The sequence below is a fragment of the Hylobates moloch genome, unplaced genomic scaffold (assembly GCF_009828535.3).
Source record: "Hylobates moloch isolate HMO894 unplaced genomic scaffold, HMol_V3 SCAFFOLD_18, whole genome shotgun sequence".
Taxonomy (NCBI): Eukaryota; Metazoa; Chordata; class Mammalia; order Primates; family Hylobatidae; genus Hylobates; species Hylobates moloch.
The window spans coordinates 52734277-52806365 of NW_026652293.1; the positions used below are offsets into that span (position 1 = coordinate 52734277).

The window sequence follows — 72089 nt, forward strand, 5'->3', positions numbered from 1 at the left end:
TGGAACTGGGTAACAGGCAGAGGTTGGAACAGTTTGGAGGGCTCAGAAGAAGACAGAAAAATGTGGGAAAGTTTGGAACACCCTGGAGACTTGTTGAATGGCTTTGACCAAAATGTTGCTAATGATATGGACAATGAAATCCAAGCTGAGATGGTCTCAGATGGAGATGAGGAACTTGTTGGGAACTGGAGCAAAGGTGACTCTTCTTGTGTTTTAGCAAAGAGAGTGGTGGCATTTTGCCCTTGACCCAGAGATCTGTGGAACTTTGAACTTGAGAGAGACGATTTAGGGTATCTGGCGGAAAAAATTTCTAAGCAGAAAAACATTCAAGAGGCGACTGGAGTGCTGTCAAAGTCATTCAGTTTTATAAGGGAAGGAGAGCATAAAAGTTTGGAAAATTTGTATCCTGACAATGCGATAGAAAAGAAAATCCCATTTTCTGAGGAGAAATTCAAGCCAGCTACAGAAATTTACATAAGTAATAAGGAGCCAAATGTTAATCCCCAAGACAATGGGGAAAATGTCTCCAGGCATGACAGAGGTCTTCATGGCAGCCTCTCCCATCACAGGCCCAGTGGCCTAGGTGGAAAGAATGGTTTCATGGGCTGGGCCTGGGGTCTCCATGCTGTGTGCAGCCTAGGGACTTGGTGCTCTGTGTCTCAGCTGCTCCAGCCATTGCTGAAAAGGTCCAACATAGAGCTTGGGCTCTGGCTTCAGAGGGTGCAAGCCTTAAGCCTTGGCAGCTTCCATGTGGTGTTGAGCTTTCCAGTGCACAGAAGTCAAGAATTGGGGTTTGGGAACCTCAGCCTAGATTTCAGAGGATGTATGGAAATGCCTGGATGCTCAGGCAGAAGTTTGCTGCAGGGGCAGGGCCCTCATGGAGAACCTCTGCTAGGGCAGTGCAGAAGGGAAATGTGGGGTTGCAGCCCCCACACAGAGTCCAGACTAGGGTACCACCTAGTGAAACTATGAGAAGAGGGCCACCGTCCTCCAGACCCCTGAATGGTAGATTCACTGACTGCTTCCACCGTGCATCTGGAAAAGCCACAGACACTCAATGCCAGCCTGTGAAAGTAGCCAGGAAGCAAGCTGTATCCTGCAAAGCCACAAAGGTGGAGCTTCCCAAGACCATGAGAACCCACCTTTTGCATCAGCATGACCTGGATGTGAGACATGGAGTCAAAGGAGATCATTTTGGCACTTTAAGATTTGACTGCCCTGTTGGATTTCGGACTTGTATGGGGCCTGTAGTCCCTTAGATTTGGCCAATTTCTCCCATTTGGAAAGGCTGTATTTACCCAATGCCTGTACCCCCATTGTATATAGGAAGTAACTATCTTGCTTTTGATTTTACAGACTCATAGCCAGAAGGGACTTGCCTCGTCTCAGATGAGACTTTGGACTGTGGACTTTTAAGTTAATGCTAAAATGAGTTAAGACGTTGGGGGACTGTTGGAAAGGCATGTTTGATTTTGAAACGTGAGGACATGAGATTTGAGAGGGGCCAAGGGTGGAAAGACATGGTTTGGCCGTGTCCCCACCAAAATCTCATCTTGAATTCCCAAATGTTGTGGGAGGGATCCAGTGGGAGGTAATTGAATCATGGAGGCAGATCTTTCCTATGCTGTTCTCGTAATAGCAAATAAGTCTCACAAGATCTGATGGTATTATAAGGGGGAGTTTCCCTGAACAAGCTCTCTCTTTTTGCCTGCTGCCATCCATGCAAGGCATGACTTGCTCTTCCTTGCTTTCCACCATGATGGTGAGGCCTCTCCAGCCACTTGGAACTGCAAGTTCATTAAACCTCTTTCTTCTTTAAATTGCCCAGTCTCGGGTATGTCTTTATCAGCAACGTGAAAACTCACTAATACAATTATACTAAATGAAAAAAAGCCATACATAGAAGGCCAAATAATGTATAATTCCTTTGATATGAGAAAAATCCATAGAGAAAGAAAGTAGATTAGTAGTTGCTAGGAGATGAGGGGAGTGGATGTTGGAGTGTGACTGCTAATGAGTATAGAATTTTCGCAGGGGTAATGAAAATGTACTGGAATTTGTAATGATGGTTGCACAACTTTGTAAATATGCTTAAAATCAAGCAATGTACACATTTCATGATATGAGAATTAAGAATTTTATTTTATTTCAGTAGCTTTTAATGTGTAAGTAGCTTTTGGTTACAGGGATGAATTATGTAGTGGTGAATTCTGAGATTTTAGTGCATCTGTCACCTGAGTAGTGTACATTGTACCCAATACGTGGTTTTTTACCCCTTACCCACATCCCACCTTCTACCTTCGAAGTCTCCAAAGTCCATTATATCACTCTGTATGCCTTTGCATATGCATAGCTTAGCTCCCATTTATAAGTAAGAATATACAATATTTGGTTTTCCATTCCTGAGTTACTTGAGTTACTTCACTTTGAATAGTGGCCTCCAGCTCCATCCAAGTTGTTGCAAAAGTGCAAAAGACATATACATTTCTTTTTCTGGCTGAGTAGTATTCCTTTATATATATATATATACACACACACAAAGATGTATATATATATATATATACATCTCATATTTTCTTTATCCACTCATTGGTCAATGGCATTTAGATTGGTTCCATATCTATGCAATTGCAAATTGGGCTGCAATAAACATGTGTGTGCATGTGTCTTTTTCATATAGTGGCTTCTTATCCTTTGGGTAGATACCCAGTAGTGGGATTGCTGGATCGAATGGTAGATCTATTTTTAGCTCTTTTAGGAATCTCCTTGCTGCTTTCCATAAAAGTTGTAGTAATTTACATTCTCACTAGAAGTGTATAAGATCACAATTTTTAAAGCATTTTTTAAAATACTAGTTGCCATTTCCATGTCTCAACACATCTAGACCAAAACTAGCAATTCCCTCTTCAACCAGGTCTGATTCAATGCAAAATAAAGATTCAATTGAGTGATACCTTTATCTGTTGTATCTAGAAATGCCTCGTGTACCTAGTAGGTCAAAGTGGTTCCTAGAAAAAGTTTCTGGATACAATCTGAATAGTACATACCAATGTACACAATCACCATTTTCCAATTTAACAGTCACCTTTCCAGGTACACAACCCTTTACTCTTCCTTGACTTACTCCTCTTGATTTTTCCTCTATAAAAGTGCGACATATCATGTGTCTTTTCATTTTTATTTGATTATCTATTGCCTATCTCCCTGTTTAGAATTTAAGTCCCACAGGACAGGAAAGCTGGTTTTGTTCCTTGCTGTTTTCCTATCACCTGGAACAATACTTGCTGCAGGGCAAGGGAGGCACTGAAGAAAAACTTGTTAAGTAAGAAAAATTTGAGCATGTGCTTTTCCTCAGTGGGAGATGGGAAGGAATAAAAATAATACAGTTATCCAATAATTAAAGCCAAGAGTGTCAAGTTCTCCCCTAAGCCCTCTCATTTCTGATAGGGACTTGCACATATTCCTGTGGCCTCTGAAATTGAGCTCTTATACATGCCTGGCCCTCTGCACTCTAAATGTCAGTGTTCCCACCTTCATCTTCTGCTTTCTGTATCCGTTTCACTCAAAGATCTCGTCAAGTGTTTCCGAAAGCCTAGAAATGTAACCCTTATTCCCAATTGAAATGTATGCTGGATATTTGGCTTGGGAATCTAGGCTCTAACCTGGAAATAAATCCTGATTACGAGTGCTGTAGTGGCCAAATCAAAGGCTAAAGGTCTTTCTCTTATCTACTACTGTTCATTCCAAATGCATATTTTGGCCAAACCAAATATTCTAGGGATATGCAAGTCACAGCCTGTGGCCTCAGGAAAACTAGTCATAGAGATCTCTGAAAAAAAGAAATCTGTCACCTCATTTCTGAGGGTGTACTTATTTTCCCTGTGTTTGACCTTAAGATTTAATTATCACATTATATAGGTCTATGTTGAACTATTCCAAATAATTCCATTCGTTTATAGCTGCTTTCCTATATTTCTGCTGACATTATGTACTGGATAAACCCATTTAATTGACTTTCAGACAATAGGCTTAAAGTACTAGATAACATTCATATTTAAAAATGAATTATTCAACTATTTCTAATGTACTATATCTGATTCTATCACTAGAATCTAACAATTTGAAACCCTGATATGGTTCTTAGGGCCTCTAAGGCACTAAGAGGAATCACTGCTCCCCACCTTTACATAAGCTCTTTGTAGACTGAATATGCAGAGCTCTTTGATGCCTTAGTTTTATTTAAGCCTCCATTTCCAGAATGATTTCAACTGAATAAAAATATCTGGGCTGGCAGAGTGTGGGAAGACTATTTGCCTTATCCCCACATGCCCCTAGTGATGGTCCTGATGACAACACACGTCGGGATGTTTTGAATCATCCTGATGATTGATTTGATTTTTCCACTCCTCACCTAGACTTTTGGCATTGCCTAGACAGAGCTATAGCACTTTGGGCTGTAGTCAGCCACTTGCTTCCAGCTGCATGTTTTGCTCCACACTCTGCTTCACCTTTCTTCTTGGCTACACTCACCCTTGACTCCATATGTTTTTCTCCATGTGTCATCCCAGCCTAACTGAGCACAAAGTCTCTAGGTGTTCACTGTCCAAGACACACATCTTCCTTGAATCTTGCTCAGTAACAAGTCAGTGTGTTTAATCAATCCTTTATAGCTTTACAAGATATAGCAATGGCTAAAATTGCTGTGGTTAGAAAAACCCACCCTCCTAGTTCAGAAATCAATAAGCATTTACTCTGTGTTTCCTTTATGTTTAGCGTGCAACCAGATCTGGAGAACCTAAGTTATGAATTTCTACTCCCTAATCTTACCTCTGACCAGGGCAAACTATCTGTGGAACAAATCAATTCCATTTAGCAAATGCTGTATTTCTTGAGAGGCAGAGTGCTAAGATGCCTCAGGGATTACAAAGATAAATAGCATACATTCCCTATACTCAGACCATTTTCACAATACATAGAAGTAAGACTGTAAATTATGAAACTGTGGGATTAAAGAAATGTTCATGCTAAATTTGAACTGATGAGAAATCCAATTTATATAATTCTTGCAAAATAGCATAATTTGGAAACATAGTTACTTGCAAACTGTGTTTATGTTATTGTCATCACCCACGTCACTAGGAAAATGAAACACAAACTCTCCTTTGTCAGTATTAGGAGAACCATTATCGATTACTTTTTGTATCAGAATTTCTGAAAGTGAGTCTTGGTTTTAGAATCTAAGCAAGCACTGTTATTATTATTTCTAATCTTGTTTTTCATATCCTTGCACAATGTCACTCAAGTTCATTAAATGGTGCTGCTAAAGTTAGTGCTGAGAAAAAAACAGTAAAGTTAATAACTCTGGAATAGACACATGATGTGATAAAGCACTATGAAGGAAAGCAAACCACCACCAATATTAATGTAGGAGAGTCCTCAGCAAAATAATAAAGAAAATGTAAAAAGCAATTTCAAAGCAAATATATACTAAATATACACTAAAGAATTAGAAATTCATAAGTTCCAAAAATGCATTCCCCCTTTGGGAAAATTTGTTTTGAATTATTTGAGTTTTAAGTTATGCAAAGTATCCAGGAATAACACTTCTCTCATATGAAAAGCAAGTGCCTTGCACTTAAATTTTATTTCCCACAGCTCTACCTTACAATCCCTGCAGTTTAGTTAGAAAAGTCTCTTTATTATTCCACACATCCTCTGCCAAGGAAACCAGTATTATTCCTTTCACTATTTCTTTTATTATGCTCTTCTTCCTGTTTTAAATATCTTCACTCTTCCTACCCACTAATCCAAATATATGGCCTAGTTTCAAAGGCCCACTCACGCGCCACTTCATCTGCAAAGCTGTACCTGACTTAGTAGAGTCACAGGATTTTATACTTGGAATAACTTTTAGAGATTATCTAGTTCAAATATTTTCCAACTGTGCAACATAGAGACACTTAGAAGGCTTTTGAAAGAGAGTTAGAAATGGGAAGGGAAGTAAAGTGGGCAACAGAGTTCTGGAGCTCTCACCTACTTTAATCCAGGACTGCTTTCATCATTTTAATTATTTACCTTTCCCAGAAAGACACTGTTTGAACAAAAGTTTCCAGAGCTTTAGATCATAAAAATCCACAGTTCAACATGATGAATGAAGAAACTAAGGCTGAGTTGAATATTTTATCCTGATTCACAAACAATCTAGCAAACTAAGCTAAAACCCTAGGATCTCTGGACTGCCAGCCCAGCTACGTTGATATTCCTATTTTGTTTATCACCAAAATACTTACAATTTCCTATTGATGATTCTGTAGTGTCTTTTGTTATTTACACATATGTGTCTTGTCTAATACACTGAGTGTGGCTGTTCCATGGCTGGGTGTAATTTAGCTCTTCCACTCTTCTCTGAGCAAAGAACTGGGTTCACAGTGTGACTGCTGACTTTTCTTCCCAGGATAGACATTCTTGATTCATATATAAAATTAGACAAGCCAAGGCCGGGCGCGGTGGCTCACGCTTGTAATCCCAGCACTTTGCGAGGCAGAGGCGGGCGGATCACGAGGTCAGGAGATCGAGACCACGGTGAAACCCCGTTTCTACTAAAAATACAAAATATTAGCCGGGCGTGGTGGCGGGCGCCTGTAGTCCCAGCTACTCCGAGAGGCTGAGGCAGGAGAATGGCGTGAATCTGGGAGGCGGAGCTTGCAGTGAGCCAAGATTGCGCCACTGCACTCCAGCCTGGGCGACAGAGTGAGACTCCGTCTCAAAAAAAAAAAAAAAAAAAAAAATTAGACAAGCCAGTACTTAGACAATCAACTCCATGTATTGACTGAAATAACATAAACTGCAGCCTTCACAGAAACTATTAATGTTGACATTAATGGTAGTCAGTACAGCTACACTTTTCATAAAAATTAATATTTCTGCCTCATTTGTATTTTTTCTCTCATGTATACAAACCTAGGCATAATCAGTTAAACTCCTTGTTCTAAATGACACTTGGTTTTTAACCCTTTAATCTCCTTTTTGGGTAGCTTTCACTATTGCAACAAGACATTTTTAACAAGAAAAACTAACCCTTTATTATTTTTTTTGAAAAATCCCTAATTCTTGATTCTTTATAGGTTCTTCCTATAGCTGCTTCTTTCTTCTGATACAATTCTTGTAAGGGTACACTGCACTTGCTACCTTTGTTTCCTCCTCTCCCAGCTCCATCTTTGGGTACTATGTGATCTACTTCTTAAAAGTGGTAATGTCGACCATTGTGGAAGACAGTATGGCAATTCCTCAAAGGTCTAGAACCAAAAATACCATTTGACCCAGCAATCCCATTACTGAGTATATGACCAAAGGAATATCAATCATTCTATTACAAAGATACGTGCACATGTATGTTTGTTGCAGCACTGTTCACAATAGCAAACACATGAAATCAACCCAAATGCCCATCAATGATACACTAGATAAAGAAAATGTGGTACAGCTACATCATGGAATACTTTGCAGTCATAAAAAGGAACGAGATCATTTCCTTTGCAGGGACATGGATGGAGCTGGAAGCCATTATCCTCAGCAAACAAATACAGGAACAGAAAAACCAAACACCGCATGTTCTCACTCATAAGTGGGAGCTGAACAATGAGATCACATGAACACAGGGAAGGGAACAACACACACTGGGGCCTGTTGGGGGAAAGCGGGAGGAAGAGCATTAGGAAAAATAGCTAATGCACGCTGGGCTTAATACCTAGGTGATAGGTTAATAGGTGCAACAAACCACCATGGCACACGTATACCTATGTAACAAACCTGCACATCCTACACCTGCACGTGTACTTCAGAACTTAAAATTAAAATTAAAACAAGTGGTAATTACCTTTTATTTGCAATTTAAATTACCTTTTAATACTCTATCTTTCCTATTCCTCTAGGCTTTCTTTATTTCATTCACTCCCATAAATATTTGACTGTCAAATCTACTTTTCTAGGAGTCTCTTCTCATCAACCCTTTTAGACCAGGGCAAGAGAAGTCCCCTTCTAGACTCCAAGCTTTAGACATTTGCTCTATCTCCCATCCTCCCCCTCCAGGGCCAGTTGTCTCCCAGCCCACACTCTCCCTTCTGATTCAGACGCTGGGTACTTGGGACCACCATAATTCCTATTCATATTCTCTATCTCACTGAATCTACTTCCAGGGCCGAGTGGCTTCCTGACTTCAGGACTATACTTCTAAACATCCAGTGCATCCCAAGATCCAAGTGGTGACTAAGGAGTGGTTGTTTGTGAGAAGCAGCAATGAAGTGGAGGTATTATCATGTTCACATTCCTTCCCTGACCCTATCCCTGCCCCATTTTCTATAGAATAGAAAACGAATTTCTTCTCATAGTTTCAAGATCTTCATAATGGCTTCACATAGCTCCTAAGCCTGGGATTTCCCATGAGTGACCCTGAGGCCTGTGCATGGATACGGCTAGTGGGAAGGAGGGTAAAGTGGGAGGAGAAGAGGTCCTTTCTGAGTTACTGCCACCATATTTTATCATGGAACTGTAATTCGAACTTGGCCTTTGAGGTTGATATGAAAGCATATTTGTCATGGTAGGAGGTTAGATATTTTATTTAACAGTTTGTGGCTTGATTTATAACTTTTAAATATTTAACATATGGTACACAGTCCTCCATTTGCAGTCCTGTCTTAAGACCTACAAATCTTAGAGAAAGAGCTGGGTCTTTCGTCTCTAAGGCCAGATTAATTTCTGAGTTCCTATTGGTCTTCTCTTTAAGGGTGCCTCATTTGCATATCTAACTTAAAATATCAAAAGCTGAGTTGATATTCTCCTCCTCATCTTAAAGCTATTTGCCTATGTTTGTGTCTTCTCTTAGTTAATGCCATCACTATCCACTCGGTCCCTAGTGGAAGACAGTATGGCAATTCCTCAAAGGTCTAGAACCAAAAATACCATTTGACCCAGCAATCCCATTACTGCGTATATGACCAAAGGAATATAAATCATTCTATTACAAAGATACATGCACATGTGTGTTTGTTGCAGCACTGTTCACAATAGTAAACACATGAAATCTTGGAGTCATTCTCGACTTTTCTCTTCCCTAACCCTCAGCATTTAATCAGAGATAAAATATATTCTATGTCTGAAATATCTTGACTCCATCTTCTCCTTTCAAACCCCATCTGTCAGCTGATTCATTTTAATAGCCATTTTACTACCCTCTTCCTTTCCCTCCTTAATTCACTGTCCACATTTCCACAAGCATTATTATGTTCACATTCCTCTCCTATCCCTGATCCCTGCCCCCATTTTCTATAGAAAACAAATTCCTATTCATAGTTTCAAAGTCTCCACAATATAACCAGAGCCTACCCCCACAATCATGCTTACTTCCCACAATCATTCTTATCTCTTCTTTTTCACACTCATCTACACAGCCATACATGCATGCACTATAATCTAGACGATACAGATTTGTTAGATACTTGTTAATCCCAGACTATTTGAACATTTATAAACTTGTCAGAAACTTTCACATGCATGTACTTTTACCTAAGCCACTGCTCTGTCTGGACCATTCTCTCCTTATTTACATTTCTGTAAAAATGCAATTAACTATACTATTGCCATTTACTCTGTGAAGTCTTCCACAATTACTCCACCAAAATCACTGTCTTCCATGATTACCGAACATTTGTTTATGCCAATATTGTTCTACTTAAAAATGTTGGCCTATAGCCATATTATAAATGAATGCCTCTCTAGCCCTTAAATATAAATTTATTGTATGCAGGGACTAATCTCTACTCATTTTTGTATATTACTTGTGCCTCGTGTATTGTCCCAGGGTAGGTGCTTTGTAAATGTTTGTTTAATTTCTGAGTAAAATTTTAAAAGAGATCAGCTTTAATTAAAAAAAAAAAAAAAAGAAACCATACAACATATTTCCTTAAAGGGGGCTATCAGGATTTCTTTGTTCTATTCTAGCCCACTCTGCAACCGTCATTTATTTTATCATAGAATTCTAAGATTTCTCTCTCCAAAATGGGTTTAACACCCCTTCTAAAAGCTGCACTGGTATATCTGCAAAACCTGTCAAGAAGCCCTGATGAAAGGCAGTGCCGAATTGCAAGCATTATTACAAAGACAGGTGTGGTGTTCAATTCAAAACCAACCACCTGTGCGTCCTCCGTTTTCAGAGATGACTCGCACATGTTCATCACAGGTTCCCCAAGTCACTTACCGCCTGTGCACTCCTTAGAGGGAGACCATCTGGAATTGCAGAGTTTTCCATCCTTAAGCTCTTTTAATTTTTCAATCACCTGCCCTGACATAAGACGGGTTCATTTTCTGTTTATAGAATGTCTCCTGGGCAGTTTATGGATCTGTTTCTGGCATTTTCCTTCCAATCATCTTGGGAATCACAGCATGAAGGTAGTGGGCAGGGGGGTAGGAGGAATCCAGGTTAGACTGTTTAATTTTCTGTTACGGAATTTCTGTATCCTTTTGGGTTTTGGAAATGGTAATGCCCAAATGCTGCTTCTTTACTCAGTATACAGGCAAAGGCAAATCATTTAAGTCTGCCAAACATCTGGATAATAGTGACAGTATTAACAAATTACTTGACAATTCAGAAGTGATTTTCATGTATATTATCTAATTTAATTCTCATTACAATCCTGTGAAGTACATTTCCTGTTTCACGGATTAAAAAAACAATGGTTCACTTTTGTTTTCTTTTGCAAGATCACAGAAATAATAAGAGCTAGGAAGTAAGTTTTCTGAATCTATATCCCATGATCTTTAGTAGAGTATAACATATAGGGAATAGCCAAATAATTAAGAAACACATATCAGGTATATTTCAGATAAGCGATATATTATTTACAGAATTAAGAGTTACATATAATATAGTAAAGTCTCATTCATATGTAATAAAATGTGCTTGTAAAAACATAAAGTTCAATTAGAAAAAGGGTCAAAATTGCAATATTTTAAGACAGTTTTAGTACTAGTAAATATGGTGTGTATGATAAACTAAAAAGTAAATGGACAAGAAGTAAAAAACCAGTGAGATTATGCTGGGTCAGATCCAAAGCCAGCACAGCACTGGGTCTCTTGCCTAAGGTCCATGATGACCACTCCTTGGCTATTGCCAATGTTCACTCAAGGCCCAAGCACTCTTTACTCAGCTGGTGGCAAATCCAGCCAGGCTTGTGTTTTTCTCTTCAGGATGACGAGCTCCCCCTAAGCCCAGGGCAAGTCCTAAAATATCATCTGGGAGCCAGGATCTGGAATCAGGACTCTTAGGAATTTATTTGGTGCTGTATTCTACTATGGCTGAGCTGGCAATCAAGGTGCAAGATTAAGCCCTTTACTTTCTTTGTTCTCCTTTCCTCAAGCAGACGGATGATCTCCCTGTGGTCACCAACACCCCAGGCCTGAGGCAAGTACTGAGACAAGTACTGCCTGGCTACCCCCAATGTTCACTCAAGGCCAAATGGCTGCTCAGTCAGCTTATGGTAAATGCTGCCAGTCCTGTGTTTCTGTCTTCAAAGAAGTGGGCTCCCCTCTGGCCCAGGGTGGGTTCAAAAATGCCATCCAGGAGGCAAGGCCTGGAACAAAAGAAGCCCGTTGTTTTTTGTTTGTTTGTTTGTTTTTTACTGACCTGATACCCAAGATGCAAGACAAACTCACCTTTACTCTTCCCTCTCCTTTCCTCAAGCAGGAGTCTCTCTGTGTGGCCATCACAGCTGGGAATATACTAGGTCACACCTGAAGCCAACATGGCATTCGGTGTCACCCAAGGCCTGTGGTGAGTACTTCCTGGTTACCATTCATGTTTTTTACAAGGCTCAAATGCTGTTTAGTCAGCAGGTGATGTATCCTGCAAGTACAGGGTCTTTCCCTTCAATGCAGCGGATTCCTTTCTGGCCCAGGGTGTGTCTAGAAATGTCATTTGGAAGTTAGGGCCTAAAATAGGGGCCTCAGGAATTTGTCTGGTGCCCTATTCTACTGTAGCTGAGCTGGTATCCAAGTGGCAAGACAATGTCCTCTTTACTCTCTTCCGTCTTCTCTCTTCAAGTGGAAAGAAGGAGCTGTGAGCTGCGCTTCCTGGGGCTGTGGGAGGGTGACACAAGCACTCCCTTAGCCACCCTAGCTGGTGTCTCACTAGGTTGTGTACACCCCATGTTCACTGGCTCTGAGCCCAGCACAGCACCAAAACTTGCACAGGAATTGCAGTCCTTGTGGCCTAGACTGCTTTTCAAGTTTATTTAGGATCCCAGAGAGCATTAGCCTGCAGTGGTGGTAATAGCAGGAACCCAGGTTCCAGACACTGGCATGGATTATTTTCCTTTGGCTAGGGCTGGTCTAAATGTTCCCTCTGTGGTTGCTGGTTGAGTTCTGCACATGTTGCTTTCCACTGTGGCAGGCAGCACTGAATTCCAATGCAAAGTCCCGCAATCACTGAGCTCTCTCTCCTGCAAGCACACATATTCTCTCTCCATTCCATATAGCTGCTGCTGATGGATGGAGTTGGGGTGGTGTTGGCCGTTCGAGATTGTCTTTCCTACCCTCTTCAGTGCCTCTTTCCTTGATATGATGTCAAAACCATGTACAATGATCACTCATCTGATTTTTGGTTCCTATGAAGACTTTTTCTTGTGTAGATAGTTGTTTAATTTGGTGTTCCTGTGGGGAAGACAATTGCTGGAGGGTCCTATTAGGCCATCTTGCTCCGCCTCCTCCCCAGGGTTTCATTTTAGCAATGACTATATTACTTTTATTTCTAATAGTTTCATTTTGTTCTGTAGTGTTTATGATCTGTCATTACATTAGGTTATTATTTCTTCTTCAAATATTTTGTTAATTTTATATTTTGTTAAAGAACTATGAACATACTTATTAATTTCTTCCAAATTGTTCTATTATCTCTGTTTTTAGTATGTTATTTTCATGCTTTTCTCTGCCTACTCTCTCTCTCAAAATCGTGTCCCTTAAAAAAAAATGTGTGTGTGTGTGTGCACGCGCATCTGTGTCTGTATATGTATACATGTGACATATTATCTTTAGTTCCTCTGTTAACTCTCGCTATAGATTGTGTCTTTGTAAAAAATAAATAAGTTGTATACGCACAAAGAGAGATCACTTTCAGTGGGTGATTTATTTTTTCCTTTGTGTGTCCCATACATCCAGGGAAGCAGAATTTTCTTTATAGATTTATTGAGGTTTCATTGTTTATGCCTCAGTACAGAAGATTCCTCTGGTATCAGACCAGTTTTTAAAAATGAATTTCAAAGCTTATTATTCCTGCTTTATGTATTACTACAAATTTTGACCACATACTTTTGGTGCAGCTTGGGTTCTTGACCTTTCTCTCAGGAGATGATTTATAGCTACTTCCAGAGCCTGGGAAGTCAGTAAGATTGTTTTTGCATTTCGCTAGGGCTGTCTTCAAAATCTTCAAAGATATTTTTTCTAATCCCCTATCCTGGAGAGACTCAAGGCTGCATCTGACAGTCTTATGAACGGCTAGGGTATCACTTCAAGGTTCCTTTTGGAACTGAGTTCTTTATTTGTTTCTGGCACTTAGTGATTTCCTTTCTTTTGAGATTCACTATATTTTTTCTTAATTAATTTACATGGTATTATATGAGGCATTTTTCTGTGTTTATATTTGAAGAGTGATCATACAAAAGGCTTCATACAAAAATAAATTCTGCTTGTAATTAGTGGTGATTTAGGTTAGAACATTAAATAAGAGGACTGGCTTGAGTAATTATTTCATTCTCTGATTTTATATTTTAAGATACATTTTCTAGAGTGCCTAACTCCCTATTATACCAAAATATACAGAGATACATACACCACTTTTTTCCCCATAGCAGACAGCCATAGTGATTCTCTTAAAATTTAAATCAGATCATGTCACTCTCAATGGCTTTCCATCTCATTAAGTACAGAACCCAGTCCTTCACATGCACCTAAAAGGGCCTGCAAATCTGACCCCCTGATAACTCTTTGTCCTCATCTCTTACTATTAATACTTTCCTCTTAGCCCACTTCACTCCAGTCATATTAGGCTGCTTATTGTTCCTTGGAATACTAAGCAAGATACCACCACAGACACTTCACTCTTGCTATTTCCTCCATTTTGTGTGTATTACATGAACTATTCACTCTCTAATTTGCTTTAGTACTCTGTTACCTTCCATGGCAACCCAACGAAAAAGAAAAAATAAAAAAACGCATGTACACATTCCCTATTCCTCTAACCCTGCTGGGTTCTCCCGCTTTCACAGCACTCATTAATGTCTGACATAATATCTATATACTTATTTATTTATTTTTCAGCCTCCCCCATTTGTCATAGACTATACCTTCCAGGAGAACAGATATTTAACATGTTCTTGGTTTTTTATCTGCTGATGTATCCCAGTACTGAGAAAATTACCTAGTACATAAAAAGCATTCATCTGAGAGATTAAAATAATACTATAATATAATTTATACTTCAAAAAACCTAGATAAATGTAAACAAAATTTGTATTAAAATTATTTAAGGAATATATACATAAACACATACTTTATTTTTTAATTTTAATTTTTAAAATGTTGAATTTAAAGTATGCAAACTTTTAAGAAAGTTTTGAAATATGACTTTAAAATCCAACTGATCAAAATTTCTGCTAAGTTAAATAGTAATGGAGAAAACTGTGTTCTTTCTTCCTCACAATTTCTTCAAAGAACATTCCATCTTCACCCAATCCACAGAGGATACAAAAATAGCCCCAATAAAGTTTCTTTATCTGAACCATGCCTGATACCCTATTAAAATACAGAATACTATGACTCAGGGCAGTGATCTCAATATAATTAATCCCAGGAAAGATAATCTAGAGGAAGAAAATGTTACTGCAGTGATTACCCTGTAAACTCAGTTCATGCTGTCTGTGACTCAGAATAAGAATTAAAATGACGATAAGGCACAAAATATTCCAAAGATTTAATATGAAGTGTTGATGGTTGAGAAAAATGTTTTCTCTTTATATGCATGTGCTCAAGCTTTTAATACATATTTCTATTATGAGTTAGGATTAAGCATTAGAGGAAAGTGCTGTTGAAATACCAGCTGTACTCTCAAAGCACTAAAACTTAAATAATAATAAATAGCAGAAAATCCAGGAAGAAAATGAAGAAATAAAGTTATTTATAAATCTCTGGTTAACTAAGAGTGCATTACATTTATTTAGCATTAATTAGTAAACAGTAATTTAAAATAAATAGTATTTGAATAAGAAAGATGGAAACAAATAGGCACTTTTTGATAATTAATTTCCCCAATTCAGGTGGAATATCAGTGGCATAGGATGGAAAGAAAAAGAACTTGGAGATGTAGGCAAACCATTTGCTGATTTAGGGCTTTAGCTACTAATATTATCACATAATATATCAGATAAATATATTCAGCCTGAATCATGAAACAAATCAGGTGTATAATTGGGTCTTTTTTTAAGTTATTTTCATATAAATATATCAGCAACTTCCCACAGTTTGATTAATTTGGCTGCTGACATTAGCCAAAGAATGGCCAGTCTACCATTTCATTTATCTGTCACAAATAGAGTGTAAGACAGAGTGAAATAATGCGTAAACATTCAGGTTCCCTTCGGAGGCCAATTTTAAGAAAAATAATTGAGGGAAGGTTATTTCAGCTTCCGCTTCTGCATATCAACTCCTCATCCTTCCCTACTTCACTTTCTACATTTTAGGATAGATAAAGGACACCACAGACAATCTAACAATTTGCTCTAGTCTCTGAGTAAGTAATAACAGAAGCAGTCCAAATGAGGAATTCCTGTTGTTCATCCCCAAATGGATTTCCCTAGGCCGCTCTTGTAACACATCTCCCTTAATTTCTACAGATTTTTATGTTGTATGCTAATTTCCATGACTCTTTTACTCACCTGGAAAACAACAGTATCACTATCAGAATTGTTCAACTGCTATGTGACAGCTAAAATTAACACTTCTTCCTTAACTCTGTTTTATTCTACTCCTTTCAAAAAGCAAACTCCTGTTCACAGAGATAGTTTAATTTCATTTGTGTACCTGGTTACTATTTGTGAGACCCTAATTACTTCCCTTTTTTGGCAGACTTTGAACTGCTATGGCACAGGAAATCATCACAGTCAGCAGGAAGACAGATGAATGCAACAATCAGTGCTTATCTAGGTTACTTCTCCCCAAAATGTCCTCAGAGCTCTATTTCACTTAAGTTTGGATGTACCACTTAAGACATCAAAGTATTCTGCAAGTGTGGAAAAAAAAAAGAAATACCTTAAAATGCCAGCTATGTGTAATTTAAAACAAAAAATATTTAAGATGAGGTTAAAAGTTATAAACATTTATGTACATTATTAGTTCTACGTCAACAAAAGAGCACAGTTTCTCCACTGCAAATTAATAGATTATAAAATCAATAGGTTTCTCATGAAAGTAATTAAGAAAAATGGGGGTAGAAACAAATTCAACCTTTTAAGAATGTTTTGCCTTTAAAACAACTTTCTCTAAAATCACCTAAAATGAAATATAAGTTAACTCTGATTCTATGAGTTCAGTGGAGTTAAATTTAACTTGAAACATCTTTCATTTCTATAGCTACTTTATTATATTTATACAAGGCTGCAAAAAGTTAATTGGGTGATTTAAGTGAGTCAACTGTCACATATATTATGAGCTCTGCATGTGTGTATTATGAAGCAATACTGACTATGATTTCAGCCTTTTACCAACTTATTTAGCCAAGGTTGCTAGAAGTTACTTAATGAGCATGAACACACAAACTTTCAATAAACCTACAAGAAGAAAAGTGGCCCATGACCTAAAAGAACCCCTCTGTTATGCCAGGGGGATGACAAAGTATGTTAAGTCACCAGCTCCTCTGTGTTATGGTGGTTCATGTTGCCAAGGCACGTGTGGCAAATTTGCAGAGTTGGGGCAGTGAATAAGAGAAGGTCAGTTTCTAAAAATTCATCTCACAGAGTATATGAAGTAAAAAGCCTAGGAGAAGTACTTTTCCCAATTAAAACTTAAAAATATATGAATATTTGTGGCTTCTAGAGTTTGACCTCTCAGTACCTAAGCTATTCCTGATTTACACTTGGCAATCTGTATTTATTCTCCAGTTCATAGAATATTAGAGTCAGGAAGAAAGGTTAAAAATCTTGCATTGAATATCTAGAAGGCTTAAAGAGGAGCAGTTCAAGAATCAGGCAGAGCTGGCTTGAATTCTGGTTTCACAGTTTACAGGCTGTGTGGTATTGAATAAAGTGCTTCAAATATTGAAACTCCAGTTTTCCTATCTGTTAACTGAGGATAATAAATAACACTTCCTGAGGATAGAAACAGAAGATTAAATAAAATAAAGCAAAAAATAATGTGCTGTAATTCCCTCAGAAGCATTGTGTTTCACAGTTGTCAGAATTCTGAGTTCTAAGCAACAGAAACTGACTTTGGTTACATTAATCAGAAAAGGAATGTATTGGCAAGATATCAATAACTTTAGAGAATTAATCAAGAGTTGAGAATGAGATTCTGGCAGAAAAATAAGGAAAGCAGGTTATGAGCCTGAAGTCTGCTTAGGACACAGGAATTGATACTGCTGCTACTGGATTCTTGCTGCCACACCAGTAGTCTCTCAAACCTTCCACATTGGCTGGGAAAAATCTCTAACCCTCATTATTCAAAGCTACAGGCAAGAGAATCTTACTAGGTAAACTTGAGACATGTATCTGTATGTTATTGTCTAGAGGATAAATAAGAACCCTTGTGCTATATATTGAAAGAGAGGGTCTGTATCTCACCTTATGATTCCTTCACATAGGAATAGAATGTGATATTAGGCATATCACTAGGCTTTAAAGCAAATCTCAATAAATTTCAAAGACTTAGTGTCAAACATAATACATTCTCTGATCACAATTTCAATTCTGTTTAATTAGAGCTCAGTAAATAAAGGATAAATTTTAACCCCCCTAATATTTCTATAAAGCGTAAAAAATAAATTTGAATGTAACTCAGTCAAGAAGAAACTATAGGGGAAGACACAGAGCAGGTTGGCCTAATAGAACTCTCCAACAATAGTCCCCCTACAGGAACAATAAATTGAACAACTATCCACACAAGAAAACACTTTTATGAGAACCAAAAATCAAGTGAGTGATCACAGTACCAGGTTCTAACATCATATCAAAGAAAGAAGCATTGAAGAGGTTAGGAAAGATAGTCTTGAATTGCTGATGCTGCAGAGAGGATCTGTGTTCTTGTGGGGGAGAGAGTGCAGTGATGTGGGACTTTGCATTGGAACTCAGTGCAGCCCAGCCATAGTAGAAAACAACATATGGCAGAACTCAGCCAGTGCCCATGGAGGGAGCCCTTATATCAGTCCCAGCAAGAGAGGAATTGCCCTTCCCAGTGGTTGGAACCAGGGTTCTGGCTAGCCCCACTACCATGGGCCAAAGCACTCTGGGATACTACATAAACCTCAAAGGCAGTCTAGGCGACAAGGACTGCAATTCCTGGGCAAGTCTTGGTGCTGTGCTGGGCTAGAAGGCAGTAGACTGGGGTTGACCTAATTAGACACCAGCCAGGTGGACAAGGGAGTGCTTGCATCACCCCTCCCCCAACCCAGGCAGTGCAGCTCAGTCACCTAGGGGAGTCTCCTTCCTTCCACTGGCAGTAACTAGGCAGTGGTCACCATGGGTCTTGAGCAAGACCCAGTGCTGTGCTATCTTTGGGTGTAACTCAGCACAGTCTCGGTGTGGTAGTCACAGTGGAGCTTGCATCACCCCTCTACAAAAGGAGTACAAGCAAGTACAGACTGCAAATATTACAATAAATATCTAATTATTCAATGCCCAGACACTCACAAACATCCAGAAGCATCAGGACCATTCAGGAAATCATGACCTCACCAAACAAACTGAAAAAGTCACCACTGATCAATCCAAGAGTGACAGAAAATTCAAAATATATATTTTGAGGAAGCTCAATGAAATTTAAGATAACACAAAGAAGGAATTCAGAATCCTATCAGATAAATTTAACAAAGATACTGAAATAATTTTTGAAACATGTAGAAATTCTGAGCTGAAAAATTCAATTGACATACAGAAGAATGCATCAGAATCTCCCAGCAGCAGAACTGATCAAGCAGAAGAAAGAATCAGGCTATTTGAAAATACACAGTCAGAAGAAACAAAAGAATAGAAAAGAATGAAGCTTGCCTATAAGTTCTAGAAAATATCTCAAAAGGGCAAATTAAGATTTACTGGCCTTAAAGAGGTACAGAGATCAAGGTATAAATTTTATTCAAAGAGATAATAACAGATAACTTTTCAAACCTAGAGAAATATATCAAAATTCAAGTATAAATGGGTTGTAGAACATCAAGTAGATTTCATCCAAATAAAACTACCTCAAGACATTTAATAATCAAACTTCCAAAGGTCAAGGATAAAGAAAGGATTCTAAAAGCAGCAAGAGAAAAGACACAAATAACATACCTTACAATCTAGGAGAGAGTGGCATTACATATTTAAAGCGCTGAAGGAAAAAAGACTTTTATCCTAGAAGAGTATATCCAGTGAAAATACCCATTAAACATGAAGAAGAAATAGGCTTTCCCAGACAAACAAAAGCTGAGGGATTTCATCAACACCAGAACTGCCCTACAAGAAATCCTAAAGGGAGCTGTTCAATCTAAAAAGAAAGGACACTAATGAGCAATAGGAAGTCATCTGAAGGTACAAAACTCACTGGTAATAGTAAGTACACAAACAAACACACAATATTATAACACTGTATTTGTGGTATGTGAACTATTGATATCTTGAATAGAAAGACTAAAAGATAAACGTATCAAAAATAATAACTACAACTTCTAAGACATAGTATAATAAAACCTAGATGGAAGCAACAAAAAGTTAGAAAGCAGGGGGATTAAGTTAAAGTGTAGAGCTTTTATTAGTTTTCTCTTTCCTTGTTGTTCATTTGGATTGCTTTTGTATCCAGTGCTAAGTTGTGATCAGTTTAAAATAATGAGTTCTAAGATGTTATTGCCAAACCTCATGGTCACCTCAAATCATAAAACCTACAACAGATACACAAAAAACTGAAAACCAGTAAATTAAAACAACCCACCAAAGAAAATTAACTTCCCAAAAAGGAATACAGGGAAGAAAGAAGGAAGAAAGAGAAGAGCACACATAAAACACCCAGAAAACAAATAACAAAATGGCAGTAGTAAGTCCTTACTTACTAATAATAACACTGAATGTAAATGGACTAAACTCTCCAATCACAAGACATAGAGCCTGAACAATAATAATAATAAAAAAAAAGATCTAACAATCTGGTACCTATAAGAAACACACTTCACTTATAAAGACTAACTTAGACTTAAAATATAGGAACTGAAAAATATTGCATGAAAATGGAAACAAAAAAGCAGAAGAAGCTACATTTACATCAGACAAAATAGATTTCAAAACAAAAACTATAAACAGAGACAAAGAAGGTCATTATACAATGATAAAGAGGTCAACTTAACAAGAGGGTATAACACTTGTAAATATATATACACCCAACACTGGAACACTCAAACATATTAAGTAAATATTATTGGAGCTAAAGAGAGAGATAAACCCTAATACAATATTAGCTGGAGACTTCAACACCCCACTTTCAGCATTGGACAGAACCACTACGCAGGAAACCACCAACAACAACAAAATTGGACTTAATCTAAATTATAGACCAAATGGACCTAATATGTATTTATACAACCTTTCATTTAAGAGCTGCAGAATACACGTTCTTCTCCTCAAGGCATGGCTCATTCTTAAGGATAGATCATATGTTAGAACAAAAAACAAGTCTTAAAAAATTCAAAAATTGAAAAAATATCAAGTGTCTCATCTTTCCAGTTTTATTCTCAATGGAATAAAACTAGAAATAAATAATTAGAAAAATATTGGAAACTATACAAACACATGGAAAATAAACAATATGCTCTAGAGTGACAAGTGGGTCAATGAAGAAATTAAGAATAAAATTTAAAAATTCCTTGAAACAAACAAAAATGGAAACACGATATATCAAAACCTATGGAATGCAGCAAAAGCAATACTAAGAAGAAAGCTTATAGCAATAAGCACTCCACATCAAAAAAGCAGAAATCCTCATATTAACAACCTAATGATGCATCTTAAAGAACTAGAAAACAAAGAGCAAACCAAAGCCAATATTAGTAGGAGAAAAGAAATAATAAAGATCAAAGCAGAAATAAATGAAATTGAAACAAAACAAACAATACAAAATATCAATTAAACAAAAAGGTGGCTTATTTAAAAAAATAAACAAAATTGATAAACATTTAGCCAAAGACATAAAGATAGAAGACCCAAATAAATAAAATCAGAGATAAAAAGGAGGTATTACAACTGATACTGCAGTTCAGAGAATCATTAGAGACTACTATGAGCAACTTCATGCCAGTAAATTGGAAAACCTAGAAGAAATAGATTAAATCCTAGACACATACAACCTACCAAGACCAAATCATGAAGATTTCCAAAATCGAAATAGACCAATAACAAGTAATGAGTTCAACACCATAATAAAAAGTATCCTAGCAAAGAAAAATCAGAGACCCAAAGCCTTCAACTGCTAAATTTCACCCAAAATTTAAAGAACTAATATTAATCTAATCCTATTCAAACAATTCCAAAAAAATAAAGAAGCAAATATTTCCTTACTCATTCTGTGAGGCCAGTATTACCCTGATACCAAAATCAGACAAAGAGACATAAAAATAAGAAAACTACAGGCCAATATTCCACATGAATATGATGCAAAAATCCTCAACAAAATACTCACAAACCAAATTCAACAACACATTTAAAAGATAATTCATCATGACCAAGAGGGATTTATGCCACGGATGCAAGAATGATTCAGCAAATGCAAATAAATCAATGTGATATATCATTTCAAAAGAATGAAGGACAAAAACATGCAATCGTTTCAATTGATAGTAAAAAGTGTTAGATAAAATTCAACCTCCTTTCATAATAAAAGCCCTAAAAATGTGGTATAGAAGTATACATCTCAACATAATAAAAACCACATATGACAGACACACAGCTAGCATCATACTAAATACAGAAAAACTGAAAACTTTTTCTCTAAGATCTGGAGCAAACCAAAACATCCATTTTCACCACTATTATTCAACATAGTACTGGAAGTTCTAGTTAGAGCAATCAGACAAGAAAAAGATATAAAGAACATTCAAATTGAAAAGAAGTAAGTCATCTTTGTTTGCAGATGATATGGTCTTATATCTGAAAAATACCTAAAGACCTTACCAATAATCTATTAGAACCAATAAACAAATTCAGCAAAGTTGAGGGATACAAAATCAACATATAAAAATCAATAGTATTTACATATTACAACAGTGAACAATCTGAAAAAGAAATCAAGAAAGTAATCCCAGTTACAATAGCTATAAATAACACACCTAGAAATGAATGTAACTAAAAAATTTAAAGATATCTACAATGCACTCTATAAAACATTGATGCAAGACATTGAGGAGAACACAAAAAAATGAAAAGATACTCTATGCTCATGGATTGGAAGAATCAATATTGTTAAAATGTCTGCACTATTCAAAGTAATCTACAGATTCAATGCAATCATTATTAAAATACCAATACATTCTTCACATGAATAGAAAAAAATCATTCCAAAATTCATGTGAAATCACAAAAGACCCAGAATAGCCAAAGTCATTCTGAGCAAAAAGAACAAAATGAGAGGAAGCACATTCTCCGATTTTGAATTACTCTATAGAGCTATACTGACCAAAACAGCATGGTACTGGCATAAAAACAGACATGTAGACCAAAGAAACAGAATAGATAAATCAGAAACAAATCCATACAGCTATGTTGAGTTTATTTTTGACAAAGGTGCCAAGAACATACATTGGAGAAAGACAATCTCTTAAATAAATTGTGCTAGGAAAACTAGATGTCTATAGGCAGAAGAATGACGCTAGAACCCTATTTTTCATTATCTACAAAAATCAAATCAAAGTGTATTAAAGAGTTAAATCTAAGACCTAAGACTATTAAACTATCAAAAGAAAACATTGGGAAAACTCCACAGGACATTGGTCCGAGCAAAGGTTTCTTGAATAACACCTCAAAAACAGAGATAACCATAGCAAAAATGGGCAAATGGGATCACATCAAGTTAAAAAGCATCTGCACAGAAAAAAAAATTAACAAAGTGAAGAGACAACCCACAGAATGGGAGAAAAATTTTCAAACTATCCATCTGTCAAGGAATTTATAACCAGAACATATAAGGAGCTCAAACAATTGGAAAAAAGTCTAATAATCCAATTTAAAAATGGGCAAAATGTCCAAATAGTCATTTCTCCAAAGAAGACATATAAATGGCAAATAGGTATGTGAAAAGATGGTCAACCTCACTGATCATCAAATAAATCCAAATCAAATATCTCATCCCACTTAAAATGGCTTTTATCCAAAATAAAGGCAATAATGAATGCTGGCAAGGATGTGGAGAAAAGGGAATCCTCAAACACCATTGGTGAGAATGTACATGAGTTTAGCCACTATAGAGAACAGTATGGAGGTTCTTCAAAAAACTAAATATAGAACTACTAAATGATCAAGCAATTCCCCTTCTGAATATTTATCCAAAGAAAATGAAATCTGTGTGTTGAAGATATTTCTGTACTCCCATATGTATTGCTGCACTATTCACAATATTCAAATTTAGAAGCAAACTAAGTTTCCATCAACAGGCAAGTGGACATAGAAAATGTGGTACATATACACAATGAAGTATAATTCAGCCTGAAAAAATAAGATCCTGTCATTTGCCATGATATGGATGGAACATTATGTTAAATGAAATAAGCCAGTCACCAAAAGACAAACTTCACATGTTCTCCCTTATTTTTGGTAGTTGAAACTTAAAACAATTTAACTCATGGTAATAGAGAGTAGAATAATCGTTACCAGACGTTGGGAAGGAAATGAGTACAAAAATATAGTTAGCAAGAATAAGAGCTAGTATTTGATAGCACAACATGGTGACTATAGTCAACAATTTGTACATTTTTAAATATAAGAGTATAACTGGAATGTTTGTAACATAACAAAGTAATAAATGCTTGAGGTGATGATACTCCATTTACCTTGATGTGCTTATTACCCATTGTATGCCTTTATCAAAATGTGTCCTATGCCCCATAAACATATATACCTACTATGCATTCCTAAAAATAAAAATAGAAAATAGAAAACCATTGATAAGTTACCTCATAAAAAATAAACCATAATAGGAATTATAAAATACTTAGATAAGAATGAAAATATCAAAGCAAGAGATAAAGCAGAATTGATATTTTGAGGAAAAATGTATAGCTTTAAAGTGCTTATTTTTTGAAAAAGATAAATGCTGAAAATTAATGATGTAATTGTCATGTTAAAAAATAATAGAATGAATGTATCAGTGCCAATCAATGGACAGGAAACAGATATAATAGGAAATATAAATAAACCAGAAGTTGGTTACATTGAAATAAAAAATACAAACCCCTGATAACTTAATCAAAAAGATAAAGAAATCTCAATGAAAAATTTTAAAAATGAAAATGTGGGTATATCACAAACATAACAGGGATTTTTAAAATATGAAAGCAAAATAAAATACATAAAAACAATAAATTTCAATTTAGATAAAGAAAATTTCTAAAAATAAAAACCATACCAAACTTACTCAAGACACAAATTGAGAGCCTGTATTAATCTTGTGTATACTGAAGAGAATGAATTGGGGGTTGAAAATCTTCCTAAAAAGAAAATATCATACTAAGATTATTTAGTTGATGTATAAGGAGCAGCCATTCTATTGTATTGCAATTCTAGAATATGGAAAAAGAGGGGCTGTTTCTCAACTAATTCTATAAGGTCAGTATTCCCCTAGTATCAAAACCACACAAACACAATAGAGAAGATAATTGTGGGTGAGTCTCACTCACAAAAAGATTCAAGTTTTTGTTAAAAATACTACAAAACTAAATTTAACAAGCTAAAACAATACAAGCACATATAACCAAGTTGGGGTTTATCACAAACTTGCAAGGCAGTTTAAATCAGAAAATCAATAAATGCCATTAAGCAAATAAACAGAATAAATTTTGAAATGTTTTATTCTATATGAAGAATAATAACTTATAAAATTTTACCTACTTTCATGATGATACCTCTTACCAAACAGTAGCAAGAAATGACTTCCTTAGTCTTATAATGTATGTCTACCAAAAATGAGACATCTTTCAGTATGGAGAAGCATTAGAAGAGTTCCCTTTAGAATTAATACAAGTGTATTTCATATTACAATTTTTACTCAACATTCTCTTTTAAGTTTAGTTAGCATGTAATTCAAGAAAATGCAAATAAATGCATAAGGATTAGAAAGGAAAACATTCAAAATTATCATAATTTTCAAGTGATATCAGTTTCTTTCAAAATCTCAGATTATCCAATGATAGGGTTTGGCGATGTCCCCACCCAACTTTCTTCTTGAATTGTAGCTCCCATAATCCCCGCATGTCATGGGAGAGAACTGGTGGGAGGTAATTGAATAAAGGGGGCTGGTTTCCCCATGCTGTTGTTGTGATAGTGAAACAGTCTCATGAGATCTCATGGTTTTATAAAGGGCAGTTCCCCTGCACACACTCTCTTGCCTACCATCATGTAAGATGCGGTTGCTTCTCCTTTGCCTTCTGCCATGATTGTGAGGCCTCCCAAGCCATGTGGAACTGTAAGTCCATTAAATTTGTTTTTCTTTATAAATTACCCAGTCTCAGATATTTCTTCATAGCAGTATGAAAATGGACTAATACAGCAAATTGGTACTGGTAGAATGGGGTACTACTATTAAGATACCAGAAATGTGGAAGCAACTTTGGAACAAGCAGAGGTTGGAACAGTTTGGAGGGCTCAGAAGAAGACAGGGAGATGTGAGAAAGTTTGAAGCTTCCTAGAGACTTGTTGAATGGTTTTGACCAAAATGCTGATAGTGATATGGCTGATGAAGTCCAGGCTGAGGTGGTCTCAGATGGACATAAGGAACTTACTGGGAACTGGGGCAAATGTGATTCTTCTCATGCTTTAGCAAAGAAACTGGTGGCATTTTGTCCCTGTCTTAGAGATCTGTAGAATTTTGAACTTCAGAGGGATGATTTAAGGTATCTGGTGGAAGAAATTTCTAAGCAGCAAAGCATGCAAAAGGTGACTTTGGTGCACTTGAAAGCAACTATTAATTGCCAAGGCACTGGGGAAAATGCCTCTAAGGCATGTCAGAGGTCTTCAGAGCATCCCCTCCCATCACAGGTCTGTAGGCATAGGAGGAAAAAATGGTTTCATGGGCCAGGCCCAGGGCCTTGCTGGTTTGTACAGTCTCAAGACTTGGTGCCCTGTGTCCCACCCACGCCTTAAGGGGACCAATGTACAGCTCAGGCTGTTGCTTCAGAGGGTGCAGGCCCCAAGCCTTGGTGGCTTACACATGATGTTGGCCCTGTGGGTACACAGAAATCAAGAACTTAGGTTTGGGAACCTCCTCCAAGATTTCAGAGGATGTGTAGAAATGGCCAGGTGTCCAGGCAGAGGTGTGTTGCAAAGGAGGAACCCTCAGGGAGAACCTCTGCTAGGACAGTGCAGAAGGGAAATGTGGGGTGGGAGCCCCCACACCAAGTCCCCACTGGTGCACTGCCTAGTGAAGCTGTGAGAAGAGGGTCACCATTCTCCTGCCCTCACAGTGGCAGATTCACCAACAGCTTGCACCATGCACCTCAAAAGCTGCAGACACTCAATGCCAGCTCATGAAACCAGCCAGGAGTGGGGTTATAACCTGCAAAGCCACAAGGGTGGAGCTTCCCAAGGCCATGGGACCCCACCTCTTACATCAGTGTGACCTGGATGTGAGACATGGAGTCAAAGGAGATCATTCTGGAGCTTTAAGATTTGACTGCCCAGCTGGATTTTGGACTTGCATGGAGCCTGTTGCCCCTTTGGTTTGGCCAATTTCTTCCATTTGTAACAGGTCTATTTACCCAATACCTGTACCCCCATTGTATCTAGGAAGTAATTAACTTGCTTTTGATTTTATAGGCTTTGGACTTGGACTTTGGAGTTAATGCTCAAATAAGTTAAGACTTTGGGGGACTGTTGGAAAGGCATAATTGTATTTTGAATTGTGAGGACATGAGATTTGGGAGGGGCAAGGGGTGTAATGATATGGTTTGGCTGTGTCTCCAACCAAATCTCATCTTGAATTGTAGCTTTCATAATACCCAGGTGTCATGGGAGAGACCCAGTGGGAGGTAATTGAATCATGGGGTTGGGTTATCCTGTGCCATTCTCATGATAGTAAATAAGTCTCATGAGATCTATTGGTTTTATAAAAAGAAGTTCCTCTGCATATGCTCTCTTGCCTGCTGTCTTGTAAGACATGCCTTTCTCCTCCTTTGCCTTCCTCCATGATTGTGAGGCCTCCCTAGCCATGTGGAAGTCTGAGTCCATTAAACTTCTTTTTCTTTATAAATTACCCAGTCTCAGGTGTTTCTTCATAGCAGTATGAAAATGGACTAATACATCCAAAGACAAATAATCAGAAATCATAAGGGTGTTTAGCAAGACAGCTAGCTGTAAGATCAATAGGCAAAAATCAATATATGTCCTCAGTAGGAAATATAATTTTAAAAGGTGACATTTTCATAGCAGCAATGAAAACTATATAAAACCTTGGAATAAATCTAATGAAATGTAGACAGTACCTATATGCAGAAAATTATAAAAATCTGCTAAAGAAATGTAAAAAAAAATAATTTGGAGAGAGACATGAGTTTTGGGATAAGAAGACTTAAAACTGTAAGGACATTAATGCTTGCCAAATCTGGAGTGGAGTCAAGTGGAACTTGACAGGCTAATAATAAAGTTTATGTGAAAGAGCAAAGGATCAAGAATAACCAAGATATTCTGAAACAAAAGAAGAAAATAAGTAAATTACCCTGCAGATATTTAGATGTATTATTTTAAAACTACAAAGTAGGACACTGAGTGAGTTAGAGAAAGAAAACTTTACCAATGAAATGAAATTAAATACAAGACAGACCCAATATTTATGAAACATTCATATATGACAAATATGTATTGCAGGTCAGTAGAGAAAGGGACTCATCAGTAAATGGTAGTATGATTGTCATTATCCAGAAAGGAAAATATTTTTAAAAATCTAGATAGTAAGAAATTCAATGTGAAAAACAGCATTAAGTTGAAAATATAGGAGAATATCTTTCTGACCTTTGGTTAAGGAAAGCTTTTTACATAAAATACAAAAATCGCTAACCAAAAGAATATGATAAACTTAACTACATTAAAATTAAGAATATATGTTCAGCAAAAGATATGTCAATGAAAGAAAGATTGTAAAAAACCAGCCATAAACCAAGAGAAAATATTTGTAACATACATTCTTAACAAAGAGTTCAAATTAAGTATTTGTAAAAACTCCCACAAATTAATAATAAAAACAAATAAGTTAATAGATAAACTGACACAAATATATATTTCATGGATAAGGAATTGCTAGGTATACAAGATGCTTCCTCTCATTTGCAATCACAGAAATGAATCTTAAGACCAGAATGAGAAACTTTATATCTGAGAGATAGGCAAAAATTAAGAAGTCTGACTACATCTAGTGTTGGAGTGAGTAATTTATACACATTGCTTTTGAAAGCATAAATTTGTACAACTGCATTGGTAAACTGTGTATCATTATGTTCCAAAGTTGAGCATTGTATATAGCATAACTCAGAAATTCCACTCCTAGGTATATACCCTAGAAAAACTATCCAAGTGACTGCAAGATATGTAAAATGTGTATAGCAGTACTCTTTATATTATCAGAAAACTGAAAGTCACCCAGAGTCTAACAGGAAATAGATGAAAAATTGTGGTGCCGTCACATATTTGAATATTGTAAGACAGTGAAAACGAAAAAAATTTCTACTGTATGCAGTAACATATATAAACCACAGAAGCCTATGTTGAATAAAAATCATCAAGACCCAGAAGACTACATACAATATAATGCTGAAATCAACCCAATAGTCCCATAGATAGTTGTTCGGGTAAACATAGAAGTTGACTCTTATGGTCTTAAAGCTTGAACCTTACATCTGTTTGAGCGGAGTTCCTTCCTCAGGAAATGACCTTCAAGCCTCTCAAAGTACCAAAGAACTGAAACTCACCAGAGCACCACATCCAGACAGTGAGATGCCAGATCCTTCATTCATTATGATTGCTTGCTTGCCCCTCCCTAGTTCTTGTTTCTTGCATATTGTTGCATTTGTTCCCTACTATACAAACCCGTAGTTTTAGTCAGTCAGCCAGATGGATTTGAGACTGAGCTCCCATCTCCTCAGCTGCAGCATCCAATTAAAGCCTTCTTCCTTGTCAATAATTGGCATCTCAGTGAATGGCTTTCTGTGTGGCAAGTGACAGGACCTAAACTGAACCTCTGCTTTTTCAGTAACAATATTATGTGTGTAGAAATGTAAAACGAGCTCAACTAAATATATAGCTACTTTAGGCATACATGCATTTGTGATAACAATACTTTTTAAAGAGGATGAAGAGGCTGGGCATGGTGGCCCATGTTGTAATCCCAGCACTTTGGGAGGCCAAGGCAGGAGTATTGCTTGAGGCCAGGAGTGGAGACCAGCCTGGGCAACAGTGTGAGATCCTGTTTCTACATTTTGTTTTTTAATTAGCTGGTTGTGGTGGTGTGTGCCTGTAGTCCCAGCTACTCTGGAGGCTGAGGCCAGAAGATCACTTGAGTCCAGGAGTTGGGGGTTAAGGTGAGCTATGGTCGTGTTTCTGCAGTTTGGCTTAGGTGACAGAGCAAGACCCTGTCTGTAAAAAAAAAATAAGTCAAAAGGAAAAAGAAACAAAAAATTCTTTTTTTTGTGGGGAAAGTGCAGAGACTGTGAAAGAGATCCAGATATGTGTAAGATACAATTTTAAAGCCCTCCTTGGTATTTTTTTAAATTAAGCAGTATTATCCAGTAAAAAATGTTTTTTAATCAAGCAATATTCTTTTATAATATATTCTTCTTATGCACTCCAATGTCCTCTTCTCGCTCCTCTTCTGGCTACACTTGCATCAGGAAGCTGAGGCAGAGACAAGGTGAATATAACTGTAAATGGTAAAAAAAGAATAAAAAAAGAAACAAATACTTCAAAAAGAGTTAACAAATAAACCATCCCACATTTGGTTGAGTTTTGGTGAATTATCCTAGAGCTAGGGAAGATCAAAAGCAGAGATTACAGTCTGGAGGCTATTGCAATGTTCCAGGTAAGAGATGATGGTGGCCTGGAGCAGAATAAAATGGTAAATGCGGAGGAAAATGAAAAGATTCAAGAGGTATTTTGTAATTGTCGTCATGTCTGTCCTTAGAGTCACAGCAGTTGCAGTAATAATAGTAGAAACATTTTAAGCATAGTGATCATCCAATCCAACTGACAGTGTCTCCGGTTGCCAACAGAGAGGTGAACAGGCACTGGCATCACTCCATCCCAGGGTAATTACATCATTTGGTCATCAGCTACTGTACTCATCTCCTCAAAGGTGTTGTGATCTCAAAGCTTATTCTACATGTTTTCTTTATTTCATTTAACTGACTTCGCTGACCCTTGATCCAGTTCTTATTTCTCCACTCAATTCTGAAACTCTTGAATCTTCTCCTTTGCAGTCAGCCAACTCTCTTAATCCTCTACTATTGTTCAGAATCTTCCCTTTATTTTAACAGCTTTATTAAGGTGTAATTGTTATGCACAAAAAGCTGCACATAATTAATATATAAAATTAGATAGGTTTTAACATGGGGTGTTTTTCCATTTATTTGGTTTTCTTTAATTTCTTCCAGCATTTTTTTGTAGTTTTCAATGTACAGGTCTTTCACTTCTTCGTTTAAGTTTATGCCTAAGTATTTTATTATTCTTGATGCTATCATAAATGGAATTATAAACCAAAAGTAAAAATTTAAGCCCCCCAACTGACTGAATGGACCCTTTCTCTTGGCCAAGAAGATTCCAAAAAAAATCTGAAAAACTAGTTCAGGCCATGATGGGAAGGGGGTTCAGTTATGCCTCATTATACTCTCCTTCCTTTGGAATTCAGGCACAACTGACCAGCATTAACATGAAAACAGAGATCTTTACACTGACAAACTGATTATTTGTAGCAATATGATACCAAATTCAATCCAATCCTAGCAGAGCATCATATGACAAATAGCAGGCCCTAAAGGAAACTGAAGTATTTAATCTCAAAACATACTTATTTGACATATGTTGAAGTGGCCTGGCAAAGTTCTCTCTTGTGGGGAAATTTACATTCTGTAGAGAATTCCCTTCCCCTTCCAGGTGTCTTTCTGAGCCTGAGGTGATTAATTGAGAATCTACCACCTTTAAAAGGACTGAATTAGAAAATATTTGCCATTTATTGCCTCTAAGGGTGGCTGCCTTTGAGACTTCATCTACATAATAAGAACCTTCATCTCCACAACCACTCATCTTAACCCAGACACTCCTTTCTATTGATTCCAGGTCTTTAAATAATGACTCTTTCAACCAATTGCCAATCAGAAAATCTTTGAATCCACCTATGACCTGGAAGTCCCTGTTTTGAGTTGTTCCACCTTTCTGAACCAAACCAATGTGTACCCTGTATGTATTGATTGATGTCTTATGTCTCCATGAAACATATACAATTAAGCTGTAACCCAACCACCTTGGGCACATGTTTTCAGGACCTCTTCAGACTGTGTCTTGGGCCTTGTTCACTCATATTTGGCTCAGAATAAATCTCTTTAGATATTTTACAGAGTTTGGCTTTTCATCAGTATAATCATTTTCTTCATTTCCTTTTCAGAGAGTTTAATGTTGGTATATACAAATGCAAATAATTTTTGTGTGTTGTGTTTCTTTCCTGTAACTCTTATAAATTTGTTTAACTTGAACACCATCCAAATTATTGGTGTATAATTGTTAATTGGAGTCTCTTGTGATCCTTTTTATTTCTATGACATTAGTTGTAATGTCTCTTCTTTTAGTTCTGATTTTTTATTTGAGTATTCTCTGTTTTATAATGAATATAACTAAAGGTTTGTTAATTTTATCTTTTAAAAAAATCAACTTAATTCCATTGATGTTTTCTATTGTTTTTCTTTCATCTATTTCACTTATTTCTGTTCTAATCTATAGTGCTTCCTTCCTTATGCTAACTTTGGGCTTAGTTCATTTTTCTTTTTCTAATTTCTTGAGGTGTAAAGTTACATTCTTTATCTGAGATCCTTCTCATTTCCTAATGTAGGTATTTCTTACTATAAAGTTCCCTCTCAGTACTTTCTTTTTTGTGTCCCACAATTTTGGCATGTTGTGTTTTTGTTTTCATTTGTCTCAGGATATTTCATTTCTGTTTTGATTTCTTGTTTGATTTATTGGTTTTTCAGAAGTGTATTATTTAATTTCCACATATTTGTGAATTTTCCAATACTTCTGCTACTATTGATTTCTAGTTTTATTTCATTGTGGTTGAAAAATGTACTTGGAGTGATTTCAATACTCTTAAATTTGTTAACACTTATTTAGTGACCTAACATCTAATCCATCCTACATAATCTTTTATGTGTGCTTGAAAAGAATGTGTATTCTGCTGTTGTTGGATGGAATATTACCTATATTTCTTTTTTTTTTTTTTTTTTGAGACAGAGTCTCGCTCTGTCACCCAGGCTGGAGTGCAGTGGCGCAATCTCGGCTCACTGCAAGCTCCGCCTCCCGGGTTCACGCCATTCTCCTGCCTCAGCCTCTCCGAGTAGCTGGGACTACAGGCGCCCGCCACCACGCCCGGCTAATTTTTTGTATTTTTAGTAGAGACAGGGTTTCACCGTGGTCTCGATCTCCCGACCTCGGGATCCACCCGCCTCGGCCTCCCAAAGTGCTGGGATTACAAGCGTGAGCCACCGCGCCCGGCCGGAATATTACCTATATTTCTGAAAGGTTCACTTGAGTTATGGTTTTCTTCAAGTCCACTGTTTCCTTATTGCTTTTTTTTTCAGCATGTTCTATTAATTACTGGGAGAGGAATGTTAAAGTCTCTTGCCATTATCTATTGCTTTCTATTTCTTCCATCTATCAATGTTTGCTTTATATAGTTAGGTGCATTAATGTTGGGTGCATACATATTTGTAATTGTTATACCTTCCTGATCATTTGATTCTTTTATCACTATATAATGTTATTATTCCTCTCTTGTGACTTTTTTTAACTTAAAGTATATTTTGTTTTATATAAGTATAAGACATAGGTCCTGAAAACATGTGCCCAATGTGATTGGGTTACAGCTTAATTTTATATGTTTCATGGAGACATAAGACATCAATCAATACATTCAGGGTACACATTGGTTTGGTTCAGAAAGGTGGAACAACTCAAAACAGGGACTTCCAGGTCATAGGTGGATTCAAAGATTTTCTGATTGGCAATTGGTTGATGGAGTCATTATTTAAAGACCTGGAATCAATAGAAAGGAGTGTCTGAGTTAAGATGAATCGTTGTGGAGATGAAGGTTCTTATTATGTAGATGAAGTCTCAAGGGCAGCCACCCTTAGAGGCAATAGATAATCTCTTTTGTTAATCATTTATATGGAATATCTTTTTTCAACCTTCCCCTTTTAAGCCTATGTGTGTCCTTAAATCTAAAGTGTGTCTATTATAGACTGCATATAGTTGGGTCTTTTTTTTTTAATCCATTCATCTTCAGCTACTATATCTTTCAACTACACAGCTGAATCTATTTACATTTAAAGTAATTATTAATACAGAAGGATTCACTATTGCCATTTTGTTAAATTTTTAAGTGTCCTGTAGTTCTTTCATTTTTCTTTTCTTCTCTTGCTGTCTTCTTTTGTGTTTCATTGGTGATTTTTTAGTTATAGCCTTTGATTCCTTTCTCTGTTTTCCCTCCCTCCCTCCCTTCCATCCTTCCTTCCTCCCTTTCTTTCCTTTCTTTTTTTTTTTTTTTTTTTTAGATAGAATCACACTCTGTTGCCCAGGCTGGAGTGCAGTAACACCATCTCAGTCTCAGCTCACTGCAACCTCCGCCTCCCAGGTTCAAGTGATTCTCCTGCCCCAGCCTCCTGAGTAGCTGGGATTACAGGCCATGCCACCATACCTGGTTAATTATTTTGTTTATTTTCTATAGATATTTTCTTTGTGGTTACCATGAAGCTTACATAAAACATCTTATAGGTATAACAGTCTAAGCTCATTAGAAACATACCTATTAGGTTTGTGCAAATGTAATTGCAGTTTTTGCATTGTTGAAATTTGCCATTTGATATTGGAATACATTTTTAAGTAAATGTGGTTATGTTATATGTCATTTTAATGTGCATTTCTTGCTTTTCTTTTTTGTTAATGAGTTATTACTTGCTGTTTATTTTGTATTTAATTTAGATCATGGAAATGATGTTAGACAAAAAGCAAATTTGAGCAATTTTCTTATTCAAGTTCAAAATGGTCCGTAAAGCAGCAGAGACAACACACAACATCAACAACGCATTTGGCCCAGGAACTGCTAAGAAACGAACAATGAAGTGGTGGTTCAAGAAGTTTTGCAAAGGACATGACAGCCTTGAAGATGAGAAGCATAGTGGCTGGCCATTGGAAGCTGCCAGTGACCAACAGAGAGCAATCATCGAAGCTGATCCTCTTACAACTACACGAGAAGTTGCTGAAGAACTCAATATCGACCATTCTATGGTTGTTCAGCATTTGAAGCAAATTGGAAAGGTGAAAAAGCTCAATAAGTGGGTGCCTCATGAGCTGAACGAAAATGAAAAAAATTGTCATATTCAAGTGTAATCTTCTCTTATTCTGTGCAACAACAAGGCACCATTTCTTGGTTGGATTGTGATGTGCAATGAAAAGTGGATTTTATACAACCAGCAGTGACCAGCTCAGTGGCTGAATCAAGAAGAAGCTCCAAAGCACTTCTTAAAGCCAAACTTGCACCAAAAAAAGGTTACGGTCACTGGTTGCTGGTCTGCTGCTAGTCTGATGCACTACAGGTTTCTGAACCCTGGCAAAACCATTACATCTGAGAAATATGCTCAGCAAATCAATGAGATGCACCAAAAACTGTAATGCTTGCAGCCAGCATTGGTCAACAGAAAGGGCCCAATTCTCCTCCATAACAATGCCTGACCACACATTGCATAGCCAACATTTCAAAAGTTGAAAGAATTAGGCTATGAAATTTTGCCCCATCCACCATGTTCACCTGACCTCTTGTCAACCAACTACCACTTCTTCAAGCATCTATACAACATTTTGCAGGGAAAACATTTCTACAACCAGCAGGATGCAGAAAATGGTTTCCAAGAGTTTGTCAAATCCCAAAGCATGGAATTTTATGCTACAGGAATAAACAAATTTATTTCTCATTGGAAAAAATGTGTTGATTGTAATGGTTCCTATTTTGATTAATAAAGATGTGTTTGATCCTAGTTATAATGATTTAAAATCCATGGTCCAAAACCACAATTACTTTTGCACCAACCTAATAGAATAGAATACAAAAGATCTACACTTTAGCAACCCCCTACACTTTATGTTATAAATGAAACAATTTACATCTTTTTTATGTATATCTGTTAACAAATTTTGTATTTATAATTATTCTTAATATTTTTGTCTTTTGCTTTTATACTAAAATTAAAAGCAATTTACATACCAACATTATATTATGATATTCTGTATTTGTCTATATATTTACCTTTACTGTAAGTTTTACATTTTCTTATGCTTCTGTGTTGCTATTTAGCATCCTTTCATTTCAACTTGAAAAATTCCCTTTTGTATTTCTTATAAGACAGTGATAGTAGTGAGGAACTCTCAGGTTTTGTTTGCCTCAAAAAGTCTTTATCTTTTTCTCATTTTGGAAGGATAGCTTTGCTTAATATGGTATTCTGGTTGATAGATTTTTGTTTGTTTTTTCTTTTAGCAACTTGAATATATCATCTTTCTTCTGGCCTGCAAGGCTTCTGTTGGTAAATCCACTACTAGTCTTGAGGGTGTTTCCATTGTACATGGCAAGTCACTTTTCTTTTGTTCCCTTCGTAATTCTCCTTGTCTTTGAATTTTGATAATTTGATTCCTATGTGTCTCTGTGTACACTTCTTTGAGTTCACTATTTTTTGCATTCTTTGGGCTTCATGAATCTGGCTGTCCATTTACATTTCCAGATTTTAGAAGTTTGCAGGCATTATTTCTTTTGTTTGTTTGTTTGTTTTTGTTTGTTTTGTTTTGTTTTTATTTCCCAGATCTCTTACTAAAACATGTCATTTTTTTAAAAATAAATTTTGTTCTTCTTTCTGTCTCTCTTCTCCTTCTGGGTCCCCCATAATGCATATTGGTTCTTTTTATAGTCTCTTATAAGTCCCTTAGGCTTTCTTTACTCTTTTGCATTTCATTTTCTATTTTTGATTCTCTGACAGATAATTTTACATGATTTGTCTTTGGGTTTGCTCTTCTTTTATTTCAGGAAGTCTGCATTTGAAGCTATTTAATTTTTCAACTCAGTTTCTGCATTCTTTAGCTCTTGAATTTCTGTTTGTTTTTCTATTTATGGTTTTTATCTCCTTGTTAATATTCTCATTTTGTTCATGTGTTAGTTTCCTGATTTTGTTTAGTTGTCTGTCTGTATTCTTTTATAACTTAATGAGCTTATTTAAAATGATTATTTTTAATTCTTTGTTAGGCTATTCATAGATCTCCACTTCTTAAGAGATGCTTACTGAAGATTTATTTTGTTCCTTTAGTCATGGTACATTTCCCTGATTCATCATGATCCTTGTAGCTTTGCCTTGGTGTCTGCACATTAGAGTTATCAGCCACCTTTCCCAGTGTTTATAGACTAACTTAGATGGGATAAGATTTTCATCAACCAGATTTTATTGCTAGAGATTCTGGGAGCCTCTTAAACTGTTTCCATAGATGTTCATGTACTCTGCCTCTTCCTTCCTACTGTGGAAAACTCCTCAGTCCTGCACTTTCTCTCAATCTCACAGTGCTGCACCAGTCATGGCAAGAAGCTCCCCACTGTTCTTTGTTCTTAACTTCCCAAAGGCATCTGAGCTATGGCAGATCCATAAACACTGCATATGAGGTGAGACAAAAACCAGATTCTTTGACAGCACACTGAAAGAAGAGTGACATGAAGTCTCACTATTTCCCCTCAAGAGAGAAGTCATGGGCCAGATGAGCTCTCTTGACACTGAACTGTGCTGTCTTGTGGGAGGGACTGGCATGGGTAAAGTCAAACTGTTCTTCTTACCCATTGTGATAGGTTCTCAGCTTTGTGCTCATCTGGAATACTGCAAACTTTTAACTATATTCTAAACCTCTTATAAAGGAATTTTGTTTAGTATCTTGATGTTAAATGTAGGAGAATGAGTTCTGGAACTTCTTATTCCATGATCTTGCTGATGTAACTCCAGAATATTCCTTTATCTTTTTGCTTCAACTCAATAATACTCAATCCTGGTTAAATATATGAATTGTCTGGAGAAATTTAAATACTAATGCCTGCATTTGATTCATAGATATTATAGTTAAATTTATTGGGGGTGGGGTCCATCCAGGCATTGGGATTTGGCTAAAGCACACTAGAAATTTCCAATGAGCAACTATAGGTAGTAGCTATTCTCTTCACTTAAAACTAGATTTCTATTAAAACCTCTAAATTGAGGATTATTGATCCTTTTATGCCTTTATATCTCAGGGTTGTGTCCTTGACCTTCTTGCTTTCCATTGCCTCTTTGAAACCAATACTTGCTTATCAAAAACATCTTTGCTGCCATGAGACTCACCACATTCGAATATTTCTTAAACATGACGTCAAAAGCATAATCCATGAAAAAAGCAAAAATGATAATTTGGACTTCATCAAAAGTTAAAATATATGCTTCTCAAAGGCACTGTGAAGTACATAAAAAGACAAGACACAAACGAGGACAGAATATTTGAAAATCAAATATCTGATAAAAGTCTTATGTTCAGAGTCTATAAAGATCTCTCAAAATTGAATAACAAAAAGAAAAATTACCCAGTTTTTTTAATGGACAAAGGATTATAACAAGCATCTAACCAAAGAAGACATATATTTCTCAAGTAAAATTATAAAAATATGCTCAACATCATTATTCATTAGGAAAATGCAAATCAGAACCTTCATGAGATACCACTACATACCTATTAAAATTGCTGCAATTAAAAAGACTGACCATACCAAGTATTGGTAAGGACATGGAAGAACTTGTAGAAATGTAAAATGGTACAATATGATCTAGTCATTTTACTCCTACACATTTACCTAAAAGAAAAGAAGAAATATATTCATGCAAAGACTGGCATAAGATGTTGATAGCAGCTTTAACCATAATAACTCAAAACTGGAAACAATTATATGTTCATAAACAGGTGAATGAGTGAACAAATTATGAATTATCCATACGATTAAATATTAATTAGTAATAAGAAGGAATGACATGTGCAACAACATGGATACGAGCAACAACATGGATAAATTATTGATACACTCAACAACATGGATAAATCTCTAACTAAGGTGAGTGAAAATATCAGAAAGAAAAAAGAATAGATACTGAATGACTTATTTATATAAAACTATAAGAAATGGAAACTAATCTATAGTGACAGAAAGCAGAGCAATGATTGCCTGGGGAGTGTGGGACAGGAGAGAAAGGATAAAGAAATTACATAAGGGCACAAGGCAACATTTGGGGATAATGAATACATTATGTTCACTATCCTGCTTGTGGTGATGGTTTCACAGGTGTATACATATGACAAAACTTATAAAATTGCACTTTAAATCTCTTTAGTTTATTGTATTTTTACTATAGTTCAATGATGCTGTTAAAAATAATTGAGAAGGAGGGCAAGATAGCTGACTAGACACAACCAAGAGGAACAGCTCCCACTGAGGGACTGAGACAATTGGCATGCTCCTAATAGATCTTCAGAGGGAAGGATCTGAGAGTGGATAGAGGGAAGACACAGAAGCTGAGTTGAAGGAGAAGAAAGCTGGGAACCCTGCATGGGCCTACCACACATGAGGACTTATTCCCAGTCCCCAATGGCTCCAGGGGAATGGGTGAGTTGAACTGGCAAGGAAAAACCCCCTCTCACCATGGGCTTCTTGTATCCCAGCAGGAGAAGTTCCCTTAAACATGACAGACACTCAAGTTGGCAGAGAGCTGCTTAGTGAAGTGGTGGGGCAGGAAGCCAGCAGATGTAGGGCCCAGAGAGTTTAGTGTGGGAGCATCTGTAGCAGAGGACAGCCAGGGGTGGCCATCCCTCTAAGCTTGACTTGTTCCTATGGGAGGCTTTAGACCTAGGGGAACTATCAGACCTGAACTCTGCAGGGTGGTCTTGCCCATCAGACAGGGCCAGTTTGATCTGAGCATTCTTTGGTGTGCTGGCCTCTCCCAGGTCCCACCCTGGCCAAGCCTGCTTGCAGGGCAGTCCTAGGTGCCTGAGGAGCCCACGCCATAGCTTTTGCACTTGCAGACTGTGCCTGACCAGCAGAGAGCTCTAGCAAGGCAGCCCCTATGGCCACGCACCAGCCCACCTGCTCCTTCCCCACACTGCAGCTTCCTTCCAGCTCATGGCAACTCCCCACATCACATCTGCGCAGGTGGGTTTTGCTTTCCTTGCCCCACCAGTGGGCAGGAATGCAGTCCATTCCCACGTCCCCCACAGATTTCCACTGGAGACTGAGCCTTGGTAGGCACAGAGACAGCCAGCCCCACTTCTGCCAGTGCTCCACTCTTGCACTAACACTACACAGAGAACAATGGATCCTCCCCTATGCTGAGTGAACATCCCTTCCTGCAGGGCACAGAGAAGAAACCCAGACCTATGCCCACCAGTGCCCTGCCCCTGAGTGAGAGGAGGGCACCCAGGCACCTGCTAGCACTCTGCCTCAGCTGCTGCTACTGCTGCTATTGGCACAGGCTAATGCGGACACAGCCTGCTGTCACTGCACTATGAAACACTTTGCCTGACACCACCCATTGGAGTGTAGCAACCAACCCAACACTGGGAACACCTTAGCTCCCCAAGTGCAGTGGATTCCTAATCTCAAGGAGCAAGAGAACAAAGTTGAGGCCCAATACAAGTCTCCCAGAGTAAGAACACTTAGTCCAGGAGTTAGGAGCTGAGGGTTGGCCCTTAAAATTTTCCAGAAATGAAACCTGTCAGCTGAATCCACCTTATACTACAATCAAATCCTGAAGATCATCAGATAGGATAAAATATTTTTTTAAAAATCCAAAGGTCAGCAACCTCAAAGATTGAAGGTAAATAAGCCCACAAGTTGAGAAAGAATCAGTGCAAGGACTTTAAAACTCAGCCAGAATGCCTTATTTCCTTCAAACAACTACATCACCTCTCCAATAAGGATTCTGAACTGGGCTGAGATGGTGGAAATGACAGAAATAGCATTCAGAATATGGATAGGAATAAAGATCACTGAGCTACAGGAGTACATTGAAATCCAATTCAAGGAAGTTAAAAATCATGATAAAACAATTTAGGAGCTGACAGACAGAATAGCCAGTATAGGAAAAAAAATGTAACTGACATGATGAGCTGAAAAGCATAGTAGAGGAATTTCATAATGCAATCACAAGTATTAATAGTATAGACCAGGCAGAAGAAAGAATTTCAGAGTTTGAAGACTTTCATTCAAAAATAAGACAATTATATAAGAATAGAGAAAAAATAAAAAAGAATGAAGAAAACCTCTGAGAAATGTGAGATTACATAAAGAGACCAAATTTATGACTCACTGGTGTCTTTGAAAGAGATGAGGACAGCATAAGCAACTTGAAAAACATATTTCAATGAAGAAAACCTCTGAGAAATACGGGATTATGTAAAGAGACCAAATGTATGATTCATTGGTGTCTTTGAAAAAGATGAGGACAGCATAAGCAACTTGAAAAACATATTTCAATGAAGAAAACCTCTGAGAAATACGGGATTATGTAAAGAGACCAAATCTATGATTCATTGGTGTCTTTGAAAAAGATGAGGACAGCATAAGCAACTTGGAAAACATATTTCAGGATATCATCCATGAAAACTTCCCCAAACTAGCTAGAGAGGCCAACATTCAAATTCAGGAAATGCAGAGAACTCAAGTAAGATACTTCACAAGATTATCCTCAAGACATAATCGTCAGAATCTCTGAGGTTCAAATGAGAGAAAAAATGCTAAAGGCAGACAGATAGAAAGACCAGGTCACCTACCTACAAAGGGAGCCCATCAGACTAACAGTGGACCTTTCCGCAGAAAACCTATAAGCCAGAAGATATTGGGGGCCAGTGTTCAAATTCTTAAAGAAAAAATATTCCAACTCAGAATTTCATATCCATCCAAACTAAGCTTCATTAAGTGAAGAAGAAATAAGATCCTTTTCAGACAAGCAAATTCTCAGGGAATTTGTTACCACCAGAGGTGGCATACGAGAGCTCCTGAAGGAAGCACTAAGTATGAAAAGGAAAGACGGTTACCAGCCACTATAAAAGCACACTGAAGTGGCACCATAAAGCAACCACATAAACAAGTCTGCAAAATAACCAGCTAAAATGATGACAGGATCAAATCCACACATGTCAATACTAACCTTGAATGTAAATGGACTAACTGCTCCAATTAAAAGACACGGCATGGCAAGCAAGCTGGATAAAGAACAAAAACCCATTGGTATGCTGTCTTCAAGAGACTCATCTCACATGCAATGACATGTATAGGCTCAAAACAAAGGGATACAGAAAAATCTACCAAGCAGATGGAAAAAAAAAAAAGCAGGGGTTGCAACCCTAGTTTCAGACAAAACAGACTTTAAAACAACAAAGATCAAAGAAGACAAAGAAGGGCATTACATATGGTAAAGGGTTTAATTCAACTAGAAGATTTTACTATCCTAAATATACATGCACCCAACATAGGAGCACCCAGATTCATAAAGCAAGTTCTTAGATACCTTCAAAAAGGCTTAGACTCCCAAACAACAATAGTGGGAGACTTTAACATCCCACTGACAATTTTAGACAGATCATCAAGACAGAAAATTAACAAAGATATTCAGGACATGAACTCAGCACTGGATCAAATAAATTTGATAGGCATCTACAGAACTCTCCACCCCAAAACAACAGAATATACATTCTTCTCATAGCCACATGACACACTCTAAAATAGATCACAAACTCTAAAACTGATCACATGATCAGAAGTAAACTACCCTTCAGCAGGCACAAAAGAATTGAAATCATAATAAATAATCTTATGGATCATAGCACAATTGAATTAGAAATCAAGACTAAGAAATTCACTGAAAATCCTCAAAACCATACAATTACATGGAAATTGAATAACCTGCCACTGAATGACTTCTGGGTAAATAATAAAATTATGGCAGAAATTAAGAAGTTCTTTGAACCTAATGAGTAACATACCAGAATCTCTGGGACACAGCTAAGGCAGTGCTAAGAATGGAATTTATAGCACTGAATGCCCACATCAGTAAGTTAGAAAAATCTCAAGTTAAACCTAACATCATAACGAAAAGAAATAGAGAACCAAGAGCAAACAAATCTCAAAGCTACCAGAAGACAAAAAATGACCAAAATCAGAGCTGAACTGAAGGAGATTGAGATGTGAAAAACTATTCGAAAGATCAACAAATCCAGAAGCTGTTTTTTTTTAAAAAATATACCAAAATAGATAGACTGCCGGCTAGACTAATAAAGAAGAAAAGAGAGATGATCCAAACAAATGCAATCCAAAATGACAAAGGGGATACTACAACTGACCCCAGAGAAATAAAAACAAACATCAGATTATATCATGAACACCTCTGTGCACATGAACTAGAAAATCTAGGAGAAATGGATAAAATCCTGGACACACATACCCTCCTAAGACTGAGCCAGGAAGAAATTTAATCCCTAAACAGACCAATAACCAGCTCTGAAATTGACTCAGAAATGAATAGCCTACAACCAAAAAATGCCCAAGACCAGACAAATTCACAGCTGAAATCTACCAGAGGTACAAAGAAGAGCTAGTACCACTCCTGCTGAAACTATTCCAAACAATTGAAAAGGAGAGACTTCTCCCTAACTCATTCTATGAGACCAGCATCATTCTAATACCAAAACCTGGCAGAGACATAACAAAAAAGGAAACTTTAAGCCAATATCCTTGATGAACATCGATGCAAAAATCCTCGACAAAATACTAGCAAACCAAATCCAGCAGCACATCAAAAAGCTTATCAACCACAATCAAGTAGGCTTTATCTCTGAGATGCAAGGTTGGTTTAACATAGGCAAATCAATAAATGTGATTAATCCCATAAACAGAACTAAGGACAAAAACTACACGATTATCTCAATAAATGTAGAGAAGGCTTTCTATAAAATTCAAGACCCCTTCATGTTACAAACTCTCTATGACAAACACACAGCCACCATTATACTGAGTGGGCGAAAGCTGGAAGCATTCCCTTTGAAAACTGGCACAAGACAATGATGCCCTCTCTCACCACTCCTATTCAACTTAGTATTGTAAGTCCTGCCCAGAGCAATCATGCAAAAGAAAAAAATAAAGCTCATCCAAATAGGAAGAGAGGAAGTCAAACTACCCATGTTTGCAGATGACATGATTCTATATCTAGAAAACCCCATAGTCTTGGCCCAAAATCTCCTTAAGCTGATAAACCACTTCAGCAAAGTCTCAGGATACAAGATCAATGTGCAAAAATCACTAACATTCCTATACACCAACAACAGTCAAGCCGAGAGCCAAATCAGGAATGCAATCCCATTCGCAATTGCCACACACACACACACACACACGCACAAAATACCTAAGAATATAGCTAATCAGGGAGGTGAAAAATCTCTGAAGAAGAACCCCAAAACATTGCTCAAAGAAATCAGAGATGACACAAACAAATGGAAAAACATCCCACACTCATGGATAGGAAGAATCAACATCGTGAAAATGGCCATACTGCCCAAAGCAATTTTATAGATTCTATGCTATTCCTACTAAACTACCATTGACATTCTTCACAGAACTAGAAAAGCTATTTTAAAATTCATATGGACCCAAAAAGAGCCTGAATAGCCAAGGCAATCCTAAGCAAAAGAATGGAGCTGGAGACCATTATCCTTAGCAAACTAACTCAGGAATGGAAAACCAAATACCACATGTTCTCACTTATAAGTGGGAGCTAAGTGATGAGAACACATGGACACAAAGAAGGGAACAACACACACTGGGGCCTGTCAGAGGGTGAAGGGAAAGAGGGAAGAAGGTCAGGAAAAGTAATTAACGGGTGCCAGGCTTAATACCTGGGTAACTAAATAATCTGTATGACAAACCCCAATGACACAAGTTTACCTGTTTAACAAACCTGAACATGTACCCTTGCACTTAAAATAGAAGTTAAATTTTAAAAAATAAAATAAAAAATAAATAAATGGCAGCATCTTCTAGGCCCTCGAGCAGGAAAAATTAACTACTTTATATCATAAAGAAAAGAGAAATGGAGTGATATCACAACTCCATTTTAGATATTGTCCAAAGAATAAAACCTCAAACTCCAAGCTATCCAATATTCATTAAAATTCAGCTAAGAATATGACTGCCTTTCAAATGTATTATTCATTCATTCAGTCAAGAACTACTTATTAAGCAATCAATATATGCAAAGCACTGGAGGTATAACAGTGAACAAAACAATTTACCTGCTTTCATGGAACATATTCTAGTGGATTGAGGTCAATAAGCAAATAAATAAATACGTATTATGTCATAAGTGCTAAAGAGAAAAATAAAGCAGAATATTTTGTCCTGACACCACCTCCCCACCAGATTTTCATCTGGATTCAGTGTCCTTTTACCCCAGTTGAATTTTTTAATTTACTGCACTTTTACAGCAATGTGACTAATATGTACTGAACAATCCATAGTCAACAATTTCACAGAAGTCATACATATAAAAAAAGGAGGCAAGTTTACATCTAATTCATTTTATTTTCTAAAAAGTTTATTTAACAAATACTTCTATTGCACTTAGTTTGTGACACACACTGTGCACTATGTATCTCATAATGATACATACTAAAAGTATCCCTATTTTCAGATGGGCAAAGTGAAATACAGACAGATCAGATACTTGTCCAGATCTCCCATAGCTAGTGCACGGCAGGAGAACAGCTGCCACTAGAGCTCATTACTGAAACCTCTACTTTATGGTGCTTTCCTGGAGAAAGAATATTTTGATAGGGATGACAGCATTTTAGATAGATTTCAGTAGTGTTATATAGAATAGGCATATGCCAAGACAGATGACAAAGAGGAATAAATGAGTTTTTGAAAGTAAAATGTTACATGGAGAAATAATACTTTGAGCAAAGACTACAGAGAAGAATTAACAAAAACATTTAATTTTTAACCAATATTTACTAAAACCTTAGAAATAGCAATAAAACTGGTGGACCAGTTGAAAATCTAGCTTGCAGACATTTTTTTTTTTTCAGCAAGAAAAGTGTTTTTAGTGTGCATGATTTTAAGCAATACATGCCTTTCTGGATGTTACAAGCTCATCACTCTTGACGGGTTTACAAGGGCCGGGGTTGCTTCACACATTTATGTCATCTGCCTAGCCTTTGAAAGTATTAGGATTCTCAGTCCCTCTACCAAGAAGACAATTAAATACTGGGAATGGAGAGAAATAAGATCCAGTCCTTGTGTTTGAATAGCTCACCTACATTCATTCATTCTTCGATTCACCAAACACATTTTAAGTGTCTAATATATGCAGGATCCAAGCAGGTATAGAACTATACGATGAACAGAACCAATAGTCTTTGCTTACATGTAGCTTTCTAGTAGAAGAAACAAATATAGCTTATTAATTTTATGATTAACTATGAAGTTATACTGTTACTAATTGTCATAAAGGATAAATTTAATTGTTGAGAAGATATAAACATATAATTAAAATTTAGAGAGATCACCAATAATAGTAATAATTATACGGCACTGAGAGAGCATAGAAGAGGGACATCAAACTGAAACTTTGTGAGTTCAGGGATAGAGGAAGGGTAGGTAGAGTCAGGGAGGAAATTTCAGAGAAGCAATCCATCTTAAACAAAGTATTAATATAAGAAAGAAGGAGGAGATCACAGTTTCTATTGTTATTTCTCCATAAAGGCTTTGGAGACATTTATGGAAAATAATGATTTCCTACTTTATTTTCCTCACATATAGGTGTGTCCTAACTTTAATATTCCACTCATTTCTATATGAATCTGAAAGGGTGTGCAACTAAATGTGCACTGATGGCACCACCCTTGCACCATCTGTTTCCAATTAGGTAATCCAGGCTCTGCCTGGATGAATGACTTAGCATGACTCTGCAGCCTAAATTTTTTTAAAGAAGCCTGATAATTTTATGACACAAACAAGTTATAGAAAACAAAGCTAATTCATATCCTATAGAGCAAAAAATACATAACTTTACCAGTGAAAAGAAAGGCTAAACGACACGCAAACTGCATCTGACAGCTGAATTTTAGATTCCATACTTATTTTAAAACTAAGAGCATGCTCTTTGATAAGTAAACTCTGAGTTTGCATTTTCTGATTTTCTGAGGGCTCTTCCCGTAGAACATTTTCTTTCAGCAGCCTCCTTTGTTCGTTTTTATGAGTTAAATCCAAGTCGCAAATAAATGGATCTGTCATCATTTCTCAGAATGTGTTGTTTTCAACATGACCTGCTGATTTTCCCAAGTGCTATCTGTTATTGCGGAGTCATGGTAGCATGGCCCATCAACCCCTTTTGCTTGCTTTTTGGCCACTGAATCCCTTGCCTTTCCTTTGACCTCCACCCAAGTATATAGCCTTGCATCACCCTTTTCTCCAGATGTTTCTACTTTTTTTGATTCAAGTCCAAGGTATTTTAACTTGAATTTCTTGACTTCTCCCAAGAATAAGAACAGCTGCTGGAAAAAAGCCCAGGCTTACACAGTGAAATCTGGGTAGCAGAACTCCCTCACGTGCACAGCAACTTCACTGTCATATTCTTGAAAAAAGCCCCTCTAATTTTTTTTTTCACTCCCATGGTGCTGTTGAAAAAATCAAATGAGATCAAATAGGTAAAATTGCTTGTACACTAAAATAAAGTGGAAGGATAAAAAATAAAGATAGTTATTTTTATAGATAGGAGATAACTTTATTATGGCTTTTTCTTTATTTGAAATAGTTTTATTAATCTGGTAAACAATAAATTGAACAAATGACTTGTTAGATTATGATGTAGACCTACCAATTGATTAATGACAGCTACTTCATCTACGTCAAGGCTTGCCTTATGTATCATCTCCTCTAGGAACCAACTGTGAACCCTGATCCTCAATTGGCTGCTGCACATTAGAATCAGCAGGGGAGCTTTTTAAGATCTTGACGTTCAGGCCACACATCTCAGAACAATACTTTAGAAATTCTGGAAGTGGGAGCCAGGCATTAGTATTTTTAAGGCATCTCAAGGGATTCCAGTGTGTGGCCAAGGATGAGAATCGTTGATCTATGTTCCTAAACACCATGTGTGTACCCCAAAACTGTCCACATGTCCATCTCTCCTCCTAGACTGGATTCCTCAGACACAAGAATCACGGCCTTTTGATTTATTTTATTTTATTTCACTTTATGTCAAGTTTAAAGCCTAGCACAATGACTACTACACAATAAGTGTTCAATAAATGTTGAATTAAGTGGAAGAGAATTGTACACTGCTCCATATTCCCCTGGATCATTTTTCTTATTATATGGATCAGAAAAAAAAGGCCAAAAAGTAGTTGAGAAATGATGATTGGGTAAAAGTTGAACTTTTGTTTGTTTTGAATATTTAAACTGTTAACTGTGAATTTTAGAAGATAGTTGGAAAAAAAAAACTACTTAAATTTCATCTCTAAGAACAACTTTTTCTTATGCAGTGTTTAACTTTTAGAGTGAAAGTCACTGAACTGAAAACTGGGTGGTCAATTTATTAACAAATTTCAACAATTTTGAAATAAATTTATTAGAATTCTTTAAAGATAATTTTCTTTTGGTATTCTAAAACACTGCTCCTTGTACTTTATTATGCTTAAGAATGATTTTGCAAGTTTATTAAAAACTGCAAAGTACTAGGGATTACTACTAGAATTTCAGAATCAGGAGGTCTGGAGTGAAACAAAGGCATTTGTGTAGGTAGGTATTTTTTTTTCTATGCCTAAAGAATGTTTTATTTTCTACACACTATTCCAAGTTCCAACAAATGTGCTGGAAAAATATAATTAAATATTATCATTTAAAAAATAAAATGGCACTATGAAAATACTACATTAATATCAGACTACTTTTTATGGTAAAATATTTTCAAGATCAATATTCTAAATCACATTAGGGGCTTTATTTTATATTAAATAAATATAAGACATGGTCATTCAGATGCTCAGATCATGTTGTGGACCACACAAGATTAAATTAATACAGTCAAAATTAGTTAGATCTCTCCCACTTTTAAAATCATTTTCCTTCATACCAAGGCTCTTGCTATTATATAATTTGATTTGTTCCCAGCTCAAACGGGCTGCTAGTATCATCCATCCTGCAGAGCAATTATCAAATAGGCTAGTATTCTTAGTTGCGATAACAGAATTCACTCTACCTTCTTTAGGAAGAAAGGATTTTGTTACAAGATTTGGGTGGCTCACAGAGTCATCGTGAGGCTGAGGAAACAGACATTAGGCTAAGTTCCAGGAATGACACCCAGAATCACCCTCCCAACTGGCCCACCAAGGAAGCTGATGCCTCTGCCAAAATAAGGAAGCTTGAGATTCAGAAAGTTGTGATTACAGCTCTGCCACAGTCCACTCTGAGAAAGGAAGGCATCATATCTTTCAGTTTTGTCTGCCTGATTCAGTTTCTAAGCAAAGTCTTCCCCAGGTGTATTTTATTTATAGAAACCAAATTAAATGTTTGTTTCAGGAAAAAGGGATTCTTCCTTGGAAAGTGGGATTTACACTGTAGAGAACTATACAAATGTAGAAGATGGTGGTCCAAAGATATTGGATAGCTGATGCCCACTGTACCTAGTTATTACAACATTTTGCATCTTGATACATGCTTAAATAAGCTTTCTGTTTCTTGAGTGTCCTGAAATAAAGCATAAAAGTTTCCAGGTATTTCCTGAAGCATTTTGGCTACTTCAAAATCAATAATTGCAAAATTTTAAATTTCACTTGGGCTGTTTATTTGCCCTTGGAGATGTGCATATTCCGGTTTTGAATGGGTAACAAAATAGATTTTGATAGAAATGTTTAAGACAGAAGCTCCATATAGATGCAGCTTAGACAGGTACTTCATCTTTGGAAGTAAATAGATTTTTTTCTCATTTTGGAAATTGAGAGTACATTAAAATGTTTAATTTGGGGGAAGAAGTATGGGACAAAAAAGTTATCTATGGGTCAGGATGGAGATAGAATAGCCAATGAAGTCTTTTTTCTTTAGTTTTATAATGTATATCTATAGCAAAGAGGACAAAATGTGACATGCTTGCCAATATTACCCTGTATTCACTAGCACACAACTGTGATCCATAATAATAAAAAAAGAAAGAAAGAAAACACACCGAAAAAAGGCCATTTGCTTTGGTTTAGACAAAGCCACCTGACATTTGGGATGAAGGTCAATTACAGTAACAGACAAAATGCAGCCAAATTTGACAATTTTGTAAAACAGCATAGGTTTCCTTTAAATAAGAAGGGAGGAGGCCTGAAATTAATACTGAGCTTAGCTCATTGCCTCTGTCTAGTGTGAATTATCTAGTACAAATACAATGCATGTGAAGAGCTTCTCGGAGTCCATTATCACTTGCTGTTGGAATCTCTGCATGTGCGCTCGATGAAAACTTTCCAAATCATCTCGTGAAACCTAATCTGCTTGAACTCCATTTTTGGTGAAAGGTTTCTCTTTCTTCATTGCATCACCTGGTCAAGGCTGTGAAGCAGCCAAAAATCTTTATTCTCAGTGAACTCGGTCTTCCTATCTGGGAACGTAAGTAGCTCCTTTGCTCTCACCTAGCAGACCGAGACTTCTTATGTCTACTGACCCCCTCGTTCCAAATATATTCTTTGATTTTATTCAGATGCAGAAAAAAAATGATAGTTTAAGGTTCAATACCTTATTAGGAACTAACAGAGCCAAGCCTTGCACTTACAAAAAGACACTAATGTCAGTCTAGGGTATCACCCAATAAATAGGAGGATTGTCATGGGGATTTGGGAGAAAGGTGGACACGCATATAAAGGCTACCTCTCTCCATTTACATGTGAGGTTGGCAGTGTTTACAAAACAACACAGGTAAGTTAATTGCCTTTTCAAAGGGTCATAAGCCACATCTTGTTAGAAACAACAATTCATAAAGGAGTAAATTGGTATTCCCTTGTATCTACGTCTATGCCCATTGTCATTGACTCAATTCAAACCATTACTATGTAACTTATCTTAAGGAAAAAAGTCTCCTGATGAGATTACAAGTTTCCAGATTGGTCCTCCATATTACCACCAGAGTCATCTTCCATAAGAAAAATTATGTTTGGTTACTTCACTTCCAAAAATTCTTCAAAGATCCTCAGTTACCTAAGGGATAAAGCCCAGACTTCTTAGCGAGACATAGAAAACTCGCTGATTAGATATAACTACAACCTATTCAGCTATGGACCCCAAATATTTTCACTCAGAAGACAACCATACCAAGATTTTTTGTTTGATTTGTTTTTTGTTGTTGTTGTTTGTTTGTTTTTGAGACAGTTTTGGTCTGTTGCACAGCCTGGAGTGCAGTGGCAAGATCTCGGCTCACTGCAACCTCGTTTCCCAGGTTCAAACGATTCTCATGCCTCAGCCTCCAGAGTAGCTGGGACTACCAATGTGCACCACCACGCCCAGCTAACTTTTGTATTTTTAGTAGGATGGGGCTTCACCATGTTGGCCAGGCTGGTCTCAAATTCCTGGCCTCAAGTGATCTATTCGCCTCAGCCTCCCAAAGTGCCAGGATTACAAGCGTGAGCCACTGTGCCCAGCCCATACCAATGTTTGGAACAGATTCTGCCTGAGTCAGTTAAACTCTTTGGGAAGATCAGGCCGTAGGGTCCAGTTTTCCTGCCCTTAGACTGGTCATTGTTATGCTGTGTGTTAACCCTTAGCATGTATAAGCCCACCAAGATTCAGCCTTCTCACTGACTTTTCAGTGTTTGTCTAATTCTTATATGTTTAGGCTTTAATTTCCTTGTTCACCCTCCACTTCTAACACCAGGATTCTAGCTTTGTACTGAAGGTTAACCTACTCGAACAGGTTTGTAGCATGCTACATAACTAGAGTAACAGTCACATCACTGGACCTTCACTGCTGGCTGGAGATCTGACCCAACTTAAATGGTCACTTACATGAGATGAGACTTTGTTATCACCATCATCTTGAGACTCCTACAGCTGTGTTGTATGCAATAGGTCAGAACTTTAGCCCATCAATGCCAATCCAAATAGCGCCAAATGAGCCATCTGAAGCCAGAGTATGCTGAAGTTAATTTTCCTAATCCTAGCCCTACTCTTCTAGGATTACTGCATCTTTACCAGTTTGTACCTAACAGGACCCAGCATACCTTTGGCATATTCCACATAAGTTACTGTTCTACAGTCTAGACACTGATTCTTAAATGCAACATGATGCTCTTTTTACATCCACCCTGACCCATGTTATTTGCTCCTCTTAGGCTTTCCTTACCTTCGTCCAATCATCCAACTTATATCTTTCAAATGCCACTCCTATAAAGTCCTCATTAAAATCCTAAAGCTTTCTCCTACTTGGAGCATGCCTTGAGTATAAACTTCTCAGACTGCATTGCTATTGTTTCATCCACAAAAGACTGAGACCTCCTCAAGATCTAGCTTAGCCCTTAACAGCTCCTTCCTCACTCACAGCTGAGACCATATGTGCCCTATAAAAATGTCCCTGGGGCTACTCCAACATTTCATGGAGTTTATCCAGAATCCACTCCCACTCTTTTGTCCAAATCCCTTGTTTTAGTCTAATACTCACTTGCCTTAGTTCCAAATGCCTTATTCCTGAATAAACTGACAGTTTCTGCCCCCTCTGCCTTGCTTCTTAAGGTTGAGCCCTTAAACTGTCTCCCTGGCTTTTAATTTCAATTGCATCCTTGGATCTACTTGAGCTCCTTGCTCTTACATGCTCTGGCCAGAAACACACAGTTTGTGTCCAACCCAGTCTCTAGGGACTCTGAGTTAGGTCCTATTTGTCAAGGCAGTGAGTTTTGACAAAATAAATAAATATATTTGAGGTTTATACAGTTTTTCCTAGTGAAAGAGAACAATGGCCTCTTCTTCATTAGGAGCAGTTACTGGTTTATGTTTTGAAAAGTAGAGTGTAAGATATCTGCTCTGCAACACGTGATTCCTAGCCAGGGAAAGGGTTCCACAGATGTAACCCGAAGTGACATAATGTAAAAATGAAGGCCACTTCAGATATTAATTTACTCAGTGAAAAAGATGACCACAATAGGAACAGTCATGGAAATACTTTAATATCACTTCATTCCTCATCCCTCTCCCTTCTTTATAGTGACCTTTCCAAGTTCCACACACATGTCATGGTCATCTCACACTGTTGCACCTAGTATAAACTCTGCCAAGAATACTCTCCCCTCTGTTTTTCCGCTCATCATATTTTTGTCTTTCAGATCTGGGTAAATATCATTAACTGTAGGAAGTCTTTTTTAACTTCCTAATTGCACACAGTGCTCCTCTCATTAAAGATAATTTTTGTTAATTTGTTTGCAACTCCCACAAGACTTTAAATTCAATTAGGACAGGGATTGTGAGTTTAGATAGTTGAGCAGATGGTACAGCATGTAGTAGTTAGTTCATGTTGAATATATATTTGTTAAATGAATCAATGGACAAGAGTAATTGCTATCACTTACATATGATGTACCTGTACACAGGAGACATGACAATATGTATGTAGATGGAGCTGATTCAGACTAGATGTGTTCTCTATGGTGGGACAATAATGGGAAGGTGGGGGAGGACAGGAAAAGGCATTGAACCAGTGAAGACACTAAGTTCAGACAGTGATGAGTGGCAGATGTCATGACTAGAAGAAATTTTTTGTATCAAAAACTATAGCTGAGATAACAGAAGATATCTCTGTTGGCAGATAGGAGCCTGGTAAAAGGAAGATTTGGATCAGAAAATGTTCATTAATACAGGCAAGCAAGTAACTTTAGAGGGATCTTAGAAGAAGTCATTACCATGACTACGAAGGATTGATATAAGAAGTGTAAAAACTGTTTAATATTGAAAAATCTAAATAATGTAATCTATCACATTAATAGACTTAAAGAGAAAAATCACATAATTATCTCCATAGATGCTGAAAAAGCCTTTAATAACATCCAATAACAATAGAAAATGAATAATAAAACTAAAACAATAAAATAATTCAGTCACACAGAAGAATATAAGATAAACATTAAAGCCTGTACATAAATAAGGAGCAGGTAGAAGATATAATAGAAGAGAAAATTCCATTAACGCTTTCATAAAAATGAGTAAAATCCTGAGGGATAAACTTACAAGAAATGTGTGAAGTTGACATGAAGGAAGTTACAGTAGCCCTCGGTTATCCATGGAAACTACATTCCAACAACCCCAGTGGATGTCTGAAACCGCAGATAGTACCAAACCCTACATGTACTATGCACAGATTCCTTTTTTCTTCTATGTAAGATTTCTTTTTCCTCTTCATGATTTCATGGATAGAAGATTTAGATGTGGTATTCAATATTTTCTTTCCTTAAGTCAAACATTTCAGCTTTTCACTTAAAAACAACACTTTCTGGATTTTCCTTTTGGCATCTCTGAATTGCCAGTATCATTACTTTTGTGCTTTGAGGCCGTTATTAAATCAAATAAAGGTTACTTGAACACACAGATACTGTGATATCATAACAATTGATTTGATAACCAAGATGGCTACTAGATGACTCCTTGGCAGGTAGTGTAGACAGTGTGGACATGCTGGAAATGGGCTGATTCACATCCCAGGCAAGATGGTGTGAAACTGCATCACACTATTCAGAACAACACACAATTTAAATTAAATTTATGAATTGTTTATTTCTGGAATTTTTTATTTAATATTTTTAGATTACAATTAACCTTGGGTAACTGAAGCCATGGAAAGCAAAACGGTGGATAAGGGGCAACTACTGTATAAAACACTTCTGAAAAACCAAAAGTAGACATGAACAAATGGAAGTACACCTCAACATCATCAATTGTATCAGCTGTCCCAAAGTTATTTATAAATTAAATATATTCCTAATAAAATACTGAGGAGCTTTTTCCCTGAGCTAGGCAAGGTGATAACAAAATTCATATAAAAAATAAATAAACAGCCAGGCACAGTGGCTTATACCTGTAATCCCCACACTTTGGGAGGCCAAGACGGAAGGATTTCTTGAAGCCAGGAGTTTGAGACCAACCTGGGCGACATATTGAGACCCTGTTTCTGTAAAAAAAAAATTAAAAAGTAGCCATGTGCAGTGGCTCATGCCTGTAATTCCAGCACTTTAGGACACTGATGTGGGATAATCACTTGAGCCCAGGAAGTCAAGACTGTAATGAATGAGCAATGATCATGTCATTGCACTCCAGCTTTGGCAACAAAGTGAGACCCTGTCTCAAAAAATAAAAATTAAATAGACCAAAAGGGAAAGCCAGAAAAAATATTTTTAAAGAGATATAAGAAAGTACTCACCATACCAGATATTAGAACATACTAAAAAACCTCTTTAACAGCATTATTCAGTGGACCTTTTGTGATGATGGAACTTTTTATATCTGCACTGTCCAATAAAATAGCCACATGTGGCTAAATGAACACTTAAAAGATACCTAGTGCAACTAAACAACTGAAGTTTTAATTTTATTTCATCATAATAAATTTAAATTTCAGTAACCACATGTGGCTAAGACCTACTATATTAAATAAGCATAATTTTGCAATTAAGTACGGAATTGATGCAAGAATAAGCAGACCAGTTAAGTAGAATATTAGGTCTAAAACTAGATTCTCTCTCTCACACACACACCTATAAAAAATTCATTCACACTATAAACAAAATCTTCCCATGTGCCAGATATGCTGGAAGTAATTAGGACAGAAAAGTGGATAAGAATTAATAAATTCACAATCCATGATGAACAATGATGGAAAATAACGGAGGGTGTTATAAGTGCTCATGAGAAGTCACTGATTCCTCCCTGCTGCTCTTTATATACTTTACCCAGACTCACCAGTTTCAACATATACACACACACACACACATATATGTACATATACATATGTACACATACTATACATATGTACATATACATACACATATGTACACATATATGTACATGTATATACGTGTGTGTGTGTGTATATATATATACATGCTATGTAAAAGATGTTATCAATGGGACAAAGAAGACCTCTTTAATAAACGGTGCTGGAACAACTAGGTAATCATTTAGTAAAAGATAAAACTATATTTATTCCTTGCACCATTACCAAGAATAAACTACAAATGTTACCAGTAATCTAAATGTAATAAATGAAATCGTGCAAGTACTAAAAGGAAACACGAGTGAATTCTTCCTTATTAACCTTGATATAGAGCCAAACTTTATAACTACGGCCCCCAAATCTAGATGCAATACAAGGAAAGATTGATAAATTTAACTATATAAAAAATTATTAAAAAGCTTTTGAATGGCAAAACAAATTGAACAAACAAAAAATTACCATAAGTAAACTCAAAGATAAATGGAAAACAGAAAAAAATTACTGCAACAAATATGAAAGAAAAATGCTAATATTCCTAATATGTAAAAAGCTTTGAAAATTGAGAAAAAAGACTTTTAAAATCTTGTTGAAAATGAATAAAAGCATAAAGATATAATTAACCAAATAGTCCCTAAATGTAAAGCTTACTCTACTCACAGAAGGAGAAATGTACACTAAAACTCACTGAGATAACTTTTCTTATCCATCATATTGGCAAAACCTCAAAAGCATATAAATACACTACTGGCAAGATTCTTTCATATGTTGCTGAAAGGAAGGCAAAATGGCCTAACTCTTATGGAAGGGCAGATTTGGCAATATTTAACAAAACTGTGTGTGTATTTATCTTTTCATGCATCCATTCCACTTGCTGGGATTTACCCTGAACAATATGAAAATACATGCAAGGGGTTATTCATTACCTCAGTATTTGTAATTGCAAAATATTGGAAACTACCTAAATATCCAGGCATAGGAGATTGGTTAAATATACTATGTTACATGCACACAATACAATAGTATAGTATTATGTAGCTATAAAAGAAAATGAAGAAGAATTCATTGAAGCAGTAGGGAGTTACTTCCATAATATATTAAAGGAAAATAGCAAAGCATAAAAGTATATATTGTATCAATCGTACATTTTCTGAATTTGACCATTTGAGTGTGGTTATGTGAGGTATGTTCTTTGAAAATAATACACAGATTATTAAAGAGTAAAGGGAAATAATATATGCAATCTATTCACAAGTAGTTCAGGAAATGTAGGGAGAAAAAGCAAGCAAGAAAGAAAACAAATGTAACAAAATGTTGAAATTGGTGAATTTGGGTAAAGTATATAAAGAGCAGCAGACAGGAATCAGTGATGTCTCTTGAGTACTTATACAACACTGTTATTTTCCATCATTGTTCACCATGAATTGTGAGTTTATTAATCTTTTTTTTTTTTGAGATAAGGTCTCTATCGCCCAGGCTGGAGTGCAGTGGAGCATTCCCAGCTCACTGCAACCTCTGCCTCTGGGTTCAAGTGATTCTCGTGCCTCAGCCTCCCGAGTAGCTGTGATTACAGGTGCACACCACCACACCTGGCTAATTTTTGTATTCTTAGCAGAGACAGAGTTTCACATGTGTGCCAGGCTGGTCTCTAACTCCTGGCCTCAAGTGATCTACCTGCCTTGGCCTCTTAAACTGTTGGGAAAACAGGCATGGGCCACTGTGCCTAGCTGAGTTTATTAATTCTTATTCACTTTTGTCCTCATTACTTCCAGCAGGATCTGGCACACGGGTAGATTTCAAGTATAGTGTGAATGAGTTAATTAATGAATTTTTAAAAGAACGAGAAAAGAGATTGTATGAATTAGTTTCTCCAGGAAATGTATCTTAGAGGACGTAAAACTTAAATGTGTTTTTAAAATTTCTAAAACTGTGGCAGGGTGGTACAGAAGGTGAATATGAGCAAAGGGAACAACTTAAACAAGGCACAGAAACAGCTGTGAGTGCAATAGGGCTGGAGACAGGATCATTATGACAGAAAGAGAGGCTTTAGAATGAAATTACTGCGAAATAAGTTTGGATAGCTGATGAAGAGAATCAGACTGTAGAGACACTTCACATCGAGGCAGGAAGTTTGGGGAGGCACTAGAAACTCCCACTGGGCTCTTAGGAAACAAACATCCAGATAGCCACCATACATGGTTCCTCCCGATGACCTATTTGCACAGAAAAAAACAGGCCAATGATGAGGATTTTCGTCATTTCCCTTTCTTGTGTTGGTCACTGATTTTTATCAGTGAAGCAGGCTTCCCAATGCTTCAAAAGTTATTCCTTTTGAATTTTGAGAAAGGAATCTAGGCAGATGGCACCTTAGTTTGACCTTGCCATTACATACCCACAAGAAAAAGATACCGTGTTTTTTTTTTTTAATCTGTTACGCTAACTGCATTATTTCATGCTCTGCAAGTTTTACTTTGGTGAAAAAATATGTAAAAAAAAATTACCTTAAATAAGCTTTAACTTTAAGGTACAGAAAATGAAGAATGTCAGCTCCCATGATTAACTATCCTAGGCATGGCTTATGCTCTATGAGGTGCTAAAACTTTATGTGAAGAACATTAAATGCTTCAAGGTGTGCAAGCACATATATCCTCAAATGGGCAGAAGTGATTATTGTGAACATAGGCAAAACTTTAGTTGAAGGATATGCATAATTGCTTTATTACACAGGGTGTACCAGGTCTACATGTATTTATTCATTAATCTTGCATTTTTTCTGAAATGATCAGCATTAATTCCTAGTAACTGCTTTTCTATAAGACATTCATAATACAAGAATATAACTATAATATACAGACAATAATCAGATTGAATTTAACACTAAATGACATAGAGCAGAATGAAGATTTTTTAGAACTTAGCAAAATGCTACCCTTTCTTCTGGCTGGCCCAGGCAGGGAAGAAAGAAGGTTACTGGAATTCAGAAAATAAAATGACAATTTCTTTTTTCATTAGATGCCTATTTGTTAGCAAAAGAAGTAATTATTTTAAGCATTATTCAAAAAACACATCCTCAAAATATTAATAAACATCTCTTTAAAAATTCCTATATATGCAGTTGTCTTCATGCCAATGCATTCGCAAATTAGTTTAATTATATAGGGACTCATTGACACATATTTATTATATATCAAGAAGCTGCCAAATACTGCTCTGTGCCCTGGGAATATAAGCAGGGAGAAAAAAGGCAAAGACAAAAATCTCTGTCCTCAGGGCTTACATTCTAGTAGGGAGAGATAGACATTGAACATCATAACTAAGTATAAAATACAGTGTGCTGATGGTGACAAAGAGTGTCAAAAAAAAATTAAGCAGGTGAGGCTAGGAAGTGTTGGGTGGGTAGTGTAACCACCAAATGTGTTAGTCTTGTCTGCTGCCCAGATATAGCCAATTTATCAAGATAGGAATTGCAATAGAGAAAGAGTTTAATACACATAGAGCCAGCTAAACAGGAGACTGGAGTTTTATTATGACTCAAATCAGCTGACCCAACAATCGAGCGATTAGGGTTTTTAAAGAACAATTTGGTGGGTAGGAGGATAGGGAATGGGTGCTGCTGGTTGGTTGGAGATGCAATCATAGGGGTGGGGAAAACAGTCATTGTGCACTGAGTCCCCTTGTGGGTGGGGGCCACAAAGGATTCTCTAGTCTGGGTGGGACCATCTGGTTTTCAAAAAGGCAGGAGCCTGAAAAAATATCTTAAAAGGCCAATTTTAGGTTCTACAATAGTGATGTTATTTATAGGAATAATTGAAGAAGTTGCGAATATTGTGACCTCTGGAATAACAGCTGGTAATTATTTAACTACGCCTACATCTTAGCAGAATTCAGGCCCCTCTCATCCTCCTAATCTGGTTGCCTTTCATTAGTATTACAAAGGCAGTTTAGTTTGAGGAGGGGCTATTATTATTTAAACTACAAATTTTTCCCAAAGTTACTTTGGCCCATGCCTAGGAATGACAAAGGGCAGTTTGAAGATTAAAAGTAAGATGGAGTTGGTTAGGTTAGATCACTTTTACTGTCATAATTTCCTCACTGTTGTAATTTTTGCAAAACTGGTTTCAGTAGCAATTTTAATTAAGGTTTTTGGGGAAGTGTAACTAAAAATATATTTGAGGAAAGAGCTGAAAGATGTGAAAGAGTGAGCCATGGGGACAGCTTCAGAAGAGTGGACAGGAATACAGCAAGCTCCAAGTAGCTCCTGGTGTGTCAAAGGAGCACCTAGGAGGGTAGTGTGGCTGGAACACCTACTAGGGACTTAGAAACAGAAGGCATGTCTCAGAAGGCCACAAAACGACACGGTGGATCCTCATGTCATTATCCCCTAGACCCAGGACTTATATACCGTAGAAAATTTGTCTAAGGGCAGCATTTATGGTAAGTATACGTTTATGATAATATCAAAGTTGTTTTGACCTAAGGACAGGATTTGCAGTAAGCATGTGAAAGTAGAAATCTAACAGGCATTCTCAGAATTGCAGTTCATCAGAAGTCAACATGGCGCATTAGCATCCAAGATGGAGTTACTTTAACCTCCACAAACTCCATGTAAGATGAACTCAAAGCGACCCACACAGGACATACAACGAAGCTTTAGAAAGACAAATGCAAAGAGAGAATTTTGAGAGCACCAAAGGAAAGCAATTCAGCACATACAAGGGAACCTCAACAACATTATTGGGTTTCTCATAAGAAAATTTGGAGGCCAGGAGCCATCAGGCTGATATATTCAAAGTAGTAAAAGAAAAAAAAGGCCAGGCGTGGTGGCTCACGCTTGTAATCCCAGCACTTTGGGAGGCCGAGGCGGGTGGATCACGAGGTCAGGAGATCGAGACCACGGTGAAACCCCGTCTCTACTAAAAATACAAAAAAAAAAAAAATTATCCAGGTGCAGTGGCGGGCGCCTGTAGTCCCAGCTACTCAGAGAGGCTGAGGCAGGAGAATGGCGTAAACCCGGGAGGCGGAGCTTGCAGTTAGCCGAGATTGCGCCACTGCACTCCAGCCTGGGCGACAGAGCGAGACTCCATCTCAAAAAAAAAAGAAAAAAAAACTGTCAACCAAGAATCCTATATTTTGCAATACTATCCTTCAAAAATAAAGGACAAGTTTTAAAATATCCGGATAAACACTAGACCTGCTCTGCAAATGTTTAAGGGAAATGTTCAAGGGAGTCCTACAGGATGAAATAAAAAGACACTAGACAGTATCAGGTGCAGTGGCTCACGCCAGTAATCCCAACACTTTGGGAAGCCAAGGCAGGCAGATTACAAGGTCAAGAGATCGAGACCATCCTGGCCAACATGGTGAAACCCCATCTCTACTAAAAATACCAAAATTAGCTGGGCATGGTGCCATGTGCCTGTAGTGCCAGCTACTCAGGAGAATCACTTGAACCCAGGAGGCGGAGGTTGCAGTGAGCCAAGATGGCACCACTGCACTCCAGCCTGGTGACAAAGCAAGACCCCATCTCAAAAAAAAAAAAAAAACACTAGACAGTAATGCAAAGCCATATGAAGAAATAAAGATCTCAATAAAGGTAAATATATGGGCAATAATAAAAGCTGGTATAATATTATTGTAATGATGGTTTGTAACTCTACTTTTATTTAAGAGACATTTTAAAAAGTATTGTTCTATAACCCAATATTATTGCAACTTTGATGTGTAACCTCACATTTTGTTTTCTACATAATTTATTCTAATGGATTTAGAAAAATTCCTATTTTATATTTTTGAGCACACAATTTATAATAATGTAATTTCGTGACATCAACAACTGAATGGGGTAAGAACTGAGCTATTAAAGAAGTAGAGTTTTTGTATGTTATTGAAGTTAACTGGTATAAATTCACATCAGAGTGTTACATCATTAGGATGTTAAATATAATCTCCCTGGCAATTACAAAGAAAATAGCTGTAGAATATATATAAAAGGAAATGAGAAAGAAGTTTAAACAAAAATCAACTAAATACAGAAGAAGACAACAATACATGAAATGGGTGACACAAAAGCTACAAAAGTTATATAGAAAACAAATAGCAAAATTCACAAGTAAATTGTTTCTTATCAGTAATTACTTTAAATATAAATTGATTAGATTTTTCAATCAAAGGGAGATTGGCAAAATTGATTTAAAAAGAGCATGCACAATCTAACTGTATTTTGTCTACAAGAGACTCACTTTAGATCCAAAGACACACAAAAATTGAAATTGAAAGGATGGAAAAAGACATTTCATGAAAATAGTACATAAAGCAAGTTTGGCTACACTAATATCAGACAAAATAGACTTTCAGTCAAAAAGATCACAAGAGACAAAAAGGTTATAATACAATGATAACAGAGTCAAGTTATCAAGAGGATATAACAGTTTATATAATAACATAAATATTTATGCATTTAATGACAGGCCATCAAAATACATTAAGGAAAATGTGAAATAATTGAAGAGAAAAACAGACAGTTCTTCAATAGTAATTGAACACTTCAATAGATCACTTTCAATAATGAATAGAACAACCAGACAAAAGTAAGAAAACAGAGAACTTAATACAATACGCCAATGAGATCTAACAGACATATATGTATTTTTCTCAAGTGCACTTGGGATATTTTCCAGGATATACCATATATTAGTCCACAAATTAAGTCTCAATAAATTTTAAAAGATAGATATCATACAAAGTATCTTCTGTGACAACACTTGGATAAAGTTAGAAATGAGTAACAGAAGTAAAATTGGAAAATTCACAACTTTGTGGAAATAAAACAACATGCTCTTAAACAACCATTGGATCAAAAAATGAAGAAAATATTTGGAGATGAATGAAAATGAAAATATACCAAAAATTATGGGATGCAACATAAACAGTGCTAAGGGGGAAACATATAGCTATAACTGGTTACATTAAAAAACAAGAAAGATCTCGAATCGTCAATCTAACTTTACAATCAAAGAAACTAGAAAAAGAACAAACTAAACACAAAACTACCAGATGGAAGGAAAAAAATAAAAATTAGAGCAGAGGTAAAGGAAATAGAGAATAGAAACACAATAGAGAAAATTATAAGCCCCCCAATATTAGTTCTTTGGAAAGATTAACATGACAAAACTTTAGCTGGCTGAGCTAAGAAAATGAGAAGCTACTCAAATGAAAATGAAAACATGACTACCAATTCTACACAAACAAGAAGGTTATAAGAGAGTATACCATGGACAATTGTATGCCAACAAATTGGATCAGTAGATGAAATTGACAAATTCCTAAAAACATAAAATCTACCAAGACTAAATTATTAAGAAATTTAAAATCTGATTGGACCTATAACTAGTAAGGAAACTAAATTAGTAATCAAATATCTCCCAACAAAGCGAAGTTCTGAACCTAATGGATTCACTGGTGAACTCTAACAAACATTTACAGAAGAATTAATACCAATTGTTCTTACCCTTTTCCAAAAAAAAAAAAAAAAAAAGGAGGAGAGAAAACATCTTAACTTATTTTCTGAGACCAGCTTTACCAGCTTTACTCCAACACTAAAGCCAGATAAAGATACTACAAAGAAAGAAAATTACAAGCCAATATTTCTTGTGAACATTGATACTAGCACACTTAATTCAGTGACATATTAGAAGAATTATATACCATAACCAAGTGAGGTTTAATCTGGGAATGCAAGAATCATTCAGATACAAAATCAATCAATGTAATATACCACATTAACAGAATGAACAAAAAGCACATCATTATCCCAATTGATGCAGAATACCTTTTTACAATAAAAATATTCAACAAACTAGGAATAGAAAGAAACGACCTGACCATAATAAAAGTCATACATAAAAAGCAAACAGCAAACATTGTATTCAATGATGAAAGACTTATAGCTGTTCTTCTAAGATCAGAAAAAAAGACAAGGATGCCCACTCTCACTACTTCTATTCAATGTAGTACTAAAAGATTTAACCAGAGCAATTAGTGAAGACAAAGGAACAAAAGACATCCAACTTGGAAAGAAAGAAGTAAAATTATTATCTCTGTTTGCATATTATATGATCTTATATGTAGAAAATCCTAAAGATTCCATAAGAAATCTATTAGAGCTAGTAAATGAATTCAGCAAAGTAGCAGGATACAATATCAACACACAAAAATTGATTGCATTTCTATACACCAATAATGAACAATCTGAAAGGAAATAACACTTAAAATTCCATTATAATAGCACTGAAAAGTCAATTTCTAAGTACTTTAGAAACTAAAGATGAAAGACTTGTACAATAAAAACTACACAACATTGCTGAAAGAAATTAAAGACGTAAGTAAATAAAAACACATTCCATATTCATGGATCAAAAGACTTAGTATTATTAAAATGCCAATACTACCCAAAGTGATTTATTGATTCAATGTAATCCCTGTCAACATTCCAATAATATTTTTTGCATAAATAGAAAAATCCATTTTGAAATGTATATGAAATCTCAAGAGATCCTAAATAGACAAAACAATCTTGAAAAAGTTAAAGGATTCACACATTTTCATTCGACACTTACTACAAAGCTACAGTAATCAAAACAGTGTGGTACTGGCATAAGGACAGACATGTAGTGGAACGGAATAAAGAGCACATAAATAAACCTTCGCATATATGGCCAAATAATTTTTGACAAGGGTGGCAAGAACTTTTAATGGAAAAAGGACAATCTCTTCAACAAAAAGTTATGAGAAAATTGGGTATATACATGCCAAAGAAGGAAGCTGGGCCCTTATCTAATACCATATACAAAAAATTAACTCAAAATGGATCAAAATTCTAAGTGTAAGACTTAAAACTATAAAACTTTTAGAGGAAAACCTAGGGCAAAATCTTTATAACAATGAATTAGGCAATGACTTCTTGGATATGACACCAAAGTTACAGTCGACAAAAGAAAAAAATGGACAAATTGGATGTCATGAAAATTTTTAAAATTTGTGCCTCAAAAGACAGTATCAACAAAGTAAAAAGGCAACCCACAGAATGGGAGAAAACATTTATGATCAAATATCTTATAAAAAATTAATGTTTGGAATGTATAGAGAATCCCTAACACTCAACAGCAAAAAAAAAAAAAAAAAAAACTTGATTGAAAAATGAGTAAAGGACTTGAATAGACATTTCTTCAAAAAAGATGTACAAATGGCCAATAAATATATGAAAAAATCCTCAACATCAGTAATCATTAAGGAAATGCAAACCAAAACCACAACAAGATAACACTTTACACCCATTAGGTTGGTATGATGGTTAACTGTATGTATCAACTTGACTGGACTATGATATGCCCAAGTAGCTGGTAAAACATTACTTCTGGATATGTCCTTAAGGATGTTTTCAGAAGTTATTATTAATAGTATTTGACTGAGTAAAGAAGATCCATCGTTATCATTGTGAGTAGGCATCATCCAATCCATTGAGGGCCCAAATAGAACAAAAAGGTAGTCAAAGGGTAAATTTTCTCTCCTCCTTGAGTTGACATATCCTTCTTTTCCTGCTCTCACACATAGAAACTCCTGATTCTGGGAACTTCAGACTCTGAAGCTCATACCTTTGGATTCAGACTAAATTACACCACTTGCTTTCCTGGTTCTCCAGCTTGCATATGGCATATTGTGGCACTTCTCAACCTCCATAATCACATGAGCCAATTTCTATGACAAATCTCCAAATTTCTGTCTCTCTCTCTCTCTCTCATTTGTTGTTTCTCTGGAAAATCCCTTACTAATACAGATAGCTACTATTTACAAAAACAGAGAATAACAAGTGTGGAAAACAGTATGGCATTTCCTAAAACAATTTAAAATAGAATTATTGTATGATCCAGCAATTCCACTTTTAGGTATATACCCAAAAAACTGAAAGCAGGGTCTTGAAGTGGTATTTATATATCCATGTTCATGTGAGCATTATCAACAATAGCTAAAACGTGGAAGCAACCCAAGTGTTTATCACGAATGAAAGGATAAGCAAAATGTGGTAATACAAATACAATGAAATACTATTCAGCCTATAAAAATAAAGGAAATTCTGACATACGCTAAAACATAGATGAACCCTGAGGACATTATGCTAGGTGAAATAAGCCAGTTACAAAAGACCAGTACTGTGTGAACCCACTTATATGATATACTGAGAGTAGTCAAAATCATAGAGACAAAAAATATAATAGTCATTGCCAGAGGCTAAAGAAAGGCAGAAATGGGAAGCTTTGGCTTAATAGGTATAGAGTTTCAGTTTTACAAGATGAAAAGAGTTATGGAGATGGATGGTGGTAATGGTTGCAAATTATTAGGAATATATTTAATACCACTACACTATACACTTAAAATGGTTATGATAGTAACTATTATATGTGTATTTTACTACAATAAAAAAATTGAAAAAAAAAAGGCCACTTTGAAGTTTTTCCTAGGAGATGTGTGAGAGCAGTGCTTGTTAGTCTTCTGAATATTTGCACTGCTTTTGAATGTCAGCACCCTGCCTTGATCCCAGGCACTGAATGCCCCTAGCAGTTGGACATAAATAGGTCCACAAGAACTCTTACAAAATTAGAGAATGAATAAAAAGGAAAATTAAAAAGAGAAACAAAGAAAAAAAACAGAGAAAAGGAATATATGGAGGAGACAGCAGAGAAGGAAGGGATTGTTGGAGAAAAAGATAAGCATGGAAAATATTTTAAGTGTCACAGCAATTGCCACAGCTGCTGTTCTGTGATGCTCTTAGTCTCAGCAGCAAAAGCTTGATCAAGGGCATGCAAGAATATGGCTGATCAAGGAAAACAGATTTCTGACTACACTTATTTGATTAGCTTTGTAGATCTAGGGGACAGACCATATGGGTATATTTCGGATATAATCACTGCCATTTTTTTGGTAATAACTGAATAAAGTGCTTTATAGTATTACTAAATTATCTCAGATTGCTTTAACTCCCTTTGATTGTACTGCTATTTTCAGCTAGAGATGTAGACAATGATTGAATAAAAAATCAAACCTGGATGAAATTCAACTCAAAACTTCATTAATCTGATCAATTTAGACAGCTAAACTAGATAATTCAAGCCTCCAAATGGATTTTTTTGGATCAAGTAATCATACCAAAATGACTAACCCAGTTTGGCTGTCTGAATCGATCAAGCAAACCAGGTAATTGTAAAATTTCTCCCTTGTTTGCGCTTGGGTACATAGAGTTCCGTTTAATTGTATGAAGGTGGCTTCATAAAATTCTAACAGAATTAAAGTAGCCATGGAATTTTCCATGTATGAATTACCAGTATCTTCTCTTAACAACTTATTTGGCCAAAAATGTGGTTGGGGTCGAGGGTTGAGGAGAAAGAGTGCTGGGCTGTTTACTATAATTTTGTGAGCTCTTTCAGCTTTTTTATCGTAGTTCATGTCCCTGTCATGATCCTAATGTCAGGTCGCTAGGTCATTACTTTTTTTCCTCCTTTTCCTGACACACATCTGGAAACCTACCAGCTATTTTCCTATCCAACAGCTGAGTAGGCCTATTTAGAAAGCCAGAACCAAGCAGAAATTCTGAGTAACTGCCCTTCTCCCTATTCTTGATATTTATCTTCCTCCCCTCTTCCAGTATAAACCATGGACTCCCCAACCTGGCCCTGCTTGGAATTAATACAAAGGCAAGCCAACAGGGCAATATAGACAGCATCAGGAACAATAATGTCTCCACATATCTGGCTACATTCCATTCTCTCCTACTACTGCCTCTTTTCTATGTACATACTTCTAATTCCTATCTCACATCCCTCGTATACCCCAATCACATTGGTTTCCTTCTCTCCGTTTTACAAATAGTTGCCTTACTACTACTAACAGCTAATAGAATCAGAGCTTAATAAGTGTCAGGTACTGTTTTAGCCAATTTGTATACATTGGCTCATTTGATCCTTATTTAAGCACTGTGCACTGGATGCTAATATTGGTCACACTATTAGCATCTGGTTGCAGAGCCTGTGATCATAACTGCTGTGTCCCGCTACTTCTCAGCAGACCCTGCTATAGTGATGTGCATATCTCTGGTCTTGGCAAATTACTGGGGAGTTTTCACTGCTGGTTTTTATTCAGTCCTAGAATAGTGATTCTCTACTGCATGAAGGGAGCTTGAAGATTTCCTCTCTTCCCAGGGCCTGGGGTCACAAATGAATTATATGGAGCTGTGACAACAGAATCAGGACCAGCATGGATAATGCCACGGAGTCCCTGCCTCCCCTGCGATTACCCATTCCTTCAGTTCTCAAAGGCTGTGGAAGCATCTGAAGAACAAAAAGCACAGGTGTAAATTGCTGAATCCCATTCAGGTGGCTAAAAAAAGCCATCACTGGTTGATGTGGAGATGTAAATTCAGGTGTCTACCTAAAAGCAGACTTATCCAAAGCTCATGCATGTATTCAATCTCAATTGCTACCACTAATATCTGTCAGATACTAGATCAGATGTTGATGTTCTCAGTGTCCCTGTCTGATTCCATAACAATCATCAATTCTTTTTTCTTTGATTCACCTTGCTTTATACACTCATTATTAATTAATTCAACTTTTCCTAAGTACCTATTGGGTAGCATCAGCTAATGTGCTAAGTGGGAGGATACAATGATAGTTAAAATAGAATCTCTGGTCTGCAATTCCTCCTATCTAACTTAGAAATCATTGGCATGGTGCCCCTCCCAATATTTTATATCCTTTCTTTATGGTAACTCATGTGTTTTTGTTCATATAGGCCTACAAAAAGAAACTTCCGGGAGTCCCAAATCTCCGGCCATCAGGAAAGCCCTTTAATACTAAACTATAGCTAATACTTCTGTGGCTTACCAGTTTGGGGTTTCCATGTCTCTGACTTTTTTATGGAATTCTACACTTAAAAAAGATGTATTGGGGCAGGAAAGGGGATAGAGGGTATATGTAATATATATGTGTTAGTATTTGTCCCAAATAAGTTTCTAGCTGAATCAGTTTGAGAAGTTTTGAGAATCTGGCAAATGAGGTACTAATCTCTAATTCGTAATTTGTAAATTGTAATTTGTAAATTGTTGTGAAGATTAAATGAAATAATATGTAAAGTGTGCTTATATGAAATAGACATTAAAATTGCAGTAGAGGAGAGAGAGAAGGAGAGCAAAGATTTGACATGGGATTTTTCTTTAGGAGTAAAAGTACTATAATAATATAGTAACTTCCATGACTAACGCAGAACCAGGATGAGGACTTTCTTAAAGAAACAGTGTTTTTTGTTATTGTTTTTGTTACTTTACAAAAGTAATAATGGTGGAGATCTTTTTAGTGAAGTACGAGAATCTATTCTGAATTTTTAAGTTCTTTAATTATATTCTTGCATGGCTTTCCACGCTTTCTTAGCCTACATCAGAGGCCCTATATTACTGGGAAATTGCTCTGTGCTCATTGCCCTCCCAACTGCCTCATAGGAAGATAGTATTTTCTTTCCGCATCCGATTGCATTTTCTTTTATTTAAAAATATCTCTGAAGTAAGAGATGAGCCCATATCTTTTTGTTTAATTAAAAAAAATTGAGAAAGCCATTGGTGACAGCTAGATTGAGAAGATGCAAGATTTTGGGGTTTCAGAAGCCCAATCTTACATTATGTAAAGAGTTTCTGAGGCCAACGAACCACAATGAAAAGGGGAGGAAACATAAATATATTTTATCCTACTTTTAGGAAAATATACATAAGATGACCAGATATGAGTTCAGTATGAATCCAGCTCAGAATATGATAGGAATAATTAGAGGACTGACTTTGAAAGAAAGAAAAAAGCATCTTGATTTGGTTTTCTGAGGGCTTCTGGGAAACCTACTGTAGGAAGATGAAATAGATTTAAGAAAGGGCTCAAGATTCGGCAATTGAAAATATTTCAAGTTAAAACCAACTAGAACAAGGAAATTATAGGCCACTACACTAAAGTGGGAAAGGGACATAAAACTTTTATATGCAGAAATCATTCAAAAAATATAAAGACATCTAGTAACATGAACTTGGAGGTGCCACATGTAAAAATAACTAGAAGCAAGATAAGGGATTTAGCTTTAGCGATGGGTGAAAGAAATGAGTGCCAAACCACAGGAAAAGTATTTTAGCTGAAAATAATAGGCTCTTGAAATATATTCTCAGAATAAAGGAGCAAAGGAAAAAGCTGTTCTTCTATCAAAATCAGAATTTGAAGATGGGAAGAAGAATTGACATGAGTAATAGACCCAGTGATTGTTACTTCCTGAAGAAGCAATGCCAAGATAAAGGCAGCTGGCTAGCACTGGGAACCCACTTCCTGGAATAACTGGGAAAAGGCTTGAGAGTGGGATGATAGAAATTAAAACATCAATGGGAAGGCAGGCAAGTGATAAGGGAAAATATACACCAGGTCTTAATAACATATCATTATTATCACACAATCTATAGCATACTATTCGACTATATCAAAACCTCTTGCTGTAAAGGGATCATATAAAAAGATCAATAAAACAGTACTTTTAAACAGTAAAGCAAACATATTGCACATGTTTTAGAAGAAATGAAGACAAAATTAGTTAAGATGTAAGCTTATTTAAGTCTCTTCTGCCTGGTTGGATTAGAAAAAAATCAAAACAGAGGTAAACATTATTTTTCTAAAGTAAGGTTGAGAATTTAAATTCAGAGGAGGGCAGGCAGTATGTATTGAAGATCTGGCAGTCTTCTGGTTAATTTTTTTAATGTGGATAGCTTCAAAGTATTTTTTTAACTTTTACTATTATAATTAACTTTCTATAACATTAATTGTATATTGTCAAGTGCTCTCTTCGTGCTATATAAATATACCGCATGGAGAAATACAAGTATACAACTTAAGATTTTTCAGCAATATTTATACCAATATATTTTTTTGATAAACATAGACTATGAGAATTATATATATGTAAATCTATAGATATAATAGATGAGAAAATACAAGTCTTCTTTACGTATATTAACTCATTTACATATATTAACGTAAGTGGGTTCTTTACACATATTAACTCATTTATTCCTTAAAAAATGCCTGTAAGGTAAATTAAATTATCGTCCTCACCTTACAAGTGAGAACACAAAGACCTCAAAATATGAGGAACTTGCCCAAGATCTCAGAACCAGTTCCTTTTATTTGAGTCTAAGTGCCCAGGGCTTTTTACCACTGTGTTATGCAACCATCACAAAAACAGGGAGGTAGATGTATAGTTTTGAAATTATTGTTGAAAGTATAAAAAACACATATTGAGAACAGGGCAGGGTGTACTTAATTCTGAGCAGTTGGAGGGAAGGTTAGGAACTTCTTACATGAAAGTTAAGAATTTGCTGAGATGGTAAGGTGGAAAAGGATGTTCTTGCAGAGAGGTGTGAGAGAGCATGCATTTGAGCAAGAGAGAGATGACAAATAAATGCTGTTGACAACACGAAGCAGAAGCATGTACAGTCACTAACTCTCATTAATTTATTTTCACTTCACTGCAGAAGAAGTAAATATTCATTTGCTAAATTCATCCTCCTTAATCTGAAGCCAAAACTATATTCCCCTCAAGTGAAGTAGACTTCCATATTAACTTCAAGAGATAATAACTAAGCAATTGATTGGTGTGCTGAAGGTAGATTAAATTTCATTAGGATAGCTAAAGTGACTGCCTCATCATTTCAAATTCCAAGTATTGTGATTCTACCAAAAATCAAAATAGATGAAATGTTTCATGTAATTGATTTGTCAATCTAAATGATATAGATACTATTCCAAAAAACTATTTTTTCTCTTTTACATTCTATCTGTAGAATAAGTCTTCAAGATACTCTATCTTCCTAATAACAGAGCTCTCTTTATTACCATTAACATGTCTGTTTTTGCAATCTCTGTTTTTAAATCATTTGAGCGATTTTTAAAATATCACAATCTGGTTTATTTTTTTCCTGGAATCTTTATTTTATAAGAATCTGGCCAGATGCAGTGGCTCAATCTGTAATCCCAGCACTTTGGGAGGCTGAGGCAGACAGACCATTTGAACCCAGGAGTTCAAGACCAGCCTGAGCAGCATGGCAAAACCCCATCTCTACAGAAACAAAACAAACAAACCAAAAAATTAGCCGGGCACATCACCTATAGTCCCAGCTACTCGAGAGGCTGAGGTGGAAGGATTACCCGAC

The 72089-nt window shown here is 36.4% G+C and overlaps 1 pseudogene; it reads left to right on the forward strand.

Annotated features, from left to right (window-relative positions):
• Positions 1–34709: 34709 nt before the first annotated feature.
• Positions 34710–35738, forward strand: LOC131381796 (histone-lysine N-methyltransferase SETMAR-like; annotated as a pseudogene).
• Positions 35739–72089: the final 36351 nt, after the last annotated feature.